Source organism: Ciconia boyciana, chromosome 35, assembly GCF_034638445.1.
Source record: "Ciconia boyciana chromosome 35, ASM3463844v1, whole genome shotgun sequence".
NCBI classification, from domain to species: domain Eukaryota; kingdom Metazoa; phylum Chordata; class Aves; order Ciconiiformes; family Ciconiidae; genus Ciconia; species Ciconia boyciana.
This window is the reverse complement of record NC_132968.1, coordinates 808,104-878,628: the sequence shown is the minus strand read 5'-3', so window position 1 is coordinate 878,628 and position 70,525 is coordinate 808,104. Positions and strand designations below refer to the sequence as shown.

Sequence of the window (70,525 nt, the reverse complement as noted above, 5' to 3'; positions counted from 1 at the left end):
ACACCTTGAAAGGACTACCTCAAATCTCTGCAACCCAAATCCCTCCAACCTTTTCTCAGCGAAGGTCTTGTAGCCTTTTAGCACTTCTGCCCGGCACTTCAGCACACCGCCCAATCTCTGTTTTTTAGCTGGGTGAAGTCAAGGCACTCCTTGCAACGCCTTCCCTACAAAAGCCTTCTCTTCATGCTGATCCCACTTGTATCACCTCATGCTATGTACGGCTCCATCCTCCTTCTGCAGAGCTCCATTGGATGGGCAGTTTTCTTCTTTCTCTCATGCTCATTCACCTTCACAACCTTTTTGTATTGTATGCATACCAAATATCGTCTGAAGCAACACATTAATCCCCCACAGCTTCACCCCTTTCCAATTGCAGGCTGAGATATTTCTCCTCTTTGAGCAGACATTGTGCAAAGCTGCTCCACATATGGAAACACACTTCAGTGCTGCATATTCATTTGGGCTAAGAAAGAAATTAAAATATATTCTGAGCTAGTTTTTCGAAGACACAGTTTCCAAGTGGCAAAGCAGATTCAATACATAAATGCCGCGAGCCAAGAGAGGGGAAGCTAGGGGATGCTGTATTGTCTAGACTCACAAATTCTCTGTCAGTGAAGTCCCACAGCCTGTGGGATGTTTTCAGTAGTTGGCCCTATGGGAAGTTTTGTTCCTTGGGCCTCTTGGCTCGAGCCTGCTGCATTCACTTTTCCAGCCAAGGGAAAAGTTCCAGTTCAAGTATGAAGCTATTGCCCATGCTGCCTGGAGAGCCAGGTCTCTTGTGTCACACAACAGCCAGTGTCAGAGTGAAGCTGGAGGAAGTGTGAATTGGAATGACTTGGACTCAAATGGAAACTCAAATGCTGAGCTGTCAGGACCACATTGGCTGCAGTTAGATGTAAGTTACCTGACAGCCAGAATCACAGAATCACAGAATCGTATAGGTTGGAAAAAGACCTTTAAGATCATTGAGTCCAACCGTTAACCTAACACTACCAAGACCACCACTACACAATGTCCCTAAGCACCTCATCCAAACGTCTTTGAAATACTTCCAGGGATGGCGAGTCAACCACTTCCCTGGGCAGCCTGTTCCAATGCTTGATAACCCCTTCAGTGAAGTAAAATTTCCTAATATCCAGTCTAAACGTCCCCTGGCACAACTTGAGGCCATTTCCTCTTGTCCTATCACTTGTTACCTGGGAGAAGAGACCGACCCCCACCTCGCTACAACCTCCTTTCAGGTAGTTGTAGAGAGCGAGAAGGTCTCCCCTCAGCCTCCTTTTCTCCAGGCTAAACAACCCCAGGTCCCTCAGCCGCTCTTCATAAGACTTCTGCTCTAGACCGTTCACCAGCTTTGTTGCCCTTCTCTGGACATGCTCCAGCACCTCAATGTCTCTCCTGTAGTGAGGTGCCCAAAACTGAACACAGTATTCGAGGTGCGGCCTCAGCAGTGCCGAGATCAGGGGAACAGTCACTTCCCTAGTCCTGCTGGCCACACTATTTTTGTTACAAGCCAGGATGCCATTGGCTTTCTTGGCCACCTGGGCACACTCCTGGCTCATATTCAGGCAGCTGTCAACCAACACCCCCAGCTCCTTTTCTGCCTGGCAGCTTTCCAGCCACTCTTCCCCACGCCTGTAGCGTTGCATGGGTGTTGCTCTGGCCCAAGTGCAGGACCTTGCACTTGGCCTTGTTAAACCTCATACAATTGACCTCGGCCCATCGATCCAGCCTGTCCAGGTCCCTCTGCAGAGCCTTCCTACCCTCAAGCAGATCAACGCTCCCGCACAACTTGGTGTCATCTGCAGACTTACTGAGGGTGCACTTGATCCCTTCATCCAGATCATTAAGAAAGATATTAAACAGATATTAAACTGGCCCTGGCACAGAGCCCTGGGGAACACCACTTGTGACCAGCCACCAACTGGAGTAAACTCCATTCACCACCACTCTTTGGGCCCAGCCATCCAGCCCGTTCTTTACCCAGCGAAGAGTACACCTGTCCAAGCCATGAGCAGCCAGTTTCTCCAGGAGAATGCTGTGGGAAACCACGTCAAAGGCTTTACTGAAGTCTAGATAGACAACATCCACAGCCTTTCCCTCATCTACTAGGTGGGTCACCTTGTCGTAGAAGGAGATCAGATTGGTCAAGCAGGACCTGCCTTTCCTGAACCCATGCTGGCTGGGCTTGTGTCGCGGATGGAGTGAGAGTGCACTTCACTCGTAAGAGTGAAGTAAAAATAGAGTTTATTGATATAGAATAGGGAGTTAACAAAGTTCAATGCGACAGTGTTTTAACAAGATTCGATGGCGAGGTACACTTGGTTATTTACTGCATAGAGGACATGGTCAGACAAAAGTGTCAGGGAGACCCTCCCATTGAGTCATGAGGTTCAGAAAAAGATCCCCTTGCTTTCTAAACTCCTTCTCAGAGAGGACTCCAGGTGCGGCTAGATCCAGTCCTAGTCCTAGACTTGGTCAACGGTTTATATCTAAAGGATTATATGTGTGCAATCTATCCTTTATATCAGTTAGGTAAGATTTCAAAGTTTAGCATGCTATTAGTCACTTACCGAGGATCTGTTGCGGCAAGGAATCTCTCAACCTCGAGGAGTAACCTTGAGAGGCATCCCTGCTCAAGAGGAGATCCTGGCGTGCAGCCCGCTGCCGTGCAGGAGAGCTCAAAGGGCTCTTGGGCTGCTCACTGTTCATGGGGATAAGATGATTGACCCATAGTCATATTTGCATGCCGACCACAGATTTTAGTTTCTTCGGTGGGTGCATTGCACAATAGCCCTAGGCTATTGTGTTGTTATCTGTCTCCTGAATCCACTTTGAGCCGATGCAGCCATCGTGACCAGATGCATCCATTACAATCACCACTGGTGGTTATCACCTAAGCAGGGTTGCAGGAGATAAAGGTCGGGGGCAGGGGAAGCACACCGTCACATTCCACCCCATGACTATAGTCAATTCATCTTATTCTCACAGAGTGGTGGTATGGTCACCTCTTGCCTCTGTGCCATAAATAGTATATTGATCATTTATGCACTTATAGAGCCACAGTAAGTAGACAGTGAAGCACTGCTATTTGCTATGCATTAATTTGTATGTTTTGGGTGGTTGGAGTTGGGTTATTTGTTTTATCATGTGCCAAACCTTTATATACAATATAATTATAAGCAATAGACACATTAATGTTAGAGTCAGTAAAATGACAACTGGGTGAAGCATAAGATTAAACACTCCTGTAGCTGTCGGTGACCAACCAAGAAGAGTTTCCCACCAATGGTGTTCTCCATCCTTCTTCGCTCTTTCCAAGACATGATGTATCTCTTCTGCATCATGACGAACGGTGATCAGAGTTTTGTGTCCATAGTTTCATATGCATTCCAGCAGTTGACACAGGTCATCGTGTTGTAGTAGTTTCTTCACCAATGTAAGTTTAATTCCGATGGGGGTAGGCAATAAATCTTGACTCAATGTATAGTAAAGTTACAAACACAAATATTTGAGCGATAACTTGTATCTACAGTAATGTTATCTACAAATATAAAATCACAAAGGGTTCTCATACCAACACATACAAGTACAGTTTCAGGGGCTTCATCAGATATGACAAACATTTTTGTTCAGTGTCAAGACAGAAGTCTTGAGCTTTGATGGTGTTACTCTCACAAAGAAATCCTTGTTGTTCCCGTACAATGCGTGCATTAACATCAACAGTTTGTTAGGGTTTGGAATAGTACCATGAACTCCGCATTTCCGTCTGACATCCGGTGGGGTGCTGTAAGAGAAAATAGAGACTTGTTTTGGTGGGGAGAGTCCAAACAGGTTACCCCATTAAGAAGAAGGAAAACTCCATTGTGAACTAATTCTGTGTTTTGCACCACTGCTATCAGTAGCTTCCCAGGCAAGTGGGCCACGAGGCAAGTAGGCCCATATCGATTGTTTAATTGATGGAGTACTTTGGGAAGTCTCGTATCCCATTGAGCTTCCTGTGGTTTGAGATCCCTTTTCAACAAGCCATTAGCTCTTTCTACCATCCCATTTGATTGAGGGTAGTATGGGGTGTGGAATACTCATCTAATTCCCTCTTGTTTTGCCCAGTCTTGCACTTCCTTACATGAAAAGTGTGAGCCATTACCACTCTGGATAACATCAGGAGTAGGTAGATTTGAGAACCAAAATGATAGCCCTCGCACTGTATTTCGCCCATCGGCTTTCCGACATTTAGTTGCCATAAGCAAGCCGGAGACTACTTCCACTCCTGTAAGGATGTCTCGATATCCTGCAGAGGATTTGAATGGCCCGATATAATCAATTTGCCATGTAGACCATAAAGTTTTCCCTTCATTGATATGTAAAGGTGGTGCTTTAGCAGGATGATCTGCTTGTAATTTCAATCTACACTGAGGACATTGTGTAAGAATAGTTTCACAAGTTTTTCTATTTATAGGCCAGCCTTTACTCTGTGCAGCAAAGTGCAGTGCTTCTTTACCTGTGTGGCCTAGGTTTTGATGTAACCATTCTCCCAATGGATACCACTCAGGATTTAAGGTGATTTTCCTAATTTTAGTTAGCTCATCTACCTTTTGATTCCACTTTGTGGCTGGTTGATTATCTTGAGCATGAGCTTTTACCCATCCCATTGTAACCAGATGTAACCAAAATGATTAGTTTGTTCTTTGGTAACTAAGCAACATAGAGATAGGAGCAGGTTAGACAATGCTTTAATATTGTGTTTGTACACCTATGGCTATGGATATGCTACTATGCCCAAAGACAATTGGACAAGGAGTAGTACGGGCATGCTGCTATGTTCCCAGTACAGCCCCAGCCCGTCTTGACAACGAGTCGAGGGTGGTTAGAATAATTGGTTTGTGCTAAGGGTGCCAAATCATTGTTAGGAACCATGCAGCATGAAGAAGGGAAGCAAGTTACATAAGCAAGGTGGGATTGCGCATGCCCAGAAGAAGGGGTCAACTAAAGGACACACCTGTATGGCCACCAAGGACCACCAGAGACCCCCACAGAAGCCCCTCAGAGCTTAAGGATGCATGTGCAATGACCACGCAAATATGATAATTAGTTCCAGGAAATAGAATGAATATGCATGATCATTCCGGGAAATTTGATGCATATGTATGTAACCGGACAATATAAGTTTCGGCTGATGTAACCTGTGGTATGCACGCTAGGTGGAACGATCCCCCGTGCATCCGGCGCCGTAATAAAGAATGCCTGCTTCTTAAAACTACATTGGTGTTAAGGAGTTTGATTCCCGATTTCGGTGACAGTTTTGGCGACCCAGACGGGACCCTGCTTCTGAATTTCGACGGATCTGAGGGATCGCAGGACCTCCAGCCGGCACCGAGGGATTCTCGGGGAGAACCTCTGATCCCCGGACCGAAGAATTCTGAGCAAGATCCCCTGGAACAAGGTAATAAGGCATTCTTTTAATAGGTAACAGAACTTTAGGTAGGACGTGGATTAGAGTCCCACTCTGGGCAGTACGTGGGCTTAGAGTCCCACTTGAGGTAGGACGTGGGTTAGAGTCCCACCAAGCCTGCTCGTAAGGCGCAGCGAAAGCTACGCAGTGTTGGGCTAAGAGGTACCTCGGTTGGTAAGTCTCTGCTAGGCAAAAGCCTGTGTAGCGGGGCCCAAGGGGGAGTCTTCGACGGGGGGTTGAGGTCTCCAAGGTTGGGATTTCTGGCAGGGGGCTGGAATCCCAGAGGGAGCTCCAACAAGGGTTGGGGTCCCTCTGACTAGTGCTTGTGATATAGTGCACAATCACAACCCCTAGTCATCTGGGAGATGGGTACATTTCCAAGTAAGAAACCCATCCCACAAAGAACACCTTTGGGATGTATTTTAAAACACTGGAAAGATCTGGGGGGTGATCCTTTGACTCGGAAACAATCAATTGAATATTGCAATCATTGGGGGCCAATGTATACTTTGGAAGGTGGGGAGAAATGGCCAAAGAATAGTCCCTCGCCATATAATACCATCTTGCAATTAATGTTATTTTGCAAAAGGGAAGGTAAATGAGATGAAATAGCTTATGAGGTATTTATTTATGCTTTGAGAAATCATCTGGAGTGGCAAAAACAGTGTGGGATTATCCAGGAAAATTTTATGGTGTAGACTTTGGAAAAAACAGGGAAGGAATAAGAGTTTAAGATGATGTTGCTCTGCCTGTAACATTGGAAAAGGGAATGGTCCAAAGTGAGAGAATTGGATCTTTCACTACAGGCAATGAAGTTGATGACTCTGAATGATGAGGACTGAAGGAGACCAGGGGAGTCAACCCCAGCTGAACACCTGGTTACATTAAAGCTGAGGAATGATGAAGTAGAATTTTTAGTTGATACAGGGGTAACATATTCGGTATTAAATATATGCCAAGGGGGGTTTAGTCATAAAACTATAAGTGTTGTTGGGGGAGCAGGGTGGAAGAAAATCGGCCATTTTTACAACCTTTGACATTCAAATTGGGAAAGCAATGGGTAACTCATCAATTTTTGTATATGCCAGAATGCCCATCATCTTTGTTAGGAAGAGATATATTGAGTAAATTGAATGCACAAAATAATTTTTAAAAATGGGGAGACTCAGCTGATAATACCTGAATCAAAAGCTGTGGAAGCGAGAATTTTTATGTTACAGAACACACCAAGACCAAAGGAAGACATTCCTGCAGAAGTAGAGGATGCAGTAACACCCTTGGTATGGGCTAGTGGGATTCCAGGTCGGTCTAAATTGGCGGAACCAGTAAAGGTTGTTCTAAAATCTGGAACTAAACCGGTAAGGCAAAACAGTATCCTATCAAGTGGGAAGCTAGAAAGGAGGTGGAAGAATTAATAACAAAATTTTGGAATTATGCATTATTGATAGAATGTGAATCAGAATATAATACCCTGATATTGCTAGTGAAAAAGCAGAATGGCAAGGAATACAGGTTAGCTCACGATTTAAGAGCCATGAATCAGATTAAGACAGTCACCCAGTAGTAGCTAACCCATATACCTTGCCGACATCCTTAAAAGAAAACCATAAGTAGTTTACTGTGCTTGATCTCAAGGATGCTTTCTTCTGCATACCTCTAGACAAAGATAGCCAGGCATATTTGCCTTTGAATGGAAAGCCCCACCACTGGATGCAAGACACAACTCACCTGGACAGTGCTACCTCAAGGGTTCAAAAATAGTCCTACAATATTTGGTAATCAGTTGGCAAAGGAATTGGAAGTGTGGAAAAAAGAATAATATTGCAGTATGTAGATGACATTTTGATAGCAGCAGAGACTCGAGAGGACTGTTTACAAGTGACCATCAGCTTGTTGAATTTTTGGGACAAGCAGGATACTGAGTATCAAAAAGCAAGGCCCAGATTGGGAAAGAGACTGTGATATATTTAGGCTTTGAAATTTTGCAAGGACAAAGAAGATTGGGAGCAGGCAGAAAGGAAGCAATTTGTCAAGTTCTAGAGCCCAGAACAATACGGGAATTGCGGACATTTTTGGGTATGGTCGGGTGGTGTTGATTGTGGATCCTCAATTATGGACTGTTAGTAAAACCTCTTTATGAAGCTTTGGAAGGATCCCAGGAGAATCACCTGTTGTGGACAGCTGAGGGTTGGACAGCTTTTAAAAATCTGAAGGAGGTTTTGATGTCCACACCTGCATGAGGACTCCCAGATTTAGCAAAGCCTTCTGAATTGTTTGTACATGAGCACTAACATCTTGCTTTGGGGGTGTTGACTCAACAATTAGGAACTTGGAAACGAGCCGTTGGGTATTTTTCTAAGCAATTGGATGATGTCAGCAAGGGATGGCCTGGATGTTTGTGAGCTGTGGCAGCAACTGTACTCTTAATCCAAGAAGCAAGGGAATTAACCATGGGGCAGAGGATTACAGTTTATGTTGCGCATATGGTAATTTCTGTCTTGGAGCAAAAAGGGGGGCATTAGCTTTCCTCGAGCCACATGCTCAAATACCAGGTCACTCTCTTGGAACAGGATGATGTGGAGCTTCAAACTACAACAGCAGTGAACCCGGCAATGTTTTTAAGCTCGGAAATGGGTGAGTCGTCTTTACACCAGGATTGTTTGCAAACTATTGAACAGGTATATTCTAGCAGACAGGACCTGAAGGATGAACCGCTGCCTAATCCTGATTTGGAGCTTTTTACGGATGGAAGCAGTTCTGTCCGAGATGGAAAACGAATGGAGGGGTATGCAGTGGTCACCACCACCCAAGTGATGAAAGCTGAAGCTCTCCCTGTGAATACATCAGCACAGAAAGCAGGTTCACGCACATGGAGCTATCTGGAAGGAAAGAGGACTGTTGTCAGCTCAAGGATCGCCCAGTAAATATAAGGAAGACATTCTCCAACTCCTCCAGGACATCCAGCAGCCCAAGGAAGTAGTGGTAATGCATCGTAAAGCCCATCAATTTGGACAAACCATGGTAAATGTGGACAACCGATTTGCTGATAAAACTGCTAGAGAGGCAGCGGAGCAAAGCATCCTTGCCCTGGTACCAGTAAAACAGGTAAAACTTCCAACCCTGAAACCAAATTATGGTAAATTGGATAGATTATTGGCAGAACAGTTGAGAGCAGTAGAAAATGAGGATGGATGGTGGGTAACACCCACCCGACAAGTTAGTTACCCCACAAGTAATGATAAAAATAGCAGAGGGAAAACAGAGAGAACTATATTGGGGAATTGAAGCGATGATTGTGGATTTGCAGAAATCGAGATTGCTGTGTGCACATCCCAAATGTTACAGCTGCTTTGAATGAACAAATACATGATATGAAGAGGGTGGCACAGCAGACTCAAGGGTTAAGGAGTGAAATGCAAACAAATTGGTTGGGCCAAATTTTGGGACATTTTGGATTTTCTCTTAAAGGATGGATAACTGAGTTGTTACAGACACTAATCATGTTGATTATAGTTGTTTTGATGATTTGTTTGGTTTAGCAATATTTAAAGAAAATGTTGACACAGACAATGTCTAAGTATTCTGTAGCAATTTTTAAGTCAGTGATGAAGCATCGTGCACCGATGCCGGGAGAGAAGCCACCTGCTTATGTTGAGATATGAAAGATTAAGAGTGGAAGTATTGAAAAGATGATTATTTCAAAACTTCCAAAGGGGGGAAATGTAACCAGATGTATCCAAAATGATTAGTTTGTTCTTTGGTAACTAAGCAACATAGAGATAGGAGCTGGGTAGACAATGCTTTAATGTTGTGTTTGTACACCTAAGGCTATGGATATGCTGCCATGCCCAAAGACAATAAGGACGAGGAGTAGTACTCCTGCTGCTATGCTCCCAGTATGGCCACAGCCCATCTTGACAATGAGTCAAGGGGTACTTAGAATAATTGGTTTGTGTTAGAATAGGAATAAGGGTGCCAAATCATTGTTAGGAACCGTGCACCATGAAGAAGGGAAGCAAGTTACATAAGCAAGATGATATTGTGCATGCCCATAAGAAGGGGTCAACTAAAGAACACACCCGTACCACCAAGGACCACGAGACACCCCCACGGAAGCCCCTTGGCGTTCATGCGTAAAGGACGCATGCATAATGACCATGCAAATATAATAATTAGTTCTGGGAAATAGAATGAATATGCATGATCATTCCAGGAAAGTTGATGCACATGTACGTAACCGGACAATATAAGCTCTGGTTGATGTAACCTGTGGTATGCATGCTAGGTGGAACGATCCCCCGTGTATCCGGCGCCGTAATAAAGAACACTTGCTTCTTAATGCTACATTGGTGTTAAGGAGTTTGATTTCCGATTTTGGTGACATACCTGCTTCCTCCAATATCCTAAAGTTCCCATTAACTGTTGTAACTCCTTCCTTGATTGGGGCATTTGCAACTCTTTGATTTTTCTAAAGGTATCTGGAGGAATCACTGCGCCGCCTGCTATCCACCAAGGACCTAAACATTTTACTTCTTTACTTGGGCCCTGACCTTTTCCGGGTGGAATCTCAATTTCTGCTTTATTTAGTGCTTGCCACACTGCTGCTGCTGCTTCCTTCACCTTTTCAGGGGCAGTTCCTCCAATCAGAATATCACCTATATATGTCTTGGGGGAGTGAGACTGTCTGTACAAGTTCAGCAAGAGCCGCATGAGCAATCCTGGGTGAATGTTTATACCCCTGTGGGAGCCTGGTAAAGGTATCTTGTATTCCCTCCCAAGTGAAAGCAAACTTCTCTTTATCCTCCTCCTTCAAGGGAACCCTAAAGAACATATCTTTTACATCTAGTGGCACCATCCATGGCTGTGCAGCTGCTTGCAAAGTAGCTGTTAAGTTCACAATGTTTGGCACAGCAGCTGTGAGTGGGGTGGTATTAGCGTTCAGGCGCTGATAATCGCCTGTTAAACGCCACCTCCCGTCTGGTTTCCGGATGGGCCAGACAGGTGAGTTATATGGGCAGTGGGTTCTGGAGATAATTTGTCATTTCTCCAAAACAGCTATGACTTCAGAAATGCCATTTAGTGCCCCAGCAGAAATGGGATACTGTGCTATGGTAGTGATTTTTAACTCAGGGAGTGCAAGGGCTGCGCAAAGTGCCCACACTGGAGCCCCCTGATTTGTGTCGGGGTCAGGATCAATGTTTGAGCAGAAGGACCACACGCTGCCAGACGGCAGGGTTCATCCGTTTAAAACATGGAAACCTAAAATATTTTCATGGTGATCTTTAATTACAGAGCGAGTAGTTGACATGCACTTCTCACCCGGGAGCCATAACTTGACCTTGGCAGTTTGGCACTCAACACTCGCTCCATTCACACTGGTAATTTTAACTCTGTGCCGTCCGGATCGTACGCCCAGCATCTTGGCATCTTGTTGTGGAAACAGTGAAATTTGTGCTCCTGTATCTATTAAAAAATTAACAATTGTCCTTGAGGACCAACTGCAATTCCAATGTATGGGCCAATATCACTTATCCACTGAAAAGCCTCCAGTTTCTGGACAGCAAGGCCCAATTGCCTTCCGGACATTACTCAGTTTTTTACTTCATGTCCTGCAATTCCTCCCTAAGGGAGAGGAAAGTGTTGTCTCCCTTTCTGGGGAATGGCGCAGGAGGAGTTGAAATGCGCTCCTTCCTTTCACCATTATCTCATTTCTGGAATGCTTCAATCAGACTCAAGATAATGCCAGTAGGCTGACCTTGAATCACGGCTCTAGGAATGCCTAGGGCTAATGCATTCCTCATGTGCAGCTCTTCAAGGGCTTCCCAATTATGCCAGTTGTCATGAGCCCATTCTTCTGAGTTGGATTCACTCCATGCCTCTGTAAATAATCGGTGATACTACTTGCCATCCTGTTGACTAGGCCAATTTGTCATGGATCAAGTGCGAGCACACTTCACTCTCAAGAGAGAAGCAAAAATAGACTTTATTGATATAAAACAGTGAGTTAACAAGGTTCAGTGCAAAAGTGGCTTAACAAGATTCAAGGGCAAGGTGCACTTGATTCTTTAGTGCATAGAGGACAGGGTCAGAGAAAACTGTCAGGGAGACCCTCCCATTGAGTCCTGAGGTTCAGAAAGGACCCCCTTGCTTTCTAAACTCCTCAGAGAGGAGTCTCCGTGTGACTGGATCCAATCCTAGTCCCAGACTTGGTCAACGGTCTATGTCCAGAAGATTATATATGCGCAATCAATCCTTTCTATCACTTAGCGAAGATGTCAAAGTTTAGCATGCTATTTGTTACTTACCGAGGATCTGTTGTGGCAAGGAATATCTCAGCCTCGAGGAGTAACCTTAGGAGGCATTCTTACTCAAGAAGAGATCCTGGTGTGCAGCCCACTGCCATGCAGGAGATCTCCAAGGGCTCTTGGGCTGCTCACTATTTATGGGGGTAAGATGATGGACTCATAGTCATATTTGCATACCAACCACAGATTTCAGTTGCTTCGCTGTGGTTAGGTGGGCACATTGCACAATAATCCTTGGCTATTGTGTTGATATCTGTCTCCTGAATCCACTTTGAGCCGGATGCAGCCATCATGAGCAGACACATCTATTATGACCACCACTGGTGGTTATCACTGGAGCAGCATTACGGAGATAAAGGTTGGGGCTCGGGGGGAACACACACCATCACAAGGAGATGCAGATAGCATGGAGGATGAGATGACAGATGCAGATACAATTTGAGATGCAATTGCAGGTCTCTATATTGGTGTCTCTGTCTATGGGTATTAGTGTCTCTAGTGGTATCTAATTGAGTACCTGCATGTATAGAACAGAAGAGAACAGAACAGAACAGAATAGAATAGAATAGAACAGAATGGAATAGAATAATAGTTCAAAGTACCTGTATGTGCATCTGTACTGGTACCTCTATCTGCATCTACAATTGTATTTGTATCAGTTCCTTTGTGTGTAATGGTACTTCAATCTCTACTGGTACCTCTGAGGGACTCTGAATGTATCTTTAATTGTATGTATAACGGAATCTGTAACTGCAATTGTATCTGCAGTGATATGTGTAATGGTGTCTGTGATTGTACTTGCATCTGTACTCGTATGGTTAGTTGTATCTTTATCTGTCATTGTGTCTGAGACTTCACATATTCTGTGCCTGTATCTGCAATTGTATCCAAACCTCAATGTCAGCCTGTGTCTGTAATCAGAAAGGTTTATGTGACAGTATCGGTGATGGTCCCGGTACCTGTAGTGGTGATGGTGCCAGTGTCTGTGCCTCTAATGGTAGCTCTGCCTGTATTTGTAACTGTACCTGTAACTGCACCTCTGTAGGTCGTGGTTTCTGTATCTGCACATGGACTTGCCATGGTTTCTGTAGGTGTCTGTGTATTTGGTTTCCGTGTGTGCATGAGTAATTCTCTCACCAGCTGAAATAGTATCAGCAAGACTATCACTAATGGTATCTGTACCACTAATGGTCTTGGTGTGGGTGTGACTGTCTGTAACGGTATCGCGGTCTCTGTACTGGTATGCGGATCTGTAATGGTATTGGTAACGGCACCTGTAATGGTAATTGTGCCCGTATCGGCGTGTGTGATGTTATCGATATCTGCAGTGGGATCAGTATCTGCAGTGGTGCCTGCATCCGCAATGGCATTTGTAGCAGTGTGACTATCTGCAATGGCGTCTCCATCTGCAATGATATCTGCATCTGCAATGGCACCTGCATCTCCTGGGCTATCTGTATCTGACACTGCATCTGCAACGGGATCTGCAGTGGTTTCTGCAACGGGATCTGCATCTGCAGTGGCATTGGCTTTGGCGTCTGCCTGTGCAACCTTCCTGGGAACAGCAGGTGCATCTGAGGGGTCGATGCAGTGGGTTTTGCAATGGTACTTGAGTGTGCAATGCCATCTGCCATGGAATCTGCACCTGACGTGGCATCAGCAACGCTATCTGCATCATCCATAGCATCTGCAGTGAAGCCTTCTGCTGCAATGATGCCTGCATCAGCGTTGCTACCTGCATCTGCAGTGGTATCTGGAATGGTATCTGCATCTCCAGAGTTGTTGACACCTTCAGTGGCATCTGCAAAGGCATTTGTGGTGGCATCTGCACCTCCAATGGTATCTCCACCTGCAATAGGATGTTCACCTGCAATGCTCTTTGCACCTGGAATGGTATCATCGATGGGTTCTGCATCTGCAATGGTATCTTCTTCAGCAATAACATCTGCAATGACATCTGCATCTGCAAGGACCTGTCAGATGCCTGACCAGCTCTTCCTCTTTTGGGAGTGCCAGGTCCAGGTGAGCAGAAGACTGAAGGGACTCTTTGGCAGCTCTGCTAAGAACGTTTCCACAAACAGCACAAGAAACCTCCTGGAAGGTTTGCATCCTGCTGTCTCCCTTGACCACTGAATACCGAGGAAACGGAGTCCCCCAGAAGAGCCAGGTCCTGTGATCCACTGATTTCCTCAGATCATTTAATTGAGACATTGTTCATTCCTCACCCTGATGTATGACCTGTAAATGGCTGGGATGGAGTTAATGTTCTTCATAGCAGCCCACAGGGTGATGTGCTTTGGATTTGTTACTAATACAGCACTGATAACGCAACAGTGTTTTGGCTATTGCTGATGAGTCCTTGCAGAGTATCAAGGCTTTCACTTTTTCCCACTCTGCCCCTGCAGCAAGTAGGCTGGGGGTACACAAGAAGTTGGCAGGGGCACAGCTGGGACAGCTGGCCCAGAATGACCAAAGGGATATTCCATTGCATATGATGGCAGGCTCAGGAAAAAAAAAAAAAAACCAAGCTCAACGGAAGGAGGAAAAAGGGGAGATAGTTGTGATCAAGGCATTTGTCTTCCCAAGGCCTGCTTTCCTGGAAATGGCTAAACATCTGCCTGCCGATGGGACGTAGTGCATAAATTCCTCATTTTGCTTTGCTTGTAGATACAGCTTTTGCTTCACCTATTAAAATGTCTTTGTCTTGACCCATGAGTTTTCTTGCTTTTGCACTTCCAATTCCCTCCCCCGTCTTGCTGGGGGTGGTGGGGGTAGGGGAGAGTGAGCAAATGACTTTGTGGGTGCTTAGCTGCTGCCTGGGGTCAAACCAAACCAAACACCTACCACAGTGCCAACATTTCTGGCCTCTTTACCCACACACACCTTGACCAATGAGCTTTTCTGATTTATTTTCTCCCCTTGTCCTGTTGAGCTGGGGGAGTGAGTGAGCAGCTGGGTGGTTGTCTGGCTGCTGGTCAATGTTAACCCAGCACAGGATCACCCCAGGACTGCTGCACCCAGTATGGGGCTTCCCAACACAATACAGACCCCGACAGACTGGAGCAAGTCCTGCAGAGGCCGGAAGGATGGTTGGGGCCTGGAGCACATTATGGACAAGGAGAGGCAGAGAGAGCTGGGGTTTTGAGAAATCCCTCAGAGTCAAACACTGGGGCAAGGACCCAGGCCAGCTGGTGGGATCTGAATCACTGGACAGTTTCAGTATTTGTCAAGACAAGGCCATGAGCACCTGCTCTAGCTGGAGCTGTCTGAGAATGGGCTTGGCTGAGAGAGCAGCTGTGGCAAGAGCTCTGGGACTTGGTGTGTAAAGAGTGTCAGTAGGAAACTGGTTTCCTCTTTATTAATAATGGCTGTGGAATTGGGTATCACTGAGCCTCGGAGGAGGACAGAGGTGATCGTACAGCAAAGGTCCCTTCTCAGGGCTGGGGTGTATGGCCAGAGATGGAAACGGCTGGTGTGTGGGACCGGTCTGGGACAATTTTCCTAGGGCAGCTTCCCCGGGGTGTCCAGGGAGCATGGCACAGACCAGGCCCATCTCTTCTGCACCTTTGGTGCCTTGCTTCCTTCATTTTGTCACCTGGCTCTGCCTTGTGAGCACCCTGCTGTGTGCCCTTCTCCTGCACACTCACACAGCTTAGCTCTACACTGGTGTTTCCTCTTCCAGGACGTTTCCAGCCCAGCCCCAGCTCCAGCTCTCCACACCTCCCCTGGCCCCATGGCAGTGCCCACCACAGGGGGCTGCAGCACTCCGACCACTCAGCCACAGCTCCGGCTGCTCTGAAGGGCACAGCAGCTCCTGGAGGTCAGACGGGGGGGGTCAGCCTCCCCACCAGCCCCAGAGCTGCTGCTGGCCAAAAGGGCAAGCAGAAACAGAGGCCAGACAATCTCTAGCTCTGCTGCATTCATATTGTAGGTTGTCCCTAACCCCGACTGCATTTGCACTCTTCTCTTCCCCAACCAGCCCCTCTCCCTAAGACAGCACAAGAGTCCTGGCCCTGGGGCTCCTCAGGCACCTCCCGCATCTCTCCAGTCTCCCTTTGCCATGGCCAATGGGTCCACACTGACTCCCATGGCACTGCAGAGTCCTTCTTTGTGCATACCTTGATGTAGTGCTTTGCTTTTGGGGTGTTTGAGGGGGTTTCACTTTGCCTCCATTCACTCCCACCCCAGGGCACGTGGTGAGCCCTTGTCCTCTCCTGACTGCTCCAAATTCATTTCCATAAAGACGGCTATATGCCATGAGTCCTGACATATGTGAAGCAGCCTGAGGAGGGAATGGGGAGCTCATGCACCATCTTAGGCCAAGAAGAGAGCCTTTAAAACCAGAACTTCTGTTCCAGTGGAACCCAACTGTACTGTGAGCTAAAGCAGAAACACAGGGAGAACATAAGGAGAAAAGAATTTTAAAAGACCAATTCCTTGGACATTTTAGTGGCAGCCACTTGGGAGGAAGAGCCCAACCTTCAGGCACTGCACCCAGGAAATCCCCTTTTATTGAAGAGCTGCTCTTAGACAGGTCACAGCTGACACAATGTGGTGCTAGGGTCACACCCAACGGGATAAAGCCTCAAGACTAGAAGTAACAACCTAGAAAATTATATGTAAGTAGAATTCTTTCAGGGAAAAAAGCAGACTGCTGGCCTTAGAGAAGCTCCGGGAAATGTGAAGTGCTGGGAGGCAGGCTGTTGTCAGTGACGCTATGTCCATTGGGTCAGTTTCCACAGGGCATCCTTGAGCTCCTTGTTCCTCATGCTGTAGATGAGGGGGTTGACTCCTGGAGGCACCACCGAGTATAGAACTGACACCACCAGGTCCAGGGATGGGGAGGAGATGGAGGGGGGCTTCAGGTAGGCAACCATGGCAGTGCTGATAAACAGAGAGACTATGGCCAGGTGAGGGAGGCACATAGAAAAGGCTTTGTGCCGTCCCTTCTCAGAGGGGATCTTGAGCACGGCCCTCAAGATCTGCACATAGGACATGACAATGAACACAAAACACCCAAATGCAAAACAGACACTAGCCATAAGAAGCCCAGCTTCCCTGAGGTAGGTATCTGAGCAGGAGAGCTTGAGGATCTGGGGGACTTCACAGAAGAACTGGTCCAGGGCATTGCCCTTGCAGAGTGGTAGTGAAAATGTATTGGCAGTGTGCAGCACAGCATAGAGAAACCCACTGCCCCAGACAGCTGCTGCCATGTGGACACAAGCTCTGCTGCCCACGAGGGTCTCATAGTGCAAGGGTTTGCAGATGGCAATATAGCGGTCGTAGGCCATGACAGTGAGAAGAATATACTCAGCTGTTATAAAAAAGAAAAAGAAAAAGACCTGGGCCACACACCCTTGGTAGGAGATGGCCCTGGTGTCCCACAGGGAATTGGCCATGGCTTTGGGGACAGTGGTGGAGATGGAGCCCAGGTCAAGGACAGAGAGGTTGAGAAGGAAGAAGTACATGGGGGTGTGGAGGTGGTGGTCACAGGCTACGGTGGTGATGATGAGACCGTTGCCCAGGAGGGCAGCCAGGTAGATGCCCAGGAAGAGCCAGAAGTGCAAGAGCTGCAGCTCCCGTGTGTCTGTGAATGCCAGGAGGAGAAACTTGGTTATGGAGCTGCTGTTGGACATTTGCTTCCTCTGGCTATGTGGGCCTGTCCAAGGAGGAAAAGGCAGTGAAGAGTTAGGACACACAACTCTCAGCAAATCCTGCTCCATTTCTCACAGAAACACCCCCCTCCAGCCTCTCTCTCTCTCCTTCCAGAAAGACCTTCATGCAGCTGCCTGGCTGCAACTCTCTTTTCTGCTGGCTGAGGGCCCAATGGGGAGCAGGGGATTCTGCTGTGGACACCAGAGGAGTCAGTCCTGCTGAGCACCAACAGGCAGAGAGAAACCAGGAGTGATCTCTGTTTATTCACTCAAGAAATCAATGCCATTTCACAATTGTCCCTCCCAACTCACCCGACTGCAGAGGAGAGCTGTGGGGGTTTGGTTTGGTTTCTTTTGCTCCTGTTCCTTGTCCCACCTGAGGGGGTTTGTGGAAGGCAGGCATCCTTGGCCTTTCTGCTACACTACAAGTGCTACCCTGAGAGCCCTGGCAGGCAAAGGGCTGGACCCTTAGTGCATAGGGAGGAGAGATGGTCTGTCCCTCAGTCTTGCTCTCAGCTGCCCTTGGCTCACACCTCTCTGAGCCACAGGATGCTCACACTCAGCTCTTGCCCTGACAGGAAACTGGATACTGGAAAGGAAACTGGATAAGCCACTTGCAAAATGCAGACGATCTCCACAGTCCCCTCCCAAGGGAAGGGCTGTGAGCTTCTGGATGCCCTGAAGATGGGGTGTCCTGAACAGAGAGCCAGCTTTATCCCCACCCTATGGACTGCATTGCCCAGACCCCCACAGGCTAGAAGAGGCCTTGGGCACCTTGCTCCCATGGACACTGAGAAGGAATTAGGTATAGCAGGAGTGGAAGGATTAACAAGATTGAAGTACTGAGAGTTTGGGTTATGCCTGAGGGAAGGAGGCTGTGTGTCAGGAGTAGGAGTGGATAGCATTGGAGAGAGATAAGGCGAGCGCGTGATTTTTTGCTGTGAAGAAAGGAACTGCAAAGTTGCAAAAAGATAGCCAATTGTATTAGCTGAAGGAACGCATGAAGGACGCGTGAAGAAGACATATAAACCAATAAGAGTTCTCTCAGTAGCGCATGTACAAACAATTAGAAAGTATATAAGCCATGTAATAGTTCAAAAAAGGGTCTTCGATTTACCCCTCGATCAGAGTCCGTGCATCAATCCGCTACAGGACACAGCTTCATGGGAAGACCTGCAGGGTCAGTTGCTGAGCTGCTGCTGCAAAGCCCATCCCTAGAGAGCCTGAAAACAGCAGCAGCAGGGGCAGGTGGAGAAAGCAGGAGAAATACCCCAGGGCTTCTGCCAAGTGAGGCAAGGCCAGGGAGGGAGAGATGGGCACTCAGGAGAGTCTCCTCTGCTGGAGCTCAGGCTGCAGAGGAGGCAGCTCCTGCCCTGGACCCCAGCGCCTTGAGGGCAGAGGCTCTGCTGGGTGGGAGAGGAGACTGACAGACTTGGTAGGGGAAAAACATGTTCAGTGAAGGGCTGACAGGGAGATGCCCAGTTCCCCCCTCCCAGCCTTTGCTGTCAGCACTTTGCTCTCATTCCCGCTCTGTGGCTCTGCTGCCTGGATCTGTCCCTGCCAGGAGCTGCTTCTCTGTTCCCATGTCTGCTACCTATCAGTGCCCACAGACTACATCCCACCCGCTCTGTGCTCAGGTCTGCCCTGCAGAGCCCTCCTGGCAGCAGGACACTGCCCAGGAGCATCTCAGAGAAGGAGCAGGTCAGATAAACCACGAGGATTCCACACAAGTGATGGGGCTTTCAGTAGGCAAAGGAACTTGTGAAGGGACTGAATCAGCTTCCTCACAGACCTACTGACCTCTCAGTCTAATGCTGTAGAGGTCTCAGTCTCTTGGGCAAACCTCACAGCTCCATTGCTATGTTCCCCCACAAACTCAGCAGGAAACGGAAAGCACAGGCTTCAGAAAGCACCTTTCCTTCCACATAGCACCTGCCTTGAGGTGCTTCTTGAAAATCTGCCTCTGGCAATGTCCTCAAGTGATGTGAAGCTGTGAGCAGCCCTGACCCACGCAGCACCCTCTCCACAGCAGAGGGACCGTGCCCTGACGGGGGCCGCTCCTTCCACCCACACCTTCTCCCTGCAGCGCTGTGCGGAGCCACCCGGGCAGGATGAATGCTGGCCCTGGCAAGTGTCAGAGTCCCTGCCCTGGCACACAGCCCCCTGGGCGCAGGGACCCTGCTCTGAAGGACAGCCCTGGGCAGCCCTGCCTGCACACTCGGCTTCACGTCCCTGCAGCCATCCCCGGGAGAAGGCAACTGTCATTACCTGTCCCTCTGACAGTGCAGCAGGGAAGCCCTGCTCGGGAGCAGGTCCTACTCCTCTACGTTGGAGAGAGATCTCTGTAGGCTGTGACAGATTTATCACACCCCTCCAGGAAGATCATGTCCATTGCCGTGCAGTGAGAGACTTACAGTGGAGAGGCTGTGAAGATTGCTCCTCCAGTGAGCTCTCAGCCATCCACCCAGCCCAGACCGCCTTTAACCTCTCTCTGCCCTGCTTGTCTCCACTCAGTGCCTGCAGGCAGTGCCCTCAGCCCTGCGGTGCTTTGCAGAGGAGCTGCTTCTGGGCAGAGCTGTCTCTCTGCAGCTCTTCCTGCTTGCCATGCACTCCCTGCATCCCAGGAGCCTGGAACAGCTCAACAGCAGAGGACCAGCCCAAGGTGTTGTAATGACCTCTCTGGTGGGTTTGGGGCCAAGTCCATGAAGCTCAGACACTGAGAAGAAGATGAGGAAATCTCTGAAGAAGTCGGATGCAAACTGCAAAGTTTCTTTGAGCCTTAATGGGTCCCACTGAGGGACATTACTGACAAAGCCTCCCCGGGGACTGGTTAGAGCAGAAAACTGGAGGCAGAGATGACAGGCAAAGGAAATGTAAAGGTGGCTCTGATGCTGAGTAAACCTTAATGTGTCCCATTAAGGCAAAGGGCCAAGCCCTGACCCCATTAACCAACTGACCCCCAGCCCCTTGGAAGGGAGATCTTGTCCCTCACATGGTGCTCAGGGCTCTTGCTCGGGCCGTGTGATGTGGGGATGTGTGATGCCAAGGCCAGGACTCTGCTGGCTCCTGGCTCCTCTGCTGACACCTCCCAGGCTCCTGGATATGGACAAGGAGGCAATGAGGCCCTAATGCTAAAAGGATAAGGTGTCTCCTCAGAGGCATCAGTGGCAGAGACAACAGCCATTGCCAACAGCAGAAAGAGCTCCTCTCTGTTGGGGGCTTTCAGCCTTTCTACATCCCACTCTCATCTCCCCCGCAGGCTGTCCTATGGTGTTGCATCCCCTCTGCCTCTTTCCCTGCAGGCTGTAGGCACCCACCCTGCTACTGCACATTGCTCTCACCTCAGCATCTTCCTGCCTTTACTGGAATCTCTCCAGCCTCCCTGGCTCTTCCTTAAAACACAAAGCCTGGGGCTGACCCAGGCTGACCTGTTGCACAACAGCACTGCCCTTGGAGTGACATTTCTTTCTCCTCATGTCCACTCTGGATGTCCCAAGCTGCACTTTGTGGCATTATTTCTTTCTCATGCTGTTTCCCACTACAAAGAACAGCTCTGCCATCTCTGAAAGCAACCTTCAAGCACTCTCAGGCTACTCCCATATTGTCCAGAGCCTCCAGAACGCTGGTCCAAAGAAGCCCATGTCCCTCAGCCATTCCACACAGGTCATGTGCACCAAACACACCAGTTGTTCTCCAGGTATCCAGCCCCCTGAGCTGGAAGACAGGGACGGGGAGCAGAATGAAGCCCCACAATCCAATGGGAAATGTTTAGTGACCTGCTACACCACTTAGACACACACAGGTCTATGGGGCCAGATGGGATCCACCCAAGGGTACTGAGGGAGTTGGTGGAAGTGCTCACCAAGCTAGTTGCAATCTTTTATCAGCAATCCTGGCTAAACCATGAAGGTCCCAGTTGACTGGTGGTTACCAAATGTGATGCCAATTTAAAGAAAGGGTGAGAATGGGCATCTGGGGAACTACAGGCCTGTCAGTCTGACCTTGGGGCCGGGGAAGGTTATGGAGCAGATCATCTTGAGTGCCATCACGTGGCACATACAGGACAACCAGGTGATCAGGCCCAGTCAGCATGGGTTTATGAAAGGCAGGTCCTGCTTGACCAACCTGATCTCCTTCTATAACAAGAGGGATGAGGGATGAGGGAAAGGCTGTGCATGTTGTCTACCTGGACTTTAGTGACGCCTTGGACACCATTTCCCACAGCACTGTGCTGGAGAAACTGCCTGTTCATGGCTTCGACGGGCATATGCTTCGCTGCATAGAAAACTGGCTGGATGGCCAGGCCCAAAGAGTGGTGGTGAATGGAGTTCAATCCAGTTGGTGGCCGGTCACCAGTGGTGTCCCCCAGGGCTCAGTACTGGGGCCAGTTCTGTTTAATATCTTTATCAATGATCTGGATGAGGGGATCGAGTGCACCCTCAGTAAGTTTGCAGACAACGCCAAGGTGGGCAGGGGTGTTGATCTGCTTGAGGGTAGGAAGGTTCTACAGAGGGATCTGGACAGGCTGGATTGATGGGCCAAGGCCAGCTGTATGAGTTTCAACAAGGCTTATGCTGGGTCCTGCACTTGGCTCACACCACCCCCTGCAACACTCCAGGCATGGGGAAGAGGGGTTGGAAAGCTGCCAAGCAGAAAAGGACCTAGGGGTGTTGGTCGACAGCCGGCTGAATATGAGCCAGCAGTGTGCCCAGGTGGCCAAGAAGGCCAAGATCATCCTGCTTTTATTAGAAATAGTGACGTCAGCAGGAGTAGGGAAGTGATTGTGCCCCTCTACTCGGCACTGGTGAGGCCGCACCTTGAATACTGTGTTCAGTTTGGGCGCCTCACTACAGGAAAGACATTGAGGTGCTGGAGCGTGTCCACAGATGGGCAATGAAGCTGGTGAAGGGTCTGGAGCACAGGTCTGATGAGGAGTGGCTGAGGGAACTGGGGATGTTTAGCCTGGAGAAAAGGAGGCTGAGGGGAGACCTTTTTGCTTTCTACAACTACCTGAAAGTGAGGTGGGTGTCGGTCTCTTCTCCAAAGTAACAAGTGATAGGACGAGAGGAAATGGTCTCATGTTGCACCAGAGGAGGGTTTGTGTGGGCATTAGGAACAATTTCTTCCCCAAAAGGGTTGTCAAGCATTGGAACAGGCTGCCCAGGGAAGTGGTTGAATTACAACCGCTGGAGCTATTGAAAAGATGTGTAGATGTGGTGCTTAGGGACATGGTTTAGCGGTGGACCTGGCAGTGCTCGGTTAACGCTTGGACTTGATGATCTTAAACATCTTTTCCAACCTAAATGATTCTATGATTCCATGACTCTGTGTTGTCACTGATGGCTGAGTAGTTGCTAGGGCAAGAGTCTGCAGATGGGTTGTGCAGGTGCTTGCAAAGTCCATGGTGGTTGAGTAGCTTTTAGGGCAGGAGCATGCAGCTGGCTCATACAGGTGCTTGTGATGTCATCTGTTTTTAAGTAGCTATTAGGGCAGAAGCAAGCTCCTGGCTTGTGCAGCTGCTTGTGATGTCATAATGATATTAGTAGGTGATAGGGTAGAAGGAGGCCCCTGGGTTGTGCAGGTGCCTGTGATGTCATAGCTGTATTAGAAGGTGACAGGGTAGAAGGAGGCACTCGGCTTGTTCAATGTGCTTTTGATGTCACATGTCCGTGAGTAGGTGACAGGGCCAGAGCAGGAACCTTCCCAGTGCAGCTGCTTGTGGTGTCCCAGGTGCCTGAGTAGGAGATAGGGCAGGAGCAGGCCCCTGGCTTGGGCAGGTGCCTGTGATGTCACTGATGACTGATCAGGTGGCAGGGCAGAAGCAGGCCCCTGGCTTGTGCAGGTGCTTTTGAGGTACCTGTTGTCTGAGTATCTGATTGGGAATGAAAGCACATGGGGCTTGTGCAGGTGCTTGTGATGTCATATTTACCTGCATATATGATAGGGCAGGAGGAGGCCCCTAGCTTGTGGAGGTGCTTGTGATGTCATAGGTGCATGAGTAAGTGATAGGGCAGGAGCTGGGCCCAGGCTTGAGCAGTTGCTTCTGATGTCCCCTGATCCCAAGTAGATGATGGTTTAGGAGCAGGCCCCTGCCCTGTGCAGCTCCTCATGGTGTCACTGATGGCTCAGTAGCTGACAGGGCAGGACGATGCCACCGGCTTCTGCAGCTGCTTGTGATGTCAGTGATGGCTGATGGCTCGCTCACTCCCCTCTGGTGGGATGGGGGAGAGAATCAGAAGGGTCGAAGGGAGAAAACTCGTGGGTTGAGACAAAGACAGTTCAATAGGGAAAGCAAAAGCCACGCATGCAAGGAAAGGAACCCAAGGAATTGATTCACTCCTTCCCATGGGCAGGCAGTGGTTCAGCCATCTGCAGGAAAGCAGGGCTCCATCACGCGTCACGGTTCCTTGGGAAGACAAACACCATCATGCCACACGTTCCCCCCTTCCTTCTTCTTCCCCAGCTTTATATTGCTGCGTATGATGTCATATGGTATGGAATAGCCCTTTGGTCAGTTGGGTCAGCTGTCCCAGCTGTGTCCCCTCCCAGCTTCTTGTGCATCCCCAGCCCACTCCCTGGTGGGGTGGTGTGAGGAGCAGAAAAGGCCTTGCCTCTGTGTAAGCACTGCTCAGCAGTAACAAAATCATCCCTGTGGTATCAACACTGATTTCAGCACAAATCCAAAACACAGCCCCACACTAGCAACGATGAAGAAAGTTAACTCTATCCTGGCCAAAACCAGCACAGGCAGACACCAGTGGAGATACATCTGCCGCAGCAGACACCACTGCAGATGCCACTGCGGATATAGAGACCCTTGCAGATGCGGACATCCAAGCAAATGCACAAAAATAGTTGCAAGTGACACTGCAAATGCAGAATCAGATACCACAGAGATGCCACTGCAGTTGTAGGACGTGCTCAGATACCACTGACGGTGCCATAGAAGATAGGACAGCAAATGCCATGGAAGATGCCAGGCCAGAGGCAGATACCACCGCAGATACCACTGCAGATGCAGACAGCATTGCATATACAAATGCAGATGCAGGCAGATGTCACTGCAGATGCAGATGCCATAGCAGATGCAGATAACATGGTAGGGGCAGGTACCAGAAGCCAACAGCAATGCGGATGCCATTTGTGATTTAAACAAATTATAAGACCCATTGTGGTCTTCTCTTTTAGCATTGGGAACTAACCAAAGGCTCTTATGTGATCTATTACCTCAGTGGGAAAGAATTGTTAAAAGGGACCACCAACTGATTGTGGATGCGCTTGGTGTAGCCCAAGATAATGTTTCTCTTGGTCTTAGTTGTATCCAAGCTCAACTGTGGATGCAGTCTATGGTAGCAGCAATTATAAGAGTAGGTGAAGGTTACCCACTGAAATTCAAAAGGTAATTTGGGAAAATGCAACTAAATTTGAGAAAGAATTCCAATCCTGGTGGTATTTACTCAATTTCACTTATGACCCCATCAACAATAAGGCCACAGCTTTTGTCTTAACAATACACAGTGCTTCAGTATACACCATATACCCAATCATTGCGTTAGGATTAAATCCAAATGCAACTGTACTCTATCCAGGAGAACATAGAGTGTGGGCTCAACAAAATGGAAACAAGTGGCAAACTGTTGATGTTAACGCATGCGTTGTACCGGAACAACAAGGATTTATTTGTAACACCCTCAAAGCCCAAGACATTTGCCTTGACACTGAACAAAATGTTTGTCATTTTGAAATACATCCTGATGAAACCCTTGAAACTGTACTGGTATATATTGGAAAAGGATGTGTTTGTATGAGAACCCTTTGTGATTTTATATTCCTAGATAACATTAGTGTAGATACAAGCAATCCCTCACATATTTGTGTTTGTAACCTTACAAAAATGATGGGATGTGACTTCAGTTATTCAGCTCCTGTTACGTCTTATCAACTGTTACGATCTAATTATACACTGAGTCAAGATTTATTGCCTACCCCCATCAGAATGAATCTTACATTTATGAAAAACTAGAACAACACGATGACCTGTGTCAGCTGCTAGAATGCATGTGAAACAATGGACACAAACCTCTGATCACCGTTCATCATGACACAGAAGAGATACGCCATGTCTTGGAAAGAGTGAAGAAGGATGGGGAACACCATTGGTGGGAAACTCTTCTTGGATGGTCACCAACAGCAACGGGAGTTTTTAATCTCATGCTTCACCCCGTTGTGATATTACTAACTCCAGAACTGATATGTCTACATGATAAACCAGATAACCCAACTCCAACCAACCAAAACATACAAGCTGATACATAGCAAATAGCAATACTTCACTCTCTGCTTACAGTGGATCTCTAAGCGCAAATTATCAATATACTATTTATGGCACAGCGGCAAGAGGTGACGGTACCACTACGCTGTGAGAATAAGATGAATTGACTATAGGCACGGGGTGCAGTGTGACAGTGTGTTACCCCTCGGCCCCCCAACCTGACCTTTATCTCCCGTAACCCTGCTCAAATGATAACCAGCAGTGGGGATCGTAATAGATGTCTCTGCTCATGGTGGCTGCATCCGGCTCAAAGTGGATTCGGGAGATGGATAACAACACAAAAGCCAAGGGCTATGGTGCAATGCACCCACCTCACCACAGCGAAGAAACGAAAATCTGTGGTTGGTATGCAAATATGACTATGAGTCAATCATCTTACCCACATAAATAGAGAGCAGCCCAAGAGCCCTTGGAGATCTCCTGCACGGCAGCGGGCTGCATGCCAGGATGTCCCCTTGAACAGGGACGCATCTCAAGGTTAGTCCTCGAGTTGGAGAGATTCCTTGCTGCAACAGATCCTCGGTAAGTGACGAATAGTGGGCTAAACTTTGAAACCTTCCCTAAGTGATATAAAGGAATGATTGTGCATATATAATCCTTTAGACATAGACCGCTGACCAAGTCTGGGACAAGGATTGGATCCAGCCACACCTAGAGTCCTCTCTGAGAAGGAGTTTAGAAAGCAAGGGGGTCCTTTCTGAATCTCAGCACTCAACAGGAGGGTCTCCCTGATACTTTCTTCCTGTCCTCTATGTACTAAATAAGCAAATCTACCTTGTCATCGACTCTTGTTAAACCATTGTCGCATTAACCTTTGAACCTTGTTAACTCACTGTTATATCAATAAAGTACAGTTTTCCCTCTCTCTTACGAGTGAAGTGCATCACACCATCCACGACAGCATCATACTCCTCTGGACCAAGAAATGGAATCTCAGGTGTCATGGCATACCAATACTTGCATTCAGGGATCTGGTCAAAACACCCATCTCCATTTCTGTTGAGTTTGCTCACATCACCCTTGAGTTGATTCCCATCTGCTGCTGGTCATCCTCCTCCACAGGAAGAGAACACGGGGGGCATCCCCCATACTCATCCTCCCTGCCAGTCTCTACAGCGGAGCCTGTGTTCCTCCATTGCAGAACGCCATGTGAGCCAGCTGTCCCAACACATCTCATTTAATCCAAAACCATCACAGTTGTGTGACAAGCCATGGGGCTCCAGCTCCACCTGCCTGTGATCCACCTCCTCCTGGCTATGAACACTTGGGCCGCAGCAGCTCAGCTCTGGCACCAGGGGGGAGTGCAGACTTCTAACAGGGAAACCTGAGCAGTGACCCTGACCAGAAGACCATTGTCCATCGAGCTGTGCTGCGCTGCACGTACAGCCTGGCCTTCACGCCTGTGCTGTGCAGAACAGAGCCTTTGGCCGCGGGACAACTTCAGCAACTCATTGTCACAGAGGAGCCTGCAGGCAGCTCCCACTCAGTACTGGCCCTTACGCCTCCTGCGTGGCCTTGCCTGTATCTAACAAGGCAGCAAGAAGTTCTCATGAGATCATCATTTCTGTTAGACTGTAGAAATGATGAGAAGAGTTCTTTTTTGGTAAGAAATTCCTACAGTAGCTTGAATGATCCAAACAGGGGAATGTCTTCTATGGGTGGGGTCTGCATGGCATGCTGCGGGTGGGTCAGAGGCCTGTTCAATGCTACACCACCTGGGGTTCCAACCACCTAAAAGGGACCTAAGATTATCTGCATGATTCTCTCTTTATAGCATTAGCGCTGATGAACAGCATTTTAAATGACACCTCATAGAGTCTGAGTGCCTTTCTTACTCCACTTATAATGAACCAGTGGTGAAAAACATTCTCTCAGCACCCTTGGATGCAGCCCCCCCAGTGCCATGGAGTGGTAAGGGTGGAGTTTGTGCAAGTAACCCCTGGCTTGATCCCCATCCACTGCTGGTTGTTCTCCTCCAGAGTTCTGCCTCAAAGCACAAAGGCCTGGGAGACCTCGCTGGTGGGAACTGAGGCAAAGAGGACATAGAGTAGCTCGGATCTATCTACACCTACTCTTACCAAATGTAGCAGTAGTCTCACAGTATTTCTGACTCTTCTTTAGCTGTTCCTGAGGTAGCAACAGCTCATCTTAATGCCCTTGAATGCCCTTTTGAATTTCAACTAAGTTTTGATAGGAACCATGTCTGTGCTTGGATTATGCTGTCCTTGAAGACAAGATGTATGCAGGCACGCTGTTAAAATCATTGGTCTGTTCCTTGATGGAATCCTCAAGGGAGTGAGTAAAGACCCCGGTGTGCGGTGCTTTGTGTTCAGGCAATGCATGCAGCTGTTGTGTCAGAGAAGGGACAGACCTTGCTTCTCCGATGGCATCTGCTGTCTGATGCCTCTGACTGATGGCAACAGTCCCTGGCACACAGGCACCAAATTGCACTCCCTGCAATGCCATCAGGGGTGTCTGTCATGCACCCGCCCTGAGTGGGAATTGCTATCCTGTAGGTCCTGTGCTGTCCCTGCCAGCCCTGGCATCTCAGGTACCTCTGTGGGCCTGGATTGGAACATTAAAGTGAGTAGATACCCTGAATTCTGTAAGGCAATGTGGGGATAAACACGAGGCAACTGCCAATACAGTGAGTGGAGACCTAGTAAATCCAAGAGATGGAGAAGAAGAGAGAGACTGGGCTCTCATATGGCATATGACTATTTCCTGTCATATGAATACCTCCATAGGCTACCCTGAACATAATGAGTGGGGACAGGTTCAGTTGCCCTTAATTTGGGCATCAGCTGTCATTTCAGTTGGCCAAAGGAAACTCCCAAGAGCCCCCAAGAAGATGCCCCCAGATGGTGTCCTGTCTCTACATCTGCCTGCACATATCTTCGATCTGTCTCTGTTACCTGCACATATCTTTGACCACCTCCAATGCCTCAAATGTCACCAGACATTTGCATCTGAGCAGCTCACTCCTGGCCTCCATCACCATTAATTTCCATGGGAGCTGAGAGAAGGAGCTCACATGCAGGTGTCTATTGAATGACCACCTGAAGAGAAGCAAGAGGAATCCCACCTCCTGTGGGTTGGTGGTGTGCATGGGAGGGAGCTGAGTCCACTTCCAGCCCCAGGACTACAAACCAAGGAGAGGATGCCTTGACTGACTCAGCTGAATCCCTTCCCTCAGCAGGGTGAAAAGAGATCCCCGCCTGTGTCTGTCTGGCTGTCCTGTCTAATGATGGGCCAAGAAAAGTTGATATTTCGACCTAACTCTGTCTCTGAGCAGGGAAATGCCCCTGCTGGAAAGAAGTGTCTCTGCCCAGCTGAGAGAGGGAACATCAGTGATTCCTTCAGCTTGTTCCACAGTAGGTGCCCCTGGAGCCCCAGCCACAAATCAAGGCAGCCCAGAGGGGCAGATAAATTGCTGCCTTGGGCTGGTGGTCCTCTGCTGCTGAGCTGGGCCAGGCTCCTGGCACAGAGGGAGCTCATGGCAAGTGGGCAGAGCTGCAGAGAGACAGCTCTGCCCAGGAGCAGCAGCTCTACAAAGCACAGCAGGGCTTTGTAGGCACCAAGGGGAGAGGAGCCACACTGCCTGCAGGCACCAAGGGGAGAGGAGCAGGGCAGAGAGAGCTTAAAGGCAGTCTGGGCTGTGAAGAAAGTTGAGAGCTCGCTGGGGGAGAAATCTTCACAGCCCTCTACATGGTAAGTACCTGCATGAAGGGCAATGTATCTGCAGTTTGTGGAAGGATCTCCAAAAGCTGGCACAGCCCACAGTCAGGAGGACTTCCACAGTTTCTCTAGCGTAGAGGAGGACATGCTGCACAGCAGGGCTTCCCTGCTGCACCATCGGAGGGACAGGGCATGACAGCTGCCTTCTCCCAGGGACAGCTGCAGGGCTGTGAATGTGTGTGTGTGCAGCCCAGGGTGCCCAGGGCTGTCCTTCAGAGCAGGGTCCCTGTGCCCCAGGGGGCTGTGTGCCCAGGCAGGGACTCTGCTGCCTGCCAGGCTCAGCACTCAGCCTGCCCGGGGAGCTCCCCATAGCACTGCAGAAAGAAGCTGTGGGTGGAAGGAACAGCTTCTGGCAGGGCAGGGTCCTTCTGCTGCGTCACTCAGGGCTGCTCACAGCTCCAGATCACCACTAGGAAACTTCCAAGGGGATGTCTCAAGAGGAAGGCCAAGGCAGAGTTTACTAGAAAGAGATTTCCCAAGTCTGTGTTTTCAGTTTCCTACTTGGAGGGCAGGGAACAGGAGCAGGGGTGGGGTGGGGGAGGGAAAGAGAAATAGAAAAGGACCTGTCAAGCTTGGACAAGCCATTGAGACCTCTGAGCTGTAACTTTGAGGGGTCAGCAGGTCTGCTAATAGCCTCCTAAAGTGCCTTCAGCCACTCCTCTGCCTATGGACAGCACCAGCATCACGTTTGCTGGACCCATCTGGGTTCTTCTGACCCACCCTTTTGATCCTCCAAACAGGAACACGTGCCCAGGCAGTGCCCTGCAAACAGGCAGGTTTCTGTAGGGCCAAGGTGACTGCACAGAGGTTGGGATGGGGTCTGTGAGTGCTGAGAGGGAAAAGACATGGCCCAGGGAATCACTTCCCAGGAGGAAAATCTCCAGGCAGCAGGGTTACAATCAGGGAAGGAGAGGAAACGTAAAACAGATATGTTGTAGAAGGAGAATTCAGTAAACTCCGTAGCAGCCGCTCCAATGCAGACCCCTTCCTCTGAGCAAGCCCCCTTGCCTCCTCTCCCACCCAGCAAAGCCTCTGCCCTCAGGTCTGTGGGGTCCAAGACATGAACCACCTCCTCTGCAGCCACAGCTCCAGCAGAGCCCACTGCCCACTTCCCTCTGCAGAGCACAGGGGCTGAGACCAACTGCCTGGCAATGTTGGTGTCTGGGAGGTGGCGTGCACAGCTGGGTAAGGGTAACGCTGTCCTGACTGCCCGGCTGCCTCTCCCCTCGCCTCTCTCAGCCAGACCCTCACTGTATTTTTCCTTGTTTCTCCACTTGTCTGTGTTATTGCTATTGTTATCCTGTTCTTGCTGTCAGGCTCTCTGGGGATGGGAGATTCAGCTGTAGAGTCACACACTGATCTTGTGGGTCCTTTTGTGCAGGTTTGTCCTTGGGAACAAGCACCCCAGCTTGCCTCTCATCTGTGAGGCTGTGGACAATGCAGCCTGTGGGGCTGGGGAATGAGCTGGTTTTCCCTTAGTGACATACCATCATGAAAAAACGTCTGTATCTCCTTTTGGTATCCTTCCACGCTGTGAGCTGCCCTGCAGAATGGAAATCTGTCCCATAGCATCTTTGTGTTATCTGAAAGCCCCATCTATAAGCACAGTGCTGCTATAACCAAGGAAATGGTGTTGGGTTGGTGAAATGAGCTGGGTGTGTCCTTGGCTAGAAGTGGGTTGCTGAGATGTTGAGAAAGGGTGAGACATTTAGCAGTCTGCAGTGGATCTCTCTGCTCTCAGCAGTGTCTGCTGGCTTTTCACGCAAACAGAGCAGTGTGATTGCCCTCAGTCTCAGAAGGGTGCAAGCCCAAGTCACCTCGGTCTGAAGGACAGACGACGTCCCCTCACTCTGCTCTAATCCAAAGGCAATCCTCTTGCCTTGCAGGATTCACTCTGTTCTCCCTGAGGGCAACAGAAATACTAGGGCTTTCTGACATCCCAATACAATCCTCAAATCAGATGGGGGAAATTTAAAAAAAAACAGACAACTTTCAGTCTGCCTTCTGCAATCTTCATTCCTTAGCACTGGGACTCAGATGCTGACAAGCCGTTCTGCTACGGGTGGTTTCATCTGACAAAGCTGAACACCAGGACTGGCTGCTGCTTCCACCATTCCCATGAACTCACTGCTGCAGAGCAGAGCTTACACCTCAGCAGCCAGTGGCCAGAGGCCCAGCTCCTCATGGCACATTCAACCAGCATCAAACCAGAGCTTAAGCCATGGAGCTGAAGAAAGGTGTCCTAGGGAAGGGAAATGGAGGGGTGAGGTGTGTAGCAAGGGGAGGGACTATAGGAAATGGCTTTGGTTTTGCTCAGAAAAGTCTCCCCTAACTTGTCAATGACTTTTCCTCTTTGCATGGGTCCCCATGCCTGGAGGCAGCAAACATCCAATACCAGCTCTATCACGGAGTTCTTTCTCCTGGCATTCATGGACACACGGGAGCTGCAGCTCTTGCACTTCTGGCTCTTCCTGGGCATCTACCTGGCTGCCCTCCTGGGCAATGGACTCATCATCACTGCTGTAGTCTGCAACCACCTCCTCCACACCCCCATGTACTTCTTCCTCCTCAACCTCTCCCTCCTCAACCTGGCCTCCATTTCCACCACTGTCCCCAAAGCCATGGCCAGTTTCCTGTGGGACAGCAAAGCCATCTCCTACCTGGGATGTGCTGCCCAGGTCTTTCTGTTTGTCTTTTTCATGTCAGCAGAGTTTTCTCTTCTCACTGTCATGTCCTATGACCGCTACGTTGCCATATGCAAGCCCCTGCACTACGGGACCCTCGTGGGCAGCAGAGCTTGTGTCCACATGGCAGCAGCTGCCTGGGGCAGTGGTTTCCTCTATGCTGTGCTGCACACTGCCAATACATTTTTAATACCACTCTGCAAGGGCAATGCCCTGGACCAGTTCTTCTGTGAAATCCCCCAGATCCTCAAGCTCTCCTGCTCAGATTCATACCTCAGGGAAGTGTGGGTTATTGTAGTTACTATCTTTGTGGATGTTGGTTGTTTTGTTTTCATTGTGCTGTCCTATGTGCAGATCTTCAGGGCTGTGGTCAAGATCCCCTCTGAGCAGGGACAGCACAAAGCCTTTTCCATGTGCCTCCCTCACCTGGCCGTGGTCTCCTTGTTTATCAGCACTGGCATAGTTGCCTACCTGAAGCCCCCCTCCATATCCTCCCCATCGCTGGAGATGGTGGTGGCAGTTCTGTACTCAGTGGTGCCTCCAGCTGTGAACCCCCTCATCTACAGCATGAGGAACCAGGAGCTTAAAGACACATTGAAGAAGCTGATTCAATCCGCTCTTTCTCAGCAGCAATAGCCTGCTCACATCTCTTCAGAAGTGATTTCAAATACTTCTTGGGAACGTCTTGTGCTTTGGACATTTTATCTGTGATAACCATGTTTGTCCATGTCTGAATCCACTCCACTTCCCCAGAGCCACGAACCCAGCCTGTCTGACCCACAGGCCTCTTCACGTGTGTCTAGCACAACGGTACAGATGGCCTCCTGTGTCGCACCTCTGTAATAAAAGGGGATTTCCTCAGTGGTGGTGTCTGGAGGTTGGGCTCTTCTTCCAAAGCTGAGCTCAGGCTGAAGAAATGGCCCCCACAATGCCGTGCTGCTTTGCTTGGGTTCTCCCCAGGGGATGAGGGGAGGAGGGCATGGGGCAATGTGTTAGAGAATGGGCCTGGGCTGAGCCTTCACCTGTGGGTGCCCAGTTCCCCCAGAGATGGTGAATGATCAACAGGGATCTGCCTGAGATTGTCACCCCATGGCTTTCAGGCACCACAGCCCGCTCGTTCTGCAGAGCAGTACCAACAGCTCGGGGCCCTGTGGAGAGCATGGGGAGGAGGGAGGAGTGGCAAGTCAGGCCATCGTGGATAAACTTCCCTGGTGAAAGGCTCTCTGGGGGCAGAGACATCTTTGGAGAAGATCAAAGCAGCAACTCTATGCTTCCACGGAGGAATAAATGACAAAGAGAAACCTATTTCTGAATGCACCAGCTCGGGCAGGCTTCTCTATTACTTGGGTAGCTGACGCAGCCTGAGGATGCCCTGGGCCAGGAGCCTTTTCCTGGGAGTGGGGCTGGCACAGAGGGGTTTGCTGGCCTGGACAATAAGTATGTCTTCCATACAGGAGCAGTCACTGGCCTCCATCTCCTCATGCCATGGCTGGCCCTCAGCCCTGGGGCTGATGGGGAGGCTGAGACACCTCTCTGCCCACCAGGAGCTACTGTGAGCTTCAGAAGGGCTGGAGCTGTGGGGTTGATTGTGCAGAGCTTTGCAATACCCATCAATGGGCACTGCCATGGGGTCAGCCCAGAATGGGCTGCTTTTCTGGGCTGGACTGAGAGAGATGGGTAGGAGGAGGGAAGTGGTGGGGACCATCAGAGAGGGACTGGGCTGAGCTGGAAATTACTCGGGATAGAAGCACACTGAAGTTAACTGAGCTGCCTGACCATGCAGGGTGAGGACTCACACCAGGGGATTGGTGGTGCAGAGTCAGGGCTTGTGGAAGGCAGCTGAGACTTACAGACATAGGAGAGAGGAGGCTGGTCTTTGTCTTTGGTGGCATGGACAGCTGGGGAAGGTGCCCCAGGGCATTTGTAACCCCCCAGCCTTTCTCCTTGGCCATTTCCAGCACTGGCACCACACCCCAAGTTTATGGGTGAATTTTCCTGTTTAGCCATTTCCATCATCCTGCTGGGCTCAGTGCTTGAATCACTTGGCTTGAAGCAAAGGACCTCCAAGATGGTCAGGGACTGGAGCACCTTTCCCATGAGGAAAGGCTGAGGGAGCTGAGCTACTGCAGCCCAGAGAAAGGAAGGCAAAGAGGGACCTCATTGCAGCCTGCCAGTACCTACAAGGACTTTATGGAGACCAGAGAGACAAGCTCTTCACCATAGTGCATGGTGGGAGGACAAAAGACAGTGGATGGAAGATGAAAGAGAGGAGGTTCAGCCTGGAGATAAGGAAAGCCTGTTTCACCATGAGCGGAGGCAAGCGTTGGAGCAGGTCACCCAGAGATGCTGTGTAGACTCTGTCCTTGAAGGTTGTCAAACTCTGACTGGATCAAGCCTTGAGCAACCTGGTCTGAGCCTTTTTTATGGCAGGTTGGACTGCAGAACTCCCGAGGTGCCTTCCAGCTTGAGTTGATCATATGACCTCAGGCCTTTGTCTGATAACAACAGAGCAGGTTGTTATGGGGCATGAATCTTCCTGTGCTGTATGTGACCACTTCAAACAACATCTACATGAGTGAAGCGAGGTCAATACCGCAGTGTGACTGTCTCTGTGCAAAGGCTGAGGGGTATCCTTGACAGTCCTGGGCAGGGAGGGTTTTGGGGGCACAGGGCTCTGTGCAAGACACAAAATGATCTTCTTTTTAAATGCTGCTACGAAACAATAGACATGTTTAGAAAATGTCAATAACAGTAAAACGAAGAACTAAAGGCAAAGATGCAAAGCAAAGAAAATATTTAAAAACCCTTTTCAGCTTTTAAACTTCTTTGTTGATTTCTTTTCTTTTAACATACTAGTCTTTGGGGGGAATTTGTGTCCTTGTTCTTTTATTTTTTTTTTTTTGAAAAAGGAAGATTTTTCCACAACTGAGATTGGATGTATGACACTAATGTCTTCAACTAGAGGGACACAGACACCTTCTGCCAGTATAGATGCCCTGGAAACCCCCTGCCCAGCCTGTACCTGTAGCTCCCGAGGGACTCCGCTCTTCGACATGTCCTGTCTGATAGCTGCCAGCCCCGGCAAACACCTCAGGTACACAGAGGCCTCTAAAAGTGGCCCTGGATGTTTTATGGTCAGACAAACAAGGTCTGCCTAGAGAGGGGAACAAATCTGCAATGTTTAAAAAAATAGAGAAGCCCATTTTCATCAGCTGAAACAATTGATTACTCTTCATATAACGGCAGTGTTTTCACACCATGCCAGAATGGGAATTTGCAGGAAGTGCATTAATCATAGGAGAAAAAATATTGGTCTGCTGTACTTGCATTACAGCTACTCTATCTATTTTCTTATGCTGCATATTTAATCTCCCTCATCTTTCAGGTGTTCCTACCTCTGCTGATTAAATGACCATGTCTAAGAGCATCTTTTCAGCAGATGTATCGGGACATTTGTCCTTCCCATTGCTGCCCAGATTTCCCCCTCCCTTGGCTTTTTGTTCATTGAGATACCTCCCAATTATCTGGTTGCTGCTTTGAGCTTTTAACTCCCTAACTGAGGGAGTCAAAATCTTGCACCCATTTCAAAAGTAAATTAACTCTTTCATCAGCTCCTTAATTGCATTTCTGTCCTTTTCTATCTCTCTGTGTGAAACAGTCCTTGTAAGGGTATCGTCATTGCCCACCTCCACCACAGGATGCCCTACACTGTGCCACTCCTGTGCCTGTTTCCCTGCAGGCTGTAGGCACACTGTCCACTTCCCCACCCTGCTCTCATCCTCACGGGTCCCTACCTGGACCCATGTCTCTCTCTGAAACAGAAAGCCATGGGATGACCACAGACAAACACCAGCACCCCCAGTGACCGGTTGCACCACAGTACTACCCTTCAAGTGACATCTCCTTTTTCCTCATGCCCAGGCTCAGACTCCAAAGCTTTTCCTTCCTCATGCTGTTTCCTCTACAAAGGAAATCTTCATCCTCTCTGAAAGCACCCTTCAAGCAGCTGCAGGCCATGACAACATTTTCCTTGGCCTCTACGTCAGGAGGCCAAAGCAGCCCAGGTCCCTCAGCCTCTCCACACAAGTCAAGGGATTCAGCCCCTTCACCCCATCTTGGCAGATGTCCTCTGCACCTCCTCCAGGTCCTCCCCACTCCTGCAGAACAAGGAGCCCCACTCCATCACAGATTAGTTCAGATGTGGCCACACCCCTGCTGAGTCAAGGGAGGAGGTAACTCCCCTTGCCTGGGTGGCCACACTCCTCCTAATTCAGCCCCACATGCAGCTGTCCTGATTCGTGGTCAGCATGCTGCACTGGCTTCCTATAGCATCCCTTGTAGCAACCATGCCTTCTCCTCAGGCTCACTCCTCAGCCAGTCACTTCCAAGCTTGCCTTGATACATGGGGTTATTGTGCCCCTGATGCAGGACTGGCCACTTCTCCTTGTAAAACTTGCTGAGGTTTCTGTTGGCCACCCTGTCCTGTGGTGCCTCTAACAAGATGACAGCATGAGGAACTGCAGGACAGGACGGATAATAAAAGGAGGTCCCAGTCTAATGGACTTGCAAACCAAAGTAAGAATTTGCAATGCAGCCATCCCAGAAACACCAACAGAGGGCACCAGGCAAGCAAAGCCAGGGCCAGTGGGTAAAGGGAAAACAGAGATGGGCTTCTTCTGTGGGAGGGTTGGAGGATGACCAAAGGGGAGGGGGGAAACAGGGAAGAAGGAAGTTGGAGGTGAAGCAAAGGGTTCAACCAGGGCTGTTTGTGGGCACCTGTCAAGGAGCCCTCAATCTCAGCAGGGAAATCAGCATGGCTGGGCACACCTCTGATGTGCCTCGACAGGAATGCACACCGTGTGGGCAGCAAACACGAGGATTTTAGTGTCTGTGGGAAGTTCCTGAGCTATAATCTCACTTAGATACCCGAGACAAAGCCAGATAGCTCACACCACTGGAGGGTGGCCATGGATGGAAGCAGGCTTTTTAGGAAGGATGGGGCAGGTCGGTGAGGAGGGGAAGTTGCCCTTTATGTGGGCGAGCAGAAGGACAGCATGGAGCTCTGCCTAGTGCCAGGTGATGAGCCAAATGAGAGCTGATGGATCAGGAGTAGTGGGCAGACCAACGTGGATAACATTGTAGTTAGTGTCCGCTAGGGACCAACCATATTAAGAAGAAGCAGCAGATGAGGCCTTTTTCAGACAAGTAGAAGCAGTTTCTCATTTGCAGGCCCTGGTCCTCATGGGGGACATTACCCAGTCAGACATCTGCCTGAGGGGCAGCACAGCAGGGCACAAGACATGCAGGAGACTTCTGGAGGGCACCAAGAACCTCCCAACCATTCAGCGAGAGTGTTAGGAAAGGCAAAGTCCACCTAAACCTCAACCTGGTAATTCATCTGGACATGAAGGGCATGAAGAAAGGATTTAATAACGACACCAGTAGCAAAAGGAAGGCTCGGGAAAATGTGGGCCTGCTGCTAGATGGGGCAGGGACCCTGGTGACACAGAACACAGAAAGGGCCAAGAAAGGGCCATGCCTTCTTCCTCTCTGAGTTTAATGGCAAGACCAACCTTCAGGGATGCCAGGCCCCCAAGACCAGAGGCAGGGCAAGGAAGACTTACCCTTGGGGCAGCAGTCTCAGGTTAGGGAACATTTAAACAAACTGCACATGCATAAGTCCTTGGGACCTGAGGGGATGCACTCGTGAGTGCTGAGGAAGATGGCTGATGTCATTGCAAGGCCACTTGACATCATGTTGGAAAGGTCGTGGGGATTGGGCGAGGTTCCTGAGGACTGGAAGAAAGCAAATGTAAACCCTATCTTGAAGCAGGTAGAAGGAGGATGCAGGGAGCTGTCAGCCTGTCTCCCGTGATACCCCTGTAGACAAGCTGAGCAAGTATGGACTAGAGAAGTGGAAAATGAGATGGACTGAAAAGTGCCTGAATCCCAGAGGGCTGTGTCCAGTGGCACAAAGTCCAGCTGGAGGATAATCGCCAGGGGTGTAGCCCAGGGGTTGATATGGGTCCCGTTCTATTCAGCCTTTCCTTAGAGTCCTGGAGGATGGGACCGAGGGCATCGTGAGCGGGTTTGTGGATGATACAGAACTGGGAGGCGTGGCTGGTACAGCGGCTGGTTGCACTGCTGCTCAGAAGGACGTGGGCAGGCTGGAGAAGTGGGCAGACAGGAAGCTCATCAAGGTCAACAAAGGGAGACACAAAGCCCTGCCCCTGGGCAGGCAGAACACCATGGACCAGTACTGGGGCCTGGGGGCTGACTGCCTGGAAAGCAGGTTTCTAGAGAAGGATCAAGGGGTCCTGGTGGCTAACAAGCTGGCCACGAGCCAGCAGTGCGGCTGTGTGGCAAAGCAGGCCGACAGCCTCCTGGGCTGCGTTCAGGAGAGGTTTGCCAGCAGGTCGAGAGAGGTGATCCTTCCCCTCTAGTCAGCACTGCTGAAGCCACGTGTGGAGTGGTGTGTCCAGCACTGGGCTGCCCAGTAGAAGAGAGACATGGACTTACTGGAGCGAGTCCAGCAAAGGGCCACAAAGATGAGGAAGGCACACAAGCATCCTTCAGGAGGAGAGGCTGAGAGAGCTGGGACTTTTTAGCCTGGAGAAGGGAAGGCTCATGGGGATCTTGTCCATGTGTATCAATACCTGACGGGAGGGAATGAAGAAGAGGGAGCCAGGCTTTTCTCCGTGGTGCCCAGTGACAGACAGTGGGTAGCAAGGGAAGCACAGGAACTTCCCTCTCAACACAAGAAAACACTTTTCTACGGTGAGAGTGATTGAACACTGGAACAGGTTGTCCAGAGAGGTTGTGGAGTCTCCATGCATGGAGATATTCAAAACCCAGCTGGACCCTGTATTGGGCATCCCGCTCTAGACTAGACGAGGCCATCTCCAGAGGTGCTGCGAAGAAGAGTCAGAAGGAACCAGTGGAGGTGTCTAGTGCTACACTCTGCTCTGAGCAGGGAGAGCTTGTCCGTTAGGTCAGGTTGGTGAGTGCTTTCTCCACTTGAGTTTTGAGAATGTCTGGGCCCTGGACCCAGTACTAATCAACTATAAAGGTGTGGGATTTTCCTTAAACCTCATGTGAAATTTCCCTTCCTGCTTCTCGTCCTCATTGTTTCTTGTCCTCATCTTCCCTTCCTGACTGCCAGACAGATTCTCGTGCCTACTCTGACCAAGGACAGCCACAACCTTCTCTCCAAGTGTGGCAATACCAGGATCCCTTATGACTGCAGAGCCAGGCATTGTGGCCGGCTCCGAGCAGAGAGACATCCTGGGGGTCCCTGCCTGGGCTCAGAGGAGGGCATGTGGAGACAGCCAGCACCTAACACAGAGGGAACGTGGTGGTGCCTGTGGGCTGACACCGAGGCAGAGTTTGGGGCAGAATGGGTGAGCAGAGAAGACCTCCAGCAGCTCCTCTGCATACCTGGGTAGGGAGTAATGCACTTGGTGGTGCTGCTGAGAGAGGATGGTGGCATGGGAGGGGAGGTACAAAGAGCTGTGGTGCAGGGCACTGGGGCTCAGAACTAGGTCTGGGGTTCCCAGCAGGCAGTGCCAGTGGCTACAGCCTCAAGAGACCCCTGACCATGGAGAGATCATCAGCGACTCTTGTCCCACCTGTGGAGAGCTGCTGTGGCTGCAGGGAGGTTACTGGGAGTGCTGGGGTCAGTCCTGGCTGCCCTGCACCTCCCAGCCCAGCATGTCTCTTGGGTCTGCGCAGCAATCGCACTGACTGGGGTGACAGCCCTGCCTGTCTGGGGATTGAGGGGAATTTAGGGTTTCCATCAGTGTGGGAGGTTCTTGGAGCATCATGGCTTTTGTTCAGATCCCTGTCCCTGTCCCTGGGCTGGCCCACACCTGCATCCCCACATGTGGCCCAAGACCTCTGCTGTGCAACCACCACATGGGACAGGGTGCATTCAGGGTTGGGGAAACATCCTCCCGGCACAGTTCCCACAACAGACCTCAGTGCCTCATTCCCCTGCAGCCGTCCAGCTTTGACTGCCCACCCCAGCACCCGACCCCTTCCCTGTCTTGGCCATGGCCCCCGTGAGGGTTTGCAGGCAGCCCTGCTCTGGGGTCTGCCAGGGTCTGGGCATGTGTGAGTCCATGCAGGTCTGGATGTTCCCCCAGTGTGGGCACTGAGCCCAGCAAGAGGATGAAGCTGGTCCAATATTGGGGGAGACTCCCCAAAACCTCCCCATGACCCCCCAACTTACGTTTCCCACAGCCTTTTCAGCTCCACCCATATATCTTCTACTTTGGAGTCTGTCTTCCCATAGTTGCTCATGGGGAATGATGGAGATCTGGGGGGGTTGGGGTGGGGCTTTTCGGGGATGGGGGATATAATTTCCAAATTGGGGTCCCCCTGGAGTTCGGGTTGGGTGGGTCGGTTTATTCAGAGTTCATTAGTGGCTGGAGGAGGAGGGATATAGGGGTCCTGGAAGGTGGGAGGTGATGGAGGAGACTTGGGGAGGCCGTGGGGTAATTTTGGGTGTCTCTGGGGCAGATTGGCATCAATGGGGGGTCCCCGGGGGCATTTTTGTGGTCCCTGAGGGCAATTTGGGGTCCCTGGGGGTAATTTGGTTCTCTCTGGGAGTAATTTGGTCATTCCTGGGGTCAGTTTGAGGTGTCCCTGGGTAGTTTAGGGATCCCTGTGATATTCTAGGGGTCCCTGGAGATATTGAGTGTCTCTGGGGAAGTCGGGGCATTCCGGTGTATTTTTCGGGTCCCTGGGAAACTTGGGGGATCCTGGGCCAGTTGGGGGGTCCCAGGGGTAATTTGAGGGTCCTTAGGGGTAGTTGTGGTGGTCCCTGGGGCAATTTGGTGTCCCTGGAATCAATTCAATGGGCCTTAGGGGCAGTTTGGGAGTGCAGGGGCATGTTTCAGGGTCCCTGGGGTAGGTCTGGGGGTCCCTGGGGATAGTTGAAGGGGCTTTAGGGGCGGTTTTGGGGTCCCTGGGGCAGGTTTGGCATCCCTGAGGGTAATTTTGGGGTCCCTGGGGGTAATCTGGGGTCCCTGAGTTAATTTTGGGGTCCCTGGGGATAGTTGAAGGGGCTTTAGGGGCGGTTTTGGGGTCCCTGGGGCAGGTTTGGCATCCCTGAGGGTAATTTTGGGGTCCCTGGGGTAATCTGGGGGTCCCTGGGTTAATTTTGGGGTCCCTGGGTCAGTTTGGGGACTCCACAGAGCAACGTGGAGGGGGTCCATGGGGTGCTCCCTCCACCCCCCAGGGCAACCCCCAACAACTCACATGTCAGCGCCCCGCCAGGGAGACCCTGTTCCTCCGCCTCCCATGTGGGAGAGGAGAGGGAGTAGATGGGAGGGTATATATAGGGGCTATGTATGGGGAGGGGTATATATGGGGAGGGTTATATATGGGGTTTATATAGAGAGAGTATATATATATGGGGATATAGGGGGCTATATATGGGGAGGGGTATATATGGGGGCTATATATGGGGAGGGGTATATATGGGAGTATATGCGGAGAGTGTATATATGGGGGGTATATATGGAGGGGTGTAAAGAGGATTATAAATGGGGGATTAAAAGTGGGGTATAAATAGGGGTTATAGAGAGAGTATATATAGAGTGTATATATATGGTGTATATATAGGGGGGTACATAGTGGGTACATATGGGGAGCAGTGTATATGGGGGTATACACAGGGATGGGATATATGGGGGTCTATAGGGGGCTATATATGGGGAGGGTAATATATGGTGGGCATATGGGGGTATAAACAGGGGTATAAATTGCAGGCGTATAAATGGGGCTGACAAATTGGGGGCTATATATGGGGGGCTATAAATGGGGGTCTATAAATGGGGGTACAAATGAGGGGGGTAGAATTGGGGGACACCCCACCCTACCTGGCAGGGGGGTTCCTCACGGTGGGAGGGGGCTGACAGAGCCACCCGTCCCAACTTTTGATCTTGTGGCCTTAGGTTTTCTTACTGACAAGATTTTTCAGGTGGGGGCAATTAAACCCCAGGGCAAACTAGCCCCACCCACCAGTGGGACAGTCTGTGGTCCTCTCCGGTGGCATGTCCTGTGGAAACGGGGTCCTGAGGTAGCCACCAACCCCCTGAAAAATGTGAGAGTAGGGGCAGGGGGATGGGGAAATCACCGCTGGTCTCTGAGGGACACCAAAGTCTTGGGGTTTGAAGGACATCAAGGTCTTGGGGTTGGGGATGGTCATTGATGGTCCCTGAGGGACACCAAGGTCTTGGGTTTTGGGGTTTGAGGGGCACCAATGTCTTTTGGTTTGGGGACAATCATCTCCAGTCCTTGAGGGACACCAAGGTTTTGGGGTTGGGGATGGTCATCTCTGGTCTTTCATGTGTCTCATGTCATGTTGGAGTAGCTCATAGGCCTGGAGTAGGCCCATGGCATGTGTAGGTGCTTCTTCTAATGTCACTGCTGCCTGAGGAGCTGGTAGGGCAGGAGCAGGCCCATAGATTCTGTAGGTGGTTTTGAAATCATTGGTGCCTGAATGGCCGATAGGCCAGGAGCAGGCCAATATCAGAGGTAGATGCTATGACATCCTCTGTGGCTGAGTAGCAGATAGGCCAGGGGCTGTGCATGAGCTTGTGATGTCACTTCTGCCTGAGTAGCTGATAGGCCAGGAGCTGGCACATAGCTTCTGTAGGTGCTCCTGATGTCACCAAAATAATATTTCAACCACGCCCGAATACAGCTTTTTGGAAGAACCATCATCAGCAGAAGTCCATACACCGCACACACGTGTGTGACACTGTAACTCATGCACACACAGTGCCAGCAGTAGGAGGGTGTGAGGTCACCGTCAGGATAACCCATGAGGACACAGCAGTGGCAGTGGTGACGTCACCGATGGCACCCCATGGCTGTGGGGCTCGGTGCAGAGCGGCCGTGTGCTGTCACAAGGGCTTCACGGAGGACGGGAGCTGCCCGGCCCCGTGCCTGCGAGGCCGAAGGAGCAGCCCCTGCAGCCCTGGCTGGAGCAGTCGGGGTGGGGGGGGCTCGGGGACACCGCAGGGATGTGCCTGGGCACGGCGCCAGGAGGAAACCACAGACTTCCTGCCTGGGCGCTGCGGGGGGAGCGTGGGGAGTGCTGCGAGGCCACGTGGGCTGTGGTTGGTGCACCTGCAGGCTGGAGCTCCTGATGCGCCCGTGGGGAATAACGGCCCCTCGGTGACACGCTGACAGTCAGGGATCTGTCTGAGCCTCTGGGCTGCATGTCTGCTGCCAGGGCAGGGACATGTCCCAGCTCCGGCTCCTGCGAGGGACCTTCCATGGGGCTCTCCAGGGAAGGATGGGTGAGCCAGCACTCCTGGGACGGGGCTCTGGCCTGGGCTAAGGCCCTTTCCCAGCTGCTGCTCCCAGCACAGCGGGCTCTGTAGCAGGGGCAGGGGCTGTTTCCTTCCCTTCCTGACACAGCCTCCGGCGCAGTCCCAGCCCTGTGCTTCCCACGGCACGAGGGTGGCTGCACCCTCTCCCCTTGGGCTCTTGGGTGTGCCTGGCATAGGAGATGCTCAGTGCTCCTGGTCGGCACAGCAGGGTTCAGGGGGTGAAAAATCCATTTACCCCCACACAAGCAGCCCTGTCCTGTGACGGCCCCCCACCACAGTGACGTGACACCTGTAGCAGAGCCGTCTCTCATATATGGTCATGAATGGTGCTGGAGAAGTTCATTGGAGGGCTGGGCTGTGTCGGAGGGGAGATAGCTCCCGATAATGTCGAAAAAGGCCCTGCTGCTTTGATTGGCTTGTCCTGTAGCTGGGCTGGCATCTGCAGAGATGTATTGCCCTCCTGTCGTCATTGTCCCCAGGAGTCCCCAGGAGCCGTGGCAGGGAGTGTGGCAGAGCAGGGATGTGCTGGCAGGGCAGGAGGCTCAGGATGGGCACAGAGGGAGTCCTGTCCCCTCGGATGCTGGGGCTGCTCCTCTGGGTACAGCTGTGCAGCGGTAAGTGCCAGTTCCATTGTCCCACAGACCAGGCCCAGCAGTACCAGCATGGCCATCGGGATCTGTCCGGGAATGGGGTTTCTTTGCAGGTGCTACTGAGGTGAGGGTCAGAAGGTGCTCAGGTCCATGGAGCCTGTGCCTGCCTGTCTGGGTGGGAGAAAGCATGTCCTTTTCCAGGGCTCCGGTGTTTGGGGCAGCCTGTGCCTGGCTGCATGCATAGACACCCTGTCCTGGGGTAGCCTTTGGGGACCCCTGTTCCCCAGCACTGTGCCTCTGGAGCCGGTGGTGGCCTAGCTGGGGATGGCAGCAGGCAGAGATCCCCAGGGCACTGCCAGCCTCTGGGGTACCCCAGAGGCTTTGTGTGCTGCTCTCGGCCCCCTTGTTCCAGGGGAGCCCTGAGCCCATGAGGGCAGTTTGTGCCCTGCAGAGAGAAGGGGATGGGGGCATCTGCCTCGAGGGACATCTTTCCTGGGGGGCCTGTCCCAGTGCAGGGGCTGGGCTGACACCAGGGGCGAGGAGGGGATGTGGGTGTGGGGATCAGTGGAATGGTCTCGGTGGGAACAGGGAAAGCCCTGGGGGTGGGGCTGGGTTTGGATGGTGCCAGGGCAGGTGGTTTGCATGGGAAGCTGCAGGGCTGTGTCCAGGGGGCTGTTCAGGGCGTGCTGCGCTGGGGAAGAGCGGGTGCCCTGTGCAGGGCTGGGCACAGTGTGCAGGTGTGCGTGGGCAGGGGGCAGGTGGCCGTTGGGGTGGGAAAAGGTGCCTTGTGCGGTGGGATGGCGAATGACCCAGCAGGGCCAGACCTGCTCACCCCCAGCCTCGCGCAGCCCGTGGGGATTGAAGGGATCCCCGCACCGCACTGGGGACAGCCTGGAGGGGAGTGGGCTCCCACCCTGGCACCTCTGCCATGGCCTGGGCAGGGGCTTCCCCCAGACCTGCCGTGCTGCGGCTTGGAGCTCTCCTGACCGGTGCCATGTTGGTGTTTCAAGGGGCTGCAGAGGTGAGGCTGGTGAATGGCGACAACGACTGTGCTGGGAGAGTGGAGGTGAAACATCAGGGCCAGTGGGGGACCGTGTGTGGTCGGTATTGGAGCATGAACGATGCGGCAGTGGTTTGTAAGCACCTGGACCGTGGGTCTGCTGTTGGAGCTCCTCAGTATGGACACTTTGGGCCAGGATCTGGCCCCATTTGGCTGGATGATGTTGGCTGTAATGGCACCGAGTCTGCCCTGTCTGACTGCCCACACAGAAGATGGGGTGAAAATAACTGTAATCACCGTTTGGATGCTGGAGTGATGTGTTCAGGTAAGGGGACAGACTGTTTTCCATCTTTAAGGGTTGGACAGGGAAGGGACCTTCCTGTGCCCCCAGGGAGCAACAGGGCAGGTTCTGGCCCCACTTGGATGGATGATGTTGGCTGTAATGGCACTGAGTCTCTCCTGTCTGACTGCCCACACAGAGGATGGGGTGAACGTAAGTGCCTTCATGCTGGTGATGCTGGAGTGATGTGTTAAAGTAAGGGGACAGCCTTTCCCCACCTCTGGGCATGTGACGGGTGAAGAGACCTTGGGTGTGCCATCAGGGACCAAAAAGTGGGCACCGCAGACTGCTCTGTGTGGCCAGTCACACTGCCAAGCTGGGACTGTCATTGCTGGTGTTCCCAGTGCCTGGGAAAAGCCCAGAGGGAGCCTAGCCCAGGCTGAACTAACCCTGCCGCAGTCTCTCAGCCACTCTTTACTGTCTTGGGCTGCAGATGAATCCTCCGTCCCTTCCCTGGGGTTTCCACTGATCTCCACTGGTCTCCACCCATTCTGCCAGCTCCCAGACAACAGTGCTGTGGGTCCCTGTGCTGGAGAAGCCAGGAGGACTTGCTTGGCACTGCACACCTTGGAGGAAGGGCATGAGATGGCTGGTCCCCTGGGTCATTGCCCTTCACAGGCATGAGTACCTCAACTGAATCAAAAGGGCTTTTCCGAGAGCATGAGTGCTGGGCCCTGGGAGAGGAGCAGGGTGGCACACAGCCCTTTCACTGCCTGTCCCCAGGGCTCGGCTGTGTGGTCCAGCCAGCTCCTGCAAGGCTTAGGAGCTTGGCAGCTGCTTGACTCTGCCTGTTCCCTTCTGCATCACTGCATGCACAGGCAGGTACTGGGATGTCCCTGGGGCTGTGACAGCCCCACGGGGACACGGCCCCATGCAGGCAGCGCTGCCCTGCTGCCCAGCCTCTCCTGCCTGCCCATGGTTCCCCACACGACCCCATGCAGGCAGCGCTGACCTGCTGCCCAGCCTCTCCTGCCTGCCCATGGTTCCCCACACTGCCCCATGAAACAGAGGCTTTGGCAGCACTTTCTGACTCTCGTCTGTGCCTGCTGTCACCCTCTGAGCCAGCATGAGCCCAGGGGGGCATGCAGGTCTCCTGTCCCTCTGCCTGGATGTTGCCTTGGGACCTGTGCACCTCTGGACAGAGCACTGTGTGCCTGGCTGAGGACACCCCCTCCGAGTAGGCATCGGAGAGGGCTGGACAGGCACCAGCCATGGTAACAGCTGCACCATTTCTGTGCTCTGTGACATCTCCCCCTTACAGCAACCTCCCAACACCCCAGAACACCCCTGGGAGCAGGGTGCATTTCTGGCTGCGTCAAGGTGATGGTCCTGCCTGTTTGCAAGCTCTGCAGGGGCTGAGCAGGCTGCAGCAGTCATTATCATCTGGGCCGGTTCTCCCGGACCCAAACTCCGCACACCACACCGCAGTGCTGGTGGGACCATGCCAGGTAGCACAGAACGCTTTGTGCAGCACCAGGCTGTCTGAGCAGTGCCTGGTGCTGCAACAGACACATATGAGTGCTGTGACAGTGTAGAAAAAGTGTGCAGGGGGGCCGGGTGTGTTTGTGTCACCAACACTCCCCCAACAGCTTCCTCTGGGATGTTTAGTGGGTGATTTGGTCACGGCTTGCTTGGAGGTGATGCAGGATGTGGTCCTGTATCTGTCAGAGGACTCTGGGAACTCCAGTTACTTTGTTTGTTCCAGGGTTTGTCCGGCTGGTAGAAGGGAATAGCCGCTGCTCAGGACGTGTGGAGATCCATCATGGGGAGCAGTGGAAAACTGTCTGTGACTCCCACTTTGGTCCCAAAGCTGCTGATGTGGTCTGCAGGGAGCTGCAGTGTGGGGTGGCCCTGCCTGTCACTGGGGCAGCTCACTTTGGAGAAGGGGTGGGTCCCACCTGGGATGGAGAGCTGCAGTGTGTGGGGAATGAATCCTTCCTCATCTCCTGCCCCAGGGGGTCCCGCAGGGACCAGCCCTGCACCCACATGAACAGCGCTGCTGTCACCTGCACACGTAAGGACCCAGGGTGGGGTATTGAACACTGGGTGAGCTCCAGCCTGAGGGGGGACATGTTTTGCCTATGGAGACAAGGGAACTGGGGTACCTGTTCCCACAGGCTGGCAGAGAGGTGACCTTCCTGGGGCATCCTAGACAAGGGCAGGGCAGGGCTGATGCCCAAGGACAAGGAGGGGCATGGGTTTGGAGGTCTAACTGGGATCATCCTGTTGCACCGCAGGGGACAGAGAAAGGCGTGAGGGTGGAGGATGAGCTGGGAGATGCCCAGGGCAGGCTGTGGTCCAGAGGAGCTCAGGACCTGGGCAGAAGCAGCAGTGTGTGCTTGGGGGAGCCGTGGTGGGGGCAGGTCTCTTCTCAGGGTGCTGGCTGGGGAGGAGCGGGTGCCCTGGGTGGGCATGGGATGGGGCCAGGTTGCAGGGGGCCATTGGGGTGGAAGGAAGTGCCAAAGTCTGTGGGGCCACAAATGACCCAGTGGGGCTGGAGCCGGGCATCCCCAGCCTTGTGCAGCCCGTGGGGATAGAAGGGACCCCTGCACTGCCCTTGGGACAGCCTGGAGGGCAGTGGGCTCCCATCGTGGCACCTCTGACTCCACCAAAGCAGGAGTTCCCCCAGACCCGCAGTGCTGGGGCTCGGCACTGTCCTGACTGGTCCTGTGTCAGTGTTTGAAGGGGCTGTGGACGTGAGGTTGGTGGACGGCAACAACGACTGTGCTGGGAGAGTGGAGGTGAAACAACAGGGCCAGTGGGGGACCGTGTGTGGTCACTACTGGGACATGCAGGATGCTGCAGTGGTTTGTAAGCAGCTGGACTGTGGGTCTGCTGTTGGAGCTCCTCAGTACGGAGGCTTTGGGCAAGGATCTGGCCCCATTTGGCTGGATGATGTTGGCTGTAATGGCACCGAGTCTGCCCTGTCTGACTGCACACACAGAGGATGGGGTGAACATGACTGCATTCACACCATGGACGCTGGAGTGATATGTTCAGGTAAGGGGACAGCCTGTTCTCCACCTTTGGGTCTGGGACAGGGGAAGGGACCTGGCTGTGCCTTCAGGGTGCAACAGGTTAATGCCAGAGCAGGTTAATGCCAGACCAGCCCGGTTTGGCTGGTCGAACTGCTGAGCTGGGACTGTCATTGCTGATGAACTCGGTCCCTGGGGAAAGCCCAGTGGGAACCTGCCCCAGGGTGCCCCTACCCTGCCTGGCCCCCGAGGTGGCTCAGATGAATCCCTCTGCCATGCTCTGACATGTCTGTTGGTTCCCATCTTTCTCCTCCCTTTCACCCAGGCCCCATCTGGCAGCAGTGAGGGCCAGGTCCCCCCATGCCAGAGGTGCCAAGAGTGACTCATGCAGCCACCCACAGCCTCGGGGAAGGGCATGAGATGGATGAGGAAGTTTGGGTTTTGCCCCCGGCAGACAAGGGTCCCTTGGCCCAAGCAAAGGTATTGCTTGGAGAGGAGGAGTGCTGGGCTTGGGCAGAGGAACAGGGTGGCATGTGGCACCTCCTTCCTCCCTCAGGGCCACCCCACAAGAGCCTGCCCAGGGGGCAAAAGCCCGTCCAGGAGTGCTACCTCACTGCCCAGCCTCTCATGTCTGTCCAGCCTCTGGCTACCTTGCACTTTTGGGTTTGCCAGCACTTTACTGGCTCTCTTCTGTGCCTGCCCTTGCACTGGGAGCTCGTGTAAGCCCAGGGTTGCTCTTCTGTCCACTCTCCGCCCTCTGCCCGGCTGTTGGCCAGGGACACGCGTGCCCAGCAGTGCACGCTGGTCATGGATGAGGACCTTCTTCCCGGCAGGCGCCGGAGCGGGAGGCTGGCACAGACACTGACCACACGTACAGCATGACTACCTTTGCCCTGTGACATGTGACATCTACCAGCAGCACCCCAACAGCCCAAGACCCCCGTGGAAGGGGGTGCATTTCTGGTGGCACCAAGGAGTTCTTCATGCTGGGCCCTGAGCTTGGTGGGGCAGAGCAGGCTGCAGCAGCCAACAGCGCCCGGGAGCATTTCGCCATATCCCAAATGCTCTGGGTGCTGCAGTGGCCAGGGACCAGCACTGGGTAGCCCAAGGTCTCTCGGGTAGCAGCGGTTTGTCTGAGAGATTCCTGTGGCTGTGAGTTTGGGAGAGAAGCAAGCCCACACGTGCTGTGCTGATTTCTGAGGAGCAGCAGGGGGAGCCCGAATTTTTTGTGCCATCAGCACCCCCTGAGAGCAGCTGGTGAGGTCATGAGGCTTTTTGCCTTTGACCACCTTGGAGATCAGATGGGACATGGTCAGGGGACTGCCAGAGGGTGGTGGGAACTCTCGGCGGTCCTTGTTTGCTGCAGGATCTGTCTGGCTGGTCAGAGAGAATAGCCTCTACTAAGGATGTAAAGTGATCCATGACGGGGACGCTTGGAAAACTGTCTGCCACTCACACTTTGATCCCAAAGTCACCATCTTGTGCAGGCTTTGCTGTGGGTCTGCAATAGACACATACTCTTGAGTGCTGCGATGCTGTAGAGAAGGGGCGCTGGGGGACCTGGATATGTTTGTGTCACCAACACTCCCCCAACAGCTTCCTCTGGGATGTTCAGTGCGTGATTTGGTCATGGCTTGCTTGGAGGTGATGTGGGAATGTGGGCATTTAAGTGCCAGAGAGCTCTCAGTTGTTTTGTTTTTCCCAGGCTTTGTCCGGCTGGTAGAAGGGAAGAGCCACTGCTCAGGACGTGTGGAGATCCATGATGGGGACCAGTGGAAAACTGTCTGTGACTCCCACTTTGGTCCCAAAGCTGCTGACGTGGTCTGCAGGGAGCTGCAGTGTGGGGTGGCCCTGCCTGTTGCTGGGGCAGCTCACTTTGGAGGAGGGGTTGGTCCCACCTGGGATGGAGAGCTGCAGTGTGTGGGGAATGAATCTCTCCTCAACTCCTGCCCCAGGGGTCCCCCAGGGACCAGCCCTGCACCCACATGAACAGCGCTGCTGTCACCTGCACACGTAAGGACCCAGGGTGGGGTGTTGAACACCGGGACTATGCTGGGGCTCGAGGAAGAGGGCAAGGCCCGTGCTGGGCTGGGCGTGAGGACAGGAGGGCTGATGGGTTGTCTGCAGCATGAAAATAGTGCAGAGGGAGAAGAAAGGCATGCTGTGCCTCTGGCCTCTCCGCCAGCTTCTGAGGGTGCAAGAGCACTGATCCACCCTCAGTCCTCCTCCTCTGTCCCCAGAGTACACAGGGTTCAGGCTGGTGAACGGCAGCACGGCGTGTGCGGGATGGGTGGAGGTCCAGGTGCTGGGGACCTGGGGGACCCTCTGTGCCTCCCACTGGGATCTCTCGGATGCCCACGTTCTCTGTCGTCAACTCAACTGCGGGTTTGCTGAGTCCATTCCTGGAGGAGGGCATTTGGGGAGAGGAATCGGACTGGTCTGGAGAGACTCATTCCACTGTGACGGGACTGAAGTCCACCTGGGACAGTGCCCAGTGATCACCCTGGGGGCCTCACCGTGCTCCGATGGGAATAACGCCGCTGTCATTTGCTCAGGTGAGCGCTGGGAAAATGCTGCATTGACTCCCTTTACCCCTTGTGTGTGACATGGCCACCCAAAGCAGGCGTCCCATGGCAGTACCAGCCTGAATTTCTCCCTGGAGAAAGCCTTGCTTCCCCAGGAGCCTTCTGGAGGGCTTTGCCTGCTCAGGCTGACCGCTCTGCTGTGGGAGAGCTGAGGACTGAACGGAGGCAGGCATCTGCCCTCAGGGCAGCGGCTTAGGCCCCTGCGCCACTGCCAGGCCTGGGCTCCTGTGTTTTTCTCCTATGGGATGAGCCCAGGACAGGGCTGCGGAGCTCTGCTCCATCCCTCTGGCTGCAGACAAGCGCATGCCATCCCCACAGAGAGCCCTGCAGAGCCTCATCCCACCACCCAGGCAGGAGCTGCCTGGGTGCCCCCAGCAGCAGTAGAGCTGGGTGTGAGCTGCAGAGCAGGCACGGGCTTTGGCCTCTCTTCTTGTCAGCACAAGGCTCAATCTTGTCCTGTTTGGTTGGAAAATTCCCCCTTGCCCTCCTCCCTGAAGGGTGCCATGCTCCTCAGTGCCGCCGACGGCTGTGGCATCTCTGCTCTCCCCAGGCTCAGCCGGGTTTGCATCCCTGCGCCTGGTGGGTGGACAGAGCCGGTGCGACGGGCGAGTGGAGATCTTGCAGCGCGGGACGTGGGGCAGAGTCCTGGATGACCAGTGGGACGTGCATGAGGCCAGCGTGGTGTGCCGGCAGCTGCAGTGCGGACAGGCAGAGGCAGCCTACAACCCCCCAAAGCCTGAGCGAGGGACAGGCTCCGTAGGGCTACGAGGGGTCCGGTGTGCAGGGCATGAGACCAAGCTGACCCTCTGCAACACCTCCCTGCCCGAGAGTGCACTGGTGGCAGGGGTTGCAGAGGACGTGGGAGTCATTTGCTGGGGTGAGCAGCACTGCATGGGCCCCACAGATGATGGGTGGGCAGCCAGCCCCTGACAGCAACTGGGATTTCTCTCCACTGCAGGGAGCCGGCGGGTCCGTCTGGTGAACGGGGCTGGGCGCTGCGCCGGTAGAGTGGAGATCTACTACCAGGGCAGCTGGGGGACCGTCTGCGACGATGGCTGGGACCTGTCTGATGCTGCTGTCGTTTGCCACCAGCTGGGCTGTGGAGGGGCAGTGGAGGCAGCCAGCTCTGCTCGGTTCGGGGAAGGGTCTGGGCAGATCTGGCTGGATGGCGTGACCTGCTCTGGGGACGAAGCTGCTCTCTGGGACTGCCCTGCCAGGCCCTGGGGGCAGCACGACTGCGGGCACAAAGAGGATGCGGGAGTCATCTGCTCAGGTCTGTGCTGGCAGCTGTGGTGGGAGCCTGCTGCTGGGGAGGCCAGGACGTGGGGAGAGCCAGGCATGGCCAAGGCTGTCCCTGTCTGCCACTGAGTCCTGGCATGAGCCTGTAGACACCCATGCACGGGCACCCTCAGTCCCACTGGGGGTCCCTGGGGAGCTCAGCCATCCCCAAGTGTTAGCAGGAAGGGCAGGGGTGTCTGTGCATCAGGGACTTCTCTGTGCCCCTGGGTGCAAGGGGCACGTGCTGGCCCTGCCCCTGCCTGGCTGAGGGCCTGGGGAGTGCAGAGGTGTCCTGGCTCCCACAGCCCCAGACCAGCCTCTTCCCCCTTGGTGCCTTTCCTCCCAGAGTTCCTGGCCCTGAGGCTGCAGAACAGCGACGGCTGCTCCGGGCGCCTGCAGGTTTTCTACAATGGGTCGTGGGGAAGCATTTGCTCCAACTCGATGACTCTTGACACGGTGTCGCTGGCATGCAAAGAGCTGGGCTGTGGGGACGGAGGATCCCTGGAAACACGCCTGCCCTATGGCAGGGTGTCTGGCCCTGCGTGGCTGGATAATGTGCAGTGTGGGAAGAAAACCAGCTCCTTCTGGCAGTGTCCCTCTGCTCCCTGGGACCCACAGTCATGCGAAGACCTGCGAGAGGAGATCCACATCACCTGCAATGGTAACTCTGAGCCACTCGGGCACAGTGTCACCCCAGCTCCTGCTCCCCTCTATGCACAGCCAAACACAGAGGGCCTTTTCCTTTCTGTGTCAGACCCTTCTGCTGCCGGTGGCACAAACGTGACCACAGCCACACAAGTCCAGCAGCAGTTGTCACCCAGGTTGCCAGCAGCACCTGGGGGAGGCAGAGGCATCTCCAGGGGAGGTCTCAGAAGAGACCACACAGGCTTCAGAAGAGCCTCCCTCCATAGACACGCTACTGCTGCTCTGTGAACCAGGGACCTTTAGGGGCTGAGCAATCAGGGCCCCCCCAGTCCTGCACGTGTCCCCTGAATGATCGGGCTTCAGTTGCTGCCATGACCGAGATGGTACAGGGAGGCACAAGTAGAGCTCAGCCTCACTCTCTTCTGCACGATCCCACACAGCAGCCCCTTCACTTCAGTGTTTCTTTCTTCAGGGGCACGCCCAGAAATGTCCCCGGAGCCATTGGCCCCATGCCCCATCTCCACGAGCTGCACAGGTATTGAGCTGCTCCTCTGTGTACCCTTCTTGTCTGGCAGGGCTCTGCCTGCTGTCTCAGTGCCATGGGAGGTCTTTGCCTTCTCCAGACAGGGAGAAGATTCGTGCCGTGGGAGGCGAGGACGGGTGCTCGGGCAGAGTGGAGGTGTGGCACCGTGGCTCCTGGGGACGGTGTGCGACGACTCCTGGGACATGCGGGCTGCCGAGGTGGCGTGCAGGCAGCTGGGCTGTGGTCCTGCGGTGTCTGCCCTGAATGAGGCTGCATTTGGGATGGGGCAAGGCCCCATCTGGCTGGAGCAGGTGGAGTGCCGCGGGACGGAACCATCCCTGCAGGACTGCTGGGCCCGGCCCGGGGATGGCGGTGCTTGCCGGCATAAGGAAGACGCTGCCGTGCGCTGCTCAGGTGAGGGGCAGGGCTGGGACCCCTTGCTGGAGTATTGGCAGGGAGCTGGGGAAGGCCTTTCACCCCCTTGGTCCTGGCATGGCCCCTGACCTCCCGCGAGCAAGACTGTTCCTGCAGAGTGCAGGAGCCTGGTGCCAGGCAGGGAGCAGCCTCGGTGGAACTGGGTGTCCTCTGGGCACTGCCCATGGGGCCCTGCAGCCCCAGGGCTATCCCCTGGGCTGCCTGTGCCATCCTGCCTGCCGCCCAGAGCAGAGGCCCTGGGCCCTGTCCCGGTCACCCTTTCTGGCACTACTGGAGGGGCACTTTGGGTGGGATGTGTCAGGGACATCTACAGACACACACGCGGTGTGTTGGGGAGGAGGCTCCCCGATACCTGCACACCCACCCTCTCAGCCCAGCTCTCCTTTTCCTCCTCTGCAGCTACACCCAGGACAGCAGCATCCCCAACCCGAGCAGGTAACTTGTCCTCCTGCCTGAGGCTGGGTATCCCTGGGGCCAGGCTGTGACCCACAGCTGGATGGAAGGGGCTGCTTGCTGGGGTGGGAAACTCCCAGGTGGAGGCACTGGGGAGGTGGTGGTGGTGTCAGGGAGGGTTGGAATGTACTCAACAGGGTGGAAGATTGCCCATGAGTCACCCCTGGGGCCCTCCACCCCCTGCTGCCTTGTGTGATTGAAGTCAGGGCTGGTGCTGCCCCCTCCTCTCCCAGGCCTGGTGCTGCCCCTGCCATGTTCTTGCCCATACAGGTCCCACGCGGGGCCGTTTGACCAGCAGCGGGAGAGTCTCCATGCCCATCATCATCTGCATCATCCTGGGGGCCCTCCTCTGCCTGCTCCTGGCCCTCTTGGCTGGGCAAGTGCTAAGGGCCAGGTCGGGACGCAGAGGTGGGTCCTTCCACAGTAGTCCCAGGGGGAGATGCCTCCTGGAAGGGCTGTGGGGTGTCAGTGAGGGGCACAGGCAGAGCTGGAGGGGATGAGACTGTGTGCTGCTACCTGTCTCATCCACCGCCCCATTGACTGCCTGGCCTTGGAGCAGCAGCAGCAAGGGTTGGAGAGAGCCCAGAGGCATGGGGGGCTAGCACTGGGGCAAGGAGAGAAATGGCAGACTGGGGATGGCCAAGGCTGTTCAGTGCTCTGAGTAGTGCTGGAAGGGGCTCTGGGACAACAGAGCTGACAGGAGGCGTGTGGGGCAATAGGGTCCATCTCCATGGTGTCAGGTCTCCAGCCTGTCCCTCTGCCCAGCCCTGCCCACCCCATGACAGGGCAGGGGCCGTGCTGTAGACCCATGGGGCAGATAGGGAGCAGCTCCAGGTGGAGAGGAAACATGGGAGCTGCTCCAGGGTCAGACAAGGGGGGCATGACCCAGGGGCCAGAGGACCATGAGCGCTGTCTCTGAAAGGATGATGCGAGGGTGATGCAGCCCTAAATGATCTCCACAGCAACGTTGCCCTCACTGCGGATGTGGCAGTCGTGTCTGGAGAGTGCAGTGGGGCTGTGCTGTCAGAGCAGTCCTGGGCTGGCCCAAGCAACAGGTCTGGGGGAGCACAGTGGGATCCCAACACCCGTCTGCCTCTCCCTGGGCCAGCCCTGCCTCTGTCCCCAGGCTCCAGGAGAGCTCAGGAGCTCTTTCCCGAGGCCGTGTACGAGGAGATCGGTTACAGCCCAGTGTGGGAGAAGCAGGCAAGGTTTGGTCGCTCAGGTGGGTGTGCGTCCTCCCTGGAGGCACATCTGCAGGACCCTTTCCCTTGGCCCAACCCAGAGATGATCCCTGGAGCCCCCACACTGTGGTCCCTGCAGCGCTGGGGCCATGTCGTCTGTGGGGAGAGCATCCAGGGCGTGGGTCCAGGAGAGGAGCTTTTCCCGTCCCAGCTGCCCAGCCCCTCTGTACCTGCCCCTTCATCCCATGTGACACCTGAGGAGTGAGGGAAGGGGCTGTCCTAGGGCAGCTCAGGGAGCACCTTTGAGACAGTGTTTGTCCTAGGGGAGCCCGGTAAATTCCGAGCCCTCCTCCTCATGCAGCCCCAGCTCTGTGGGTCCCCCTTCCCCAGCAGTGCTGACCATGAGACAGGTCAGTGGGGCTCGCTCCATAACACCTGCTGTGCATCTCTCCAGGCTCCTATGCAGAGGAGTCCCTGACCCAGCTGCAGCCCTACCCTGGGGACACCGAGGAGGAGGATGGTCTGGGATCTGCACCAGGTAACGGAGGCAGGAAGGGGTTGATCTCCCTGTAGACATGTGATGGACAGAGGTGTCACGGAGTGTCACCATCAGAGATGGGGAGGACATGGGGGTCTCCTGTGGTGCTGCCAACACCAGTGTCTCAGCCCTGTGTTTCCATGTGCATCGTCCCATCCTCTGCTCTGCAGGACATAACTTCTCACTGTCACCAGCTCCCCTCTCCTTTCAGATGTTCTTGTTGTGCCTGGAGGCGACCCAGCAGATGGCTATGATGATGCCAAGGAGGTTCCTGACTTTGAGGAGGGTGCTGAACGTGAGCAGGGAGCTTGGGAAATGCCCAGGGTGCCAGAGGAGGGAGCAGGGCCCAGGGATGCACTAGGAGGTGAGAGGGAAAGATAGCGCTGCTGGTTCCTGGGGTGCCATCCCTGGTGCCACCCCATCACTACCATCCTGACACCCAAACCTCCTGGGAAGGGGGAAACTGCTGTGGGAGCTTTCCTTATAGGGACTGTGGGTGGGAGAAGGAGCCGAATGTGGTGAGGGGCAGGGAGGAAGGTGATGTACAGACCCCATGGGGTGAACTGCAGTGTCCTGCCTTGCTGCTTGCAGGGGGCAGCCTGCGCTCCCGGAGAAGTGCTGGGGTCCCTGGAGCTGAAGGAGACACCTCGTCCCTGCCCCTGGGGAGCATGGGCTATGATGATGCTGAAGAGGTGTCTGTGGCACATCCCCATGAGGACACAAAGGCTGTGACACCAGAGCTTGGTGCACAACAATCCCCGAGCCCCCGGCCAGGAGAGCCCATCCCTGCTGTGCAGCTGGGTGCAGCCAGGAGGGAGGAGAGCTCTGTGCAGCTGGGAGAGCTGTGAACACCAGGGAAACATCTCCCTTTACCATGGGCAGCAGAAACAGCTTGCAGTTTCCTCTATTTTTTTTCCCACTTTTACACTGTGCGTCCATATTTGTTCTTATTAAAAGACTCTGAGGGCTTTGACCCAGAGCTGGGGCTTGCCTGCCCAGGTGTTGGGTCACCTCCCTGAGGCTGATCAGGGGAGCAGAGAACGATGACACAGTGGTAGGCAAGGGGCACATCTCAGGGACAGCAGGCTCGGGGTCAGGCTGTGGGGCTGCGAGAGCCCATGGTCCCTGGGGAATAATCCTGCTGCCAGAGACATTTCCATGCTGCTGGCCATGGGCAGTTTCTAGCCAAAATGGCTCTCTGGTAGGGGTCGTGGTGCACCCCAGCGGGAACATCCATTTCCTCACATTCAGGTTTCCAGCTGCTCTTTCCCACAGGCCCAGCCTGGGCCACGCTGGTCCCCCAGTGCAGAGGCCCTGCCAGAGTTGCTATGTCAGGGTAAGCCCTGGGCTGTGGCCCCACAGAAGTGAGCCCTAAGGTGGCCACAGTGCCCTGAACACCCCAGCCATCCCCAGGGGGGATCATGGCCCATGGATTATCTCCCACAATGGTTAGGATGCAGCTCTGCTCCCCACTGCCCCAGCACAGGGTGCAGAGCCACTTTCTGGGACACACGCGCTGAGATTCCCTGTCCTCATGCTCTACCAGGACCCCAGTCTCCATGGGCTGTTCCCACTGCCTTGGGCCTTTGCAGACCCTGAGCAGTCTTGTCACAGACACAGAGCTGCCTTCTTCCTCAGCAGGGGCTGTAAGGCCCCACGGCAGCCCTGGGACCCCCTCCTCGTGCTCCCCTCCAGCCCCAGCCCTGCCCTCCTGCTGCTTCCCCAGGGCTCTCAGTTTGGGTTTGTGTCAGGGCAGTGTGAGGTACAGGAGGGATAGGAGCTGGCCGGATGAGGGCACGTTTCCCTCAGTGCTTTTGGAGGGCCAGGGAATGGAGATAGAAGCCCCACACGACGTGTGCTGCAGCCAAAAGCCATGGACTGGAGAAGGACCCATCCAGGAGGATGCTCATGTGGGCACGTTTCTATGGCAGAGGAGATTTTGTGTCCCTCCCTTAAAACAGGTGCTGACGGGAGCGGAGCCCCGGTCCCTCTCCGTTGGCCAGGGCTTTCACAAGCCCCAGGAGCCATGGGCAGAAAAACCTCTTACACAGGAGCCAGGCAGTGAGAAGGGTTTGACACTTGGGCAGGACGTGGAGCCCAAATTACCCTCCCTGCTCCCACTGGTGGGTCTCTACATCCCTCTGGACCTTCCCTGAAAGGCTCCTCTGCTGCAGGCTGGAAGGCAAAAGCAGAGTGAGGGCAAAAGCACCCCTGGAGATGCTGGGGATTGAACCCAGGACCTCCCACATGCGAAGCAGGCGCTCTGCCGCTGAGCTACATCCCCTTGACACCTGCCAGCAGGAGAGACACTCTCCTCCCATGATGTGTCTATGACAAGCACGGTCCTGTTGTCCCCGTGCCTGCCCAGGGACCCTCTGCAGAAAACAGCACTTGAACCTTTCTGAGATGGGGAAGCTGGGACTGCCTCTGTGCTGGGGCCTGATCCTGGCACAGGGCTGCACTGCAGAGTGCTGCCCCTTCAACGCCTCTGTAGGGTAATGGGGCAGAAGGAGGCTCTTGCTGCAGGTGCTGCTCCCACGCTCTGGCCCACTCCAGGGTGGGTCGATGGAGAGGAGAAACCCCCTTCCCCTGAGCCTCCTCTGCCACCCAGGGCAACACCCCTCTGTGCCACATGTGTCCCCAACTCCACAGCAGGAGCAGTGCAACAGGGTGAGGGAAATGCCCTGCCTGGGGTGAGGTGCCCGCAGGCTCCGATGGCATCCCAGGGCATGCTGTGGAGGGGACGTGGTGGCATAAATCTTATACCCCCTTCTCCAAGCACAGGCCTCCCCCTGCAGCCCTCTGTTCCCCAGCATCCCTGGAGGTGACTTGAAGAGCAGGCTTCCATCTCCATGGGGCTGGACATGTGGGTTGGGCTCAGGGACCTTCCCATTCCTTCAGCACTGATGACTGTCCTGGCAGCAAAGCAGTGCCCTGGCACAGCCCTGGCTGGGGTCTCTGTGGCAGGGTGGGTGAGTGTGTTCAGCTGCTAACTCAAAGGCTGATGGTTTGACCACATGCAGGGATGGTGTCCTCATGGTGGCACAGCTGGGACAATTGTGTTGCCCAATGCCATAGATTTTTACCTGCTGAGCCTCTGCCTGGCATAGAGTGTTTGGGGGAAGCAACACCAGACCACAGTCCCTGTGAACTTCTGGAGTGGTTGCGTGGAGTTAAGGGGATGGACTGCTCACCTCTTCTGCTTTGCACAGATTGCCCCAAACCCTATCCTCAGCAACCACTCTCCCATTCTTGCTCAAGAAAGGCCTAGAAGGACTCTTCTGGAGCAGTGATAATCCTGCAGGCACTACCCCTGCAGCCAAGCATGTTCAAGCTCATGCTCAAAGCTGACAAGACAGTAACTGTGCTTGGACAGACAGTCCCTCCCTCTCACCGCCCTTTACTTGCGGTCAGTCACAACAAAAGCCAAACTTCTCTGCAGGTGCATCCCTAAGGAGCCAGTGATGAGGCAGCAGAACTGCTCGAAGTTAGAACATGCACTTTGCTGTGCGACTCTACTCCAGCATGTGCCATTCCTTGGCCTGACTGGGGAGAGGCTGAGACTGGAGACAGAGGGAGATGTCCTGGGTCACAGCTGTCACTGTGTTCCTGAGGGGCGAGCAGGGTTCTGTAGTAGCAAGAGGTTGCAAGAGGGGAGCCCAGCAGCTTGTTGGAGCTCATGAGCAGGTCTTTCTTCCTCTGTGCAGGGACTGATGGCTGTGAGGGGCTGCAGCTGGTCTAGACAGTGCAGTCTGGTGGGTGAGTGTATTTGGGCACGGCTTTGTCAGCTGACCTTGGCACATCAGAGGTCTCGCTGTGACAGACCTCTGGAGGGAGGATGCTGCCATTCAGGCCTCAGCTCCAGGGAGTGCCTCTCCCTGGGACTGGGGGGACAGTGGCCTCCCCCACGGGCTGTATGCTCTGGTCTGGAAGCTGAGGTCCAGGTGAAGGATGTGTGTGAGGATGGGAGCAGTCTGTGCACCATGAAGAATGAAAAAGAGGAGAGAGACAAGGTCTTTGCAGAGACCCCACAAAGGAAAGGTCTCAATTGCTGTGGAGCAGGGAAGTAGGGACAGATGGAGACCACCCCAAAGAAGCACTGAATGGAGAGTCCTGTTGAGGGGAAGGCTGGGGACTTGTGGTTCAAGAGGAAGGCTCCTTCCAACCCGCAGATCTGCAGATACAGTGCAGGGGCAGTGCTCTGGCAAGAGGTGAAGGAGCAAGGAGGGCCAGGGTAGGCTGGAAGAAGGCAGGATGGCTCTGCAAAAGACTAAAGGAGGAATCTGCTTTAGAAGCCCAGGGCTGAACCAGGGACCTTTAGATCTTCTTTGTAATGCTCTGACAGCTGAGCTGCTTCAGCCCTTGTCCCAATTCCACCCCTGCCAGGCCACAGGCTGACACATGTGAGGAGCATTCCTCGGGGAGGTTCCCAGGGAAGAGCCATTCTCAGCCCTGAGCAGAGGGACCCGTCCTCTCCCCTCCTCCATGGCCAGGTGCGCTCCAGATTTGGGTGGAGGCCAGCTTACACTGGGCGTGCCAAAATACGTGTGGGATTTCAGTCCAAACGTGACAGTGGCAAAGCAGGTGGGCCGGCCAGGCACGTGTAACGGCAAAGGCTGAGGGTGGAAGAAGTATGGGGCTGTTGGAAGACCTTATCTCCTTCCCCATGGAAGGCCTCCTCCCCACCCTTTTTTCCCCAGCTCAGCTTCACCCCTTTATTCCCAACTCTTCTACCTCCTCCCCTCTGAGCAGCGCTAGGCCATGGGGAATGGGGGTTGTGGTCAGTCCAGAACACTTCTTGCCTGCTGCTCCTGCCTTCTCATACTTTTCCCATGGGGTCCCTCCTACAGGCTACAGTCCTTCAAGATGAGCCTACTCCACTCTGGGCTCTCCACAGGCCACAGTTCTTTCAGGAATTACCCAACTTCTCCAGCATTGTGTCCTCCATGGACTGCAGGGCTTACCTTGTCCACCATGGTCTTTTCCATAGGCTGCAGGAAAATACCTGCTGTGCTGTGGTATTCTCCATGGGCTGCAGGGGAATATCTGCTCTGGTGCCTGGAGCACCTCCTCCTCCTCCTTCTTCACCGACCATGGTGTTTGCAGGACTGTTTCTCACCCTTTTTTTCCCCCTAACTCCTATCCCAGTCTAGCAGTTGTGCCCCTTCTTAAATGCATTTTCACACAAGTTCCACCAGCTTTGTTGCTGGGCTCAGTTTTGGCCAGCGGTGGGTCCCTTTTGGAGCTGGCTGGACCCAGCCCTGTCTGGCATGGAGGCAGCCTTTGGTCTTCTCTCACAGAGGCCACACATGCAGCCTCCTCGCTACCAAAACCTGGATATGGACACCAATGCAAAGTGTAAATCTTTGCCTTGCTAAATGACATCTCCTAGTCCTCCCTCATCAAGAAATCCAACCTAGTTGCTGGGGAGGAAGAGAAAGCTACAGAGAAGGCCTTGATGCTGTGAAAGCACTCTTCCGCAAATAGCTACAACACTGGTGTATTATCCGTGCTGTGTTGATCACAAATACCAAACATGGCACCGTACGGGCTGCTATGCAGAAAATGAACTCCATCCCAGCCAAAACCAGCACAATCTACCTGGAAATATTTCCCAGGATTAGCTGCTCTATCACCTTCCCAGGGTTTGAGGAGAGGCTGACTGGCCTCTAGTTCCCCAGGTCCTCCTTCTTGTCCTTCTTGGAAACAGCAGTGACATTTGATTTCTTCCAGTCTTCGGGCACTTCCCCCATCTAAATGCTCGGTAAAAGATTCTTGGGAGTGTACTCGCAATGACATCTGCCAGCTCCCTCAGCACTCATGGGTGCATCCCATCAGGGCCCATGGACTTATGGATAACCAGTTTGCGTAAGAATTCCCTGACCTGATCCTCTTCCAGCAGGGCTGCTATGTCTGCCTGGCTCCAGACTTGGCATCTCTGGCACCTGGTGTTCCTGAAGGCTGGTCTTGCTAGTAAAAGAGGAGGTGAAGAAGGCCTTCAGTACCTCAGCCTCTTCCAAAAGAAGGACGAGGCAACAGGAGGCAGCAGGAGAAGGAGAAGGAGGAGGCAAGAGGAGGACAAGGACGCAACAGAAGCAACAGGATTAAAAAGAGCAGGAGGCAAGAGGAGGCACCAGGAGGAGGAGGAGGCAAGAGGAGGCCACAAGCAAAGGAGGAGGAGGAGTCAACAGGAAGAGGAGGCAATGGGACGCAAATGGAGAATGAGGCAATAAGAGGCAAGAGCGGGCAAAAGGAGGCAAGAGGAGGGAAAAGGAGATGGACATAACAAGATGCAAAGGATGCAAGAGGAGGAAAGAGGAGGAGGAGGAAGAGGCAAGAGGAGGCAAATGGAGTTAAGAGGAGGAGGTGGAAGCAAAAGGAGGCAAGAGGCGGCCACTTGAGGCAAGAGGAGGAGGAGGAAAAAGAGAAGGTACCCAGATGCAATAGGAGGAGGAAAAGGAACCAGAGGGCAACAGGAGGAAGAGGAGGTGGCAAGAGGACAAAGGAGGAGGGAAAAGCAGGAGGAGAAGGAGATGGAGAGAACAGGAGAAGACAAGGGGAGGAGGTGGAGGAAGAGGCAAGAGGAGGTAGCAGGAGCAGGAGAAGAGAAGGCAAGAAAAGGAAACAGGAGGCAAGAGGAGGAAGAGGAGGCAACAGAAGGCAAAAGGAGAGGGAGGAGGCAATAGGAAGAGGAGAAGGAAGGGAAGGAGGAGGCAACAGGTGGTAGCAGGAGGACACAGGAGAAGGAGGCAAGAAAATAAGCAGGCAACTACAGGCAACAGAAGGAAGCAAGAAGAGGAGGAAAAGAAGGAGGAAGCAACAGGAGGCAAAAGGAGGAGGAAGACAAAGAAGGTAATAGGCAGAGGAGGAAAAAGAGGAGGAGGAGGAGGAGAATTAGGAAAGGTCAAAGCAGGTGGCAAGAGGAGACAACAGGATGAGGAGGAGAATGTGGAGGAGAAGGAGGAGGAGGAGAGGAGGAGGCAACAATGAGCAACAGGAGGCAAGAGCAAGAGGAGGAAAAGGAGGCTGCTGGAGGCAAGAGGATGCAACAGCAGGAGAAAGAAAGGGAGGTAAAAGGAGGCAGAGCAGGGAGGAGGAGGAGGAAGAAGGGGAGGAAAGAGGAGGCAAGAAGAAGCAAGAGGAAAAGGATGATGAGGAGGAACAGGCAAGAAGAGGAGGAGAAGGAGGAGGCAGCAGGAGGCAAGAGGATGGTGGGGCAACAGGAGGCCACAAGAGGAGGAAGAGAAGGAGGAGGAGGCAAAAAGAGGCAAGAGGAGGCAACAGTAAGAGAAGGAAGCCTAAGAGGAGGAAGGGGAAAAGGAAGAGGAGGAGAAGAGAAGGAGGAGGAGGAGGAGGAGGTGGAGGAGGAAGAGAAGGAGGAGGAAGAGGAGGAGAGGAGGAGGAGGCAACAGGAGGCATGAGGAGTCAAAAGGAGAAAGAGGCCTAGGATGCAACAAGGGGCAACAATAGGCAACAGGAACAGGATGCGGAAAAGAAGGCAAGAGGAAGCAAGGGATGGCAACAGAAGGAGGAAGAGGAGGCGACAGGGGGTTGAGGAGGAGGAGGAGCGGGAGGAAGCAACAGGAGGTACCAGAAGGAGGAGACAATATGAGGCAAGAGGAGTAGGAGGAGGCAACAGGAGGCAAAAGGAGGACAAGGAAACAAGAGGCGACTCCTGTTGCCTCCTCCTCCTCCTGTGGCCTCCTTTTGCCTCTTGTTGCATTCTCCTCCTGCTCCTGCTCCTCTTCTTGCCTCCTGTTGCCTCCTGTGCTCCCTTTTTTTTCCTCTTGCCTCCTCTTCCTTTTTCCTCCTACTCTTGCATCCTGTTGCTTCCTCCTCTTCTTGCCTCCTCTTGCCTCTTATTTTATCCTGATGCCTCCTCCGACACCTCCTCCAGATTTCTGCTCTTGCCTCTTCTTGCCTCCTACCTCACCTCCTCCTCCTCCACGTGCTTTCTCACTAACCCAGGATCTGTCCGTTGGCCACCTTTGGTTCAAAAAGAAACTACTCCTCTATTCCACCTCCCCCTCCTCAAAAAAGGAGGGTAAATAGATATGGAGCATAGATGACTTAAGGACAATATTGTAATCTTCACCTGATAACAAGGAGAAGAGAAGGTACAACTAATGCCAAAATATCCTTGAGAGCTTCTTTCTTTTTCCTTGTCTCCAAAGCTCAGCCTGCTTACACCTTGAAAGGACTACCTCAAATCTCTGCAACCCAAATCCCTCCAACCTTTTCTCAGCGAAGGTCTTGTAGCCTTTTAGCACTTCTGCCCGGCACTTCAGCACACCGCCCAATCTCTGTTTTTTAGCTGGGTGAAGTCAAGGCACTCCTTGCAACGCCTTCCCTACAAAAGCCTTCTCTTCATGCTGATCCCACTTGTATCACCTCATGCTATGTACGGCTCCATCCTCCTTCTGCAGAGCTCCATTGGATGGGCAGTTTTCTTCTTTCTCTCATGCTCATTCACCTTCACAACCTTTTTGTATTGTATGCATACCAAATATCGTCTGAAGCAACACATTAATCCCCCACAGCTTCACCCCTTTCCAATTGCAGGCTGACATATTTCTCCTCTTCGAGCAGACATTGTGCAAAGCTGCTCCACATATGGAAACACACTTCAGTGCTGCATATTCATTTGGGCTAAGAAAGAAATTAAAATATATTCTGAGCTAGTTTTTCGAAGACACAGTTTCCAAGTGGCAAAGCAGATTCAATACATAAATGCCGCGAGCCAAGAGAGGGGAAGCTAGGGGATGCTGTATTGTCTAGACTCACAAATTCTCTGTCAGTGAAGTCCCACAGCCTGTGGGATGTTTTCAGTAGTTGGCCCTATGGGAAGTTTTGTTCCTTGGGCCTCTTGGCTCGAGCCTGCTGCATTCACTTTTCCAGCCAAGGGAAAAGTTCCAGTTCAAGTATGAAGCTATTGCCCATGCTGCCTGGAGAGCCAGGTCTCTTGTGTCACACAACAGCCAGTGTCAGAGTGAAGCTGGAGGAAGTGTGAATTGGAATGACTTGGACTCAAATGGAAACTCAAATGCTGAGCTGTCAGGACCACATTGGCTGCAGTTAGATGTAAGTTACCTGACAGCCAGAATCACAGAATCACAGAATCGTATAGGTTGGAAAAAGACCTTTAAGATCATTGAGTCCAACCGTTAACCTAACACTACCAAGACCACCACTACACAATGTCCCTAAGCACCTCATCCAAACGTCTTTGAAATACTTCCAGGGATGGCGAGTCAACCACTTCCCTGGGCAGCCTGTTCCAATGCTTGATAACCCCTTCAGTGAAGTAAAATTTCCTAATATCCAGTCTAAACGTCCCCTGGCACAACTTGAGGCCATTTCCTCTTGTCCTATCACTTGTTACCTGGGAGAAGAGACCGACCCCCACCTCGCTACAACCTCCTTTCAGGTAGTTGTAGAGAGCGAGAAGGTCTCCCCTCAGCCTCCTTTTCTCCAGGCTAAACAACCCCAGGTCCCTCAGCCGCTCTTCATGAGACTTCTGCTCTAGACCGTTCACCAGCTTTGTTGCCCTTCTCTGGACATGCTCCAGCACCTCAATGTCTCTCCTGTAGTGAGGGGCCCAAAACTGAACACAGTATTCAAGGTGCGGCCTCACCAGTGCCAAGTACAGGGGCACGATCACTTCCCTAGTCCTGCTGGCCACACTATTTTTGATACAAGCCAGGATGCCATTGGCTTTCTTGGCTACCTGGGTACACTGCTGGCTCATATTCAGGCGGCAGTCAACCAACACCCCCAGGTCCTTTTCTGCCTGGCAGCTTTCCAGCCACTCTTCCCCACGCCTGTAGCGTTGCATGGGTGTTGCTCTGGCCCAAGTGCAGGACCTTGCACTTGGCCTTGTTAAACCTCATACAATTGACCTCGGCCCATCGATCCAGCCTGTCCAGGTCCCTCTGCAGAGCCTTCCTACCCTCAAGCAGATCAACACTCCCGCACAACTTGGTGTCATCTGCAGACTTACTGAGGGTGCACTTGATCCCTTCATCCACATCATTGAGAAAGATATTAAACAGAACTGGCCCCGGCACAGAGCCCTGGGGAACACCACTTGTGACCAGCCACCAACTGGAGTAAACTCCATTCACCACCACTCTTTGGGCCCAGCCATCCAGCCCGTTCTTTACCCAGCGAAGAGTACACCTGTCCAAGCCATGAGCAGCCAGTTTCTCCAGGAGAATGCTGTGGGAAACCACGTCAAAGGCTTTACTGAAGTCTAGATAGACAACATCCACAGCCTTTCCCTCATCTACTAGGTGGGTCACCTTGTCGTAGAAGGAGATCAGATTGGTCAAGCAGGACCTGCCTTTCCTGAACCCATGCTGGCTGGGCTTGTGTCGCGGATGGAGTGAGAGTGCACTTCACTCGTAAGAGTGAAGTAAAAATAGAGTTTATTGATATAGAATAGGGAGTTAACAAAGTTCAATGCGACAGTGTTTTAACAAGATTCGATGGCGAGGTACACTTGGTTATTTACTGCATAGAGGACATGGTCAGACAAAAGTGTCAGGGAGACCCTCCCATTGAGTCATGAGGTTCAGAAAAAGATCCCCTTGCTTTCTAAACTCCTTCTCAGAGAGGACTCCAGGTGAGGCTAGATCCAGTCCTAGTCCTAGACTTGGTCAACGGTTTATATCTAAAGGATTATATGTGTGCAATCTATCCTTTATATCAGTTAGGTAAGATTTCAAAGTTTAGCATGCTATTAGTCACTTACCGAGGATCTGTTGCGGCAAGGAATCTCTCAACCTCGAGGAGTAACCTTGAGAGGCATCCCTGCTCAAGGGGAGATCCTGGCGTGCAGCCCGCTGCCGTGCAGGAGAGCTCAAAGGGCTCTTGGGCTGCTCACTGTTCATGGGGATAAGATGATTGACCCATAGTCATATTTGCATGCCGACCACAGATTTTAGTTTCTTCGGTGGGTGCATTGCACAATAGCCCTAGGCTATTGTGTTGTTATCTGTCTCCTGAATCCACTTTGAGCCGATGCAGCCATCGTGACCAGATGCATCCATTACAATCACCACTGGTGGTTATCACCTAAGCAGGGTTGCAGGAGATAAAGGTCGGGGGCAGGGGAAGCACACCGTCACACTCCACCCCATGACTATAGTCAATTCATCTTATTCTCACAGAGTGGTGGTATGGTCACCTCTTGCCTCTATGTCATAAATAGTATATTGATCATTTATGCACTTATAGAGCCACAGTAAGTAGACAGTGAAGCACTGCTATTTGCTATGCATTAATTTGTATGTTTTGGGTGGTTGGAGTTGGGTTATTTGTTTTATCATGTGCCAAACCTTTATATACAATATAATTATAAGCAATAGACACATTAATGTTAGAGTCAGTAAAATGACAACTGGGTGAAGCATAAGATTAAACACTCCTGTAGCTGTCGGTGACCAACCAAGAAGAGTTTCCCACCAATGGTGTTCTCCATCCTTCTTCGCTCTTTCCAAGACATGATGTATCTCTTCTGCATCGTGACGAACGGTGATCAGAGTTTTGTGTCCATAGTTTCATATGCGTTCCAGCAGTTGACACAGGTCATCGTGTTGTAGTAGTTTCTTCACCAATGTAAGTTTAATTCCGATGGGGGTAGGCAATAAATCTTGACTCAATGTATAGTAAAGTTACAAACACAAATATTTGAGCGATAACTTGTATCTACAGTAATGTTATCTACAAATATAAAATCACAAAGGGTTCTCATACCAACACATACAAGTACAGTTTCAGGGGCTTCATCAGATATGACAAACATTTTTGTTCAGTGTCAAGACAGAAGTCTTGAGCTTTGATGGTGTTACTTTCACAAAGAAATCCTTGTTGTTCCCGTACAATGCGTGCATTAACATCAACAGTTTGTTAGGGTTTGGAATAGTACCATGAACTCCGCATTTCCGTCTGACATCCGGTGGGGTGCTGTAAGAGAAAATAGAGACTTGTTTTGGTGGGGAGAGTCCAAACAGGTTACCCCATTAAGAAGAAGGAAAACTCCATTGTGAACTAATTCTGTGTTTTGCACCACTGCTATCAGTAGCTTCCCAGGCAAGTGGGCCACGAGGCAAGTAGGCCCATATCGATTGTTTAATTGATGGAGTACTTTGGGAAGTCTCGTATCCCATTGAGCTTCCTGTGGTTTGAGATCCCTTTTCAACAAGCCATTAGCTCTTTCTACCATCCCATTTGATTGAGGGTAGTATGGGGTGTGGAATACTCATCTAATTCCCTCTTGTTTTGCCCAGTCTTGCACTTCCTTACATGAAAAGTGTGAGCCATTACCACTCTGGATAACATCAGGAGTAGGTAGATTTGAGAACCAAAATGATAGCCCTCGCACTGTATTTCGCCCATCTGCTTTCCGACATTTAGTCGCCATAAGCAAGCCGGAGACTACTTCCACTCCTGTAAGGATGTGTCGATATCCTGCAGAGGATTTGAATGGCCCGATATAATCAATTTGCCATGTAGACCATAAAGTTTTCCCTTCATTGATATGTAAAGGTGGTGCTTTAGCAGGATGATCTGCTTGTAATTTCAATCTACACTGAGGACATTGTGTAAGAATAGTTTCACAAGTTTTTCTATTTATAGGCCAGCCTTTACTCTGTGCAGCAAAGTGCAGTGCTTCTTTACCTGTGTGGCCTAGGTTTTGATGTAACCATTCTCCCAATGGATACCACTCAGGATTTAAGGTGATTTTCCTAATTTTAGTTAGCTCATCTACCTTTTGATTCCACTTTGTGGCTGGTTGATTATCTTGAGCATGAGCTTTTACCCATCCCATTGTAACCAGATGTAACCAAAATGATTAGTTTGTTCTTTGGTAACTAAGCAACATAGAGATAGGAGCAGGTGAGACAATGCTTTAATATTGTGTTTGTACACCTATGGCTATGGATATGCTACTATGCCCAAAGACAATTGGACAAGGAGTAGTACGGGCATGCTGCTATGTTCCCAGTACAGCCCCAGCCCGTCTTGAGAACGAGTCGAGGGTGGTTAGAATAATTGGTTTGTGCTAAGGGTGCCAAATCATTGTTAGGAACCATGCAGCATGAAGAAGGGAAGCAAGTTACATAAGCAAGGTGGGATTGTGCATGCCCAGAAGAAGGGGTCAACTAAAGGACACACCTGTATGGCCACCAAGGACCACCAGAGACCCCCACAGAAGCCCCTCAGAGCTTAAGGATGCATGTGCAATGACCACGCAAATATGATAATTAGTTCCAGGAAATAGAATGAATATGCATGATCATTCCGGGAAATTTGATGCATATGTATGTAACTGGACAATATAAGTTTCGGCTGATGTAACCTGTGGTATGCACGCTAGGTGGAACGATCCCCCGTGCATCCGGCGCCGTAATAAAGAATGCCTGCTTCTTAAAACTACATTGGTGTTAAGGAGTTTGATTCCCGATTTTGGTGACAGTTTTGGCGACCCAGATGGGACCCTGCTTCTGAATTTCGATGGATCTGAGGGATCGCAGGACCTCCAGCCGGCACCGAGGGATTCTCGGGGAGAACCTCTGATCCCCGGACCGAAGAATTCTGAGCAAGATCCCCTGGAACAAGGTAATAAGGCATTCTATTAAGGGGTAACAGAACTTTAGGTAGGACGTGGATTAGAGTCCCACTCTGGGCAGTACGTGGGCTTAGAGTCCCACTTGAGGTAGGACGTGGGTTAGAGTCCCACCAAAGGTAGGACGTGGGTTAGAGTCCCACCAAGCCCGCTCGTAAGGCGCAGCGAAAGCTACGCAGGGTTGGGCTAAGAGGTACCTCAGTTGGTAAGTCTCTGCTAGGCGAAAGCCTGTGTAGCGGGGCCCAAGGGGGAGTCTTCGACGGGGGGTTGAGGTCTCCAAGGTTGGGATTTCTGGCAGGGGGCTGGAATCCCAGAGGGAGCTCCAACAAGGGTTGGGGTCCCTCTGACTAGTGCTTGTGATATAGTGCACAATCACAACCACTAGTCGTCTGGGAGATGGGTACATTTCCAAGTAAGAAACCCATCCCACAAAGAACACCTTTGGGATGTATTTTAAAACACTGGAAAGATCTGGGGGGTGATCCTTTGACTCGGAAACAATCAATTGAATATTGCAATCATTGGGGGCCAATGTATACTTTGGAAGGTGGGGAGAAATGGCCAAAGAATAGTCCCTCGCCATATAATACCATCTTGCAATTAATGTTATTTTGCAAAAGGGAAGGTAAATGAGATGAAATAGCTTATGAGGTATTTATTTATGCTTTGAGAAATCATCTGGAGTGGCAAAAACAGTGTGGGATTATCCAGGAAAATTTTATGGTGTAGACTTTGGAAAAAACAGGGAAGGAATAAGAGTTTAAGATGATGTTGCTCTGCCTGTAACATTGGAAAAGGGAATGGTCCAAAGTGAGAGAATTGGATCTTTCACTACAGGCAAT

The 70,525-nt window shown here is 52.4% G+C and overlaps 2 protein-coding genes, 1 non-coding gene and 1 pseudogene across 3 annotated transcripts; 2 read left to right on the top strand and 2 right to left on the bottom strand.

Annotated features, from left to right (window-relative positions):
• Positions 1-16,472: 16,472 nt before the first annotated feature.
• On the bottom strand, positions 16,473-17,393 carry LOC140645608 (olfactory receptor 14C36-like). Its single transcript, XM_072849064.1, has one exon. It carries the CDS (start codon positions 17,391-17,393, stop codon positions 16,473-16,475), a length of 921 nt encoding a protein of 306 aa, XP_072705165.1.
• A 14,445-nt stretch (positions 17,394-31,838) lies between these two features.
• On the top strand, positions 31,839-32,801 carry LOC140645599 (olfactory receptor 14A16-like). Its single transcript, XM_072849055.1, has one exon. It carries the CDS (start codon positions 31,839-31,841, stop codon positions 32,799-32,801), a length of 963 nt encoding a protein of 320 aa, XP_072705156.1.
• Positions 32,802-44,057: 11,256 nt separating this feature from the next.
• Positions 44,058-56,901, top strand: LOC140645598 (scavenger receptor cysteine-rich type 1 protein M130-like; annotated as a pseudogene).
• Positions 56,902-58,265: 1,364 nt separating this feature from the next.
• TRNAA-CGC (transfer RNA alanine (anticodon CGC)) lies at positions 58,266-58,337 on the bottom strand. Its single transcript has one exon. It is a non-coding gene; the product is annotated as a tRNA-Ala (tRNA).
• Positions 58,338-70,525: the final 12,188 nt, after the last annotated feature.

Bases quoted from the DNA above. Each gene is read 5' to 3' on its own strand.
- LOC140645608 (XM_072849064.1), bottom strand. From the start codon at position 17,393: ATGTCCAACAGCAGCTCCATAACCAAGTTTCTCCTCCTGGCATTCACA.
- LOC140645599 (XM_072849055.1), top strand. From the start codon at position 31,839: ATGGGTCCCCATGCCTGGAGGCAGCAAACATCCAATACCAGCTCTATC.